Raw genomic sequence first — 69,716 nt, forward strand, 5'->3', positions numbered from 1 at the left:
GGGAAGCTGGAGGGGAGAGGGGTAGACCGGGTGATTTGGTTCTGTCTTGATGGGGAGGGGGAGAACTGGGGTGCATCTGGATACCCCAGTTTCACAGGACTCTCCCCCCACCTACTCTGGAACCCATTTGCTTCCTCAAGAACCAGGGAGAGAAGGTGCTTAATGATCACTTTATTGGCGGGGAGGGGGAGAAGACAGGCAGGCAGACACACACACACTCACACACACACACACACACTGAGCCTGGTCATGCCCTCACTCCCCCCCAAATCCATTGGTTTCTCCAAAACCCCAGCCCCCAGCCCGTGGGAGGACAAGAGGAGGCTTCTGGGGGCCAGTTTGTGGGCAAGGTAGCTGACGGACCCACCATTCCCCCCGAAGCTAGGGTGGGGTGCGAGAGGGTGTATGAGGCTGAGGTAGTTGCAGAGTCTGGGTGGGTGGAAGGGAGAAGAGGGGACTACCCCCTGCCCCACATTTTTTATTTTTCTATGGCATTTATTAAGCGCTTACTATGTGCCAGGCACTGTAGTTAAGTGCTGGGGCCTATACAAATTAATCCAGAATGGACACAGTCTCTGTCCCACATGGGGCTCCCACTCTTTATCCCCATTTTCCTGATGAGGGAACTGAGGCCCAGAGGAGTGACTTGGCTTGCCCAAGGCCACCCAGCAGCAGGGAGGTGGCGGAGCTGGGATTAGCACCCAAATCCTCCTGAGTCCTGGGCCGGGGAGAGGTCTTTCCGTTACTTGGTGCGCTGGTAGAACTGGAAGACGGCTCTCTCTTGTTCGGGGGTCTCAATGGAGCCGGGACGCAGCCTGCGGATCTCCTCCACTGCTTGGCCGCCGGACAGACCCTGCACCTTGACCAGGTAGCAGGCCAGCAGCGTCCCCGTCCGGCCAAAGCCCAGGGCACAGTGCACTCCCACGGCCTGCGAGGGTGGGGGATGGAGGAGGGGAAGGGACACGGCTCAGCGGGGACACCCCCCATCCTCCTCCTCACCTGAAGCCCCCTTCCCGTTCCACCCCAACCACTGCTGTCCTAGAACCTCACTCCACCACTCCTCACCTACCTCTCCCGGGCCTCTCTTGGACACCACTTCCAGGACACTGTCCGGGCCACCACTTTACCCCCGTGACTTCTTGGGCCCATTGCCACTGTCCCCTCCTCCAGCTCCACTCTCACCACTCTGTCCAGGCCACTGCACTGTCCCAGTGACCTCTTGGACCCACTGACACTGTCTCCTCCTCCAGTTCCACTCCCACCATGCTGTCCTGGCCACTGCACTGCCCCAGTGACCTCTTGGGCCCACTGCCACTGTCCTCTCCTCCAGCTCCATCCCACTATGCTGTACTGGCCACCCAGTGACCTCTTGGGCCCTACCGCCACTGTCCTCTCCTCCTCCTCCTCCCTCCCCCAGGGCCGTCGGCCCCCAGCTCCCCTGCCCACCCCTCACCTCTCCCCGGCTGACGGCCTCGTCCACGATCTGGACAAAGCGGTCGATCTGATCGGGCGAGGGCGGGCAGAAGTCCGGGATGCGGAGGCGGTGCAGGATGAGGCCGGGGCAGGTGTCCCTGTGCTGGGGGGCCCGCTCCGTCAGTGACACCAGGTGCCGCACGCCCTGCGCCCACAGGAACTGGTAGTGGGCAGGCAGCCGCGGCACGGCCAAGCCAGCCAGACGGCCCGGAAGCACCCAAGAAAAGTTGGGAGGCGCTGAGCCCATTGCTAGGGGAGAAAAGGAGAGAGGTCACTCTGGCCCTGCGCCGCTACACCCTTTTCCCACCCCCAGGCTTGACCTTTCTTTTTTTAAAAAACAGTATTTGTTAAGTGCTTACTATAATAATAATAGCATTTATTTAGCGCTTTCTATGTGCCAAACACCGTTCTAAGAGCAGGCATAAATACAAGGTAATCAAGTTGGACACAATCCCTGTTCCACTTGGGGCTCACAGTCATAATCCCCATTTTACAGATGAGGGAACTGAGGCAAAGAGAAGTGACCTGACTTGCCCAAGGTCACCAAGCAGACAAGTAGTTCAGCTGGAAATAGAATCCATGATTTTTTGATTCCCAGGTCCATGCTCTCTATCCACTACGCCACACTGCTTCTTTATTCATTCAATCATATTTATTGAGTGCTTACTGTGTGAAGAAGCATTGTACTAAGCTCTTGGGAGAGTACAATATAACATCAGACACATTCCCTGCCCACAAGGAGCTCACAGTCTAGAGACATGCTTGATACTATGTACTGAACACAATACTATGCACTGGGATAGAAACAATCAATGTCCCATTGTAGGGTATAAACTTGCTGTGGGCAGGGACTGTGTTTATAATAATAAAAATAATAATAATGGTATTTGTTAAGCGCTTACTATGTGCCAAGCACTGGGGTAGATACAAGTAATCAGGTTGTCCCACAAGGGGCTCACAGTCTTAATCCCCATTTTACAGATGAAGTAACTGAGGCACAGAGAAGTTAAGTGACTTGCCCAAAATCACACAGCTGACAAGTGGCGGAGTCAGGACTAGAACCCATGAGCTCTGACTCCCAAGTCCGTGCTCTTTCCACTAAGCCACGCTGCTCGTGTTCTCCCAAGCGCTTAGCACAGTGTTTCCACAAAGTAAACGCTCAATGAATATGACTGAATGAATGGGGCTCACAGTGTTAACCCTGCTTTCGCAGATGACGGAACTGAGGCCAGGAGAAGTGAAGTGACTTGTCCAAGCCCACAGAGTGGACAAGTGGAAGGGTGCAATTAGAACCCAGGTCCTCTGACTCCCAAGCCTGTGCCCTTTCCATTACGCCTGTGTACTAGGCATTGTACAAAGCGCTGGGATACAAGACAATCAGGTTGGACACAGCCCATGTCCCCCATGGGACCCCCATCCTCTCCCCCTCCTCCCCCCCCGCCTTACCTCCTTCCCTTCCCCACAGCACCTGTATATACGTATATATGTTTGTACGTATTTATTACTCTATTTATTTATTTAATTTACTTGTACATATTTATTCTATTTATTTTATTTTGTTAATGTTTTGTTTTGTTCTCTGTCTTCCCCTTCTAGACTGTGAGCCCACTGTTGGGTAGGGACCGTCTCTATATGGTGCCAACTTGCACTTCCCAAGCGCTTAGTACAGTGCTCTGCATACAGTAAGCACCCAATAAATACGATTGAATGAATGAATGAATTTTACAGACGAGGTCACTGAGGCCCAGTGAAGTGACTTGCCCAAGGTCACACAGCCGTTAAGTGTCTCAGATCCCGGGTCTAACCACTAGACACCCTCTCCATCCCCCCATCTTACCTCCTTCCCTTCCCCACAGCACCTGTATATATGTATATCTGTACATATTTATTACTCTATTTATTTATCTTACTTGTACATATCTATTCTATTTATTTTATTTTGTTAGTATGTTTGGTTTTGTTCTCCATCTCCCCCTTCTAGACTGTGAGCCCGCTGTTGGGTAGGGACTGCCTCTATGTGTTGCCGACTTGTACTTCCCAAGCGCTTAGTACAGTGCTTTTCACACAGTAAGCGCTCAATAAATACGATTGATTGATTGATAGACCACAACGCTCTGCATGCAGTAAACGATTTTCGCAGCCCTTACACCCATTGGCCGTCTCTATATGTTGCCAACTTGTACTTCCCAAGCGCTTAGTCCAGTGCTCTGCACAAAGTAAGCGCTCAATAAATACGACTGAATGAATGAATGAATTTTACAGACGAGGTCACTGAGGCCCAGTGAAGTGACTTGCCCAAGGTCACACAGCCGTTAAGTGTCTTTAGATCCCGGGTCTAACCACTGGACGCCCTCTCCATCCCCCCCATCTTACCTCCTTCCCTTCCCCACAGCACCTGTATATATGTATATCTGTTTGTACATATTTATTACTCTATTTATTTATTTATCTTACTTGTACATATCTATTCTATTTATTTTATTTTGTTAGTATGTTTGGTTTTGTTCTCTGTCTCCCCCTTCTAGACTGTGAGCCCACTGTTGGGTAGGGACTGTCTCTAGATGTTGCCAACTTGTACTTCCCAAGCGCTTAGTCCAGTGCTCTGCACACAGTAAGCGCTCAATAAATACGACTGAATGAATGAATGAATGAATGAATTAACCCTGCAGCCCCCGCCCCCGGATCCCTGGACCCCCGGCCCACCTACGGTCGCTGTCCCGCGGTCCTTAGTCCCCCGGCTCCCGCCCCAGGCCCCGCCCCCAGGCGCCGGAGCCGTCCCACGATTGGCTGGCGCGCCGGACCGGAAGCCTAGAACGCCTTCCTATTGGCTCACAGGGCCGACTACAGCCTGTGTGCGTCCTGAGGGGGCGGGACCCGCCCCAGAAGCGCCTCCAGTGATTGGCGGAGCCCTCCGCCTCGGGGGGCGGGACTGGCCCCGGAGGAGCCTCCAATGATTGGCTCCCCAACACGGCTCGGACGTATTTGGGCACGTGGAAGGGGCGGAGCTCGCGCGCAGACGCCTCCTGCGATTGGTGAAATCCGTCAGGTTGGGGGCGGGACTCGCCTTTGCGGCGCTGTGATTGGTGGAGCCTGCTGGGCCTCGGGTTCGGGCCCGGCCTCTGAGTGGGTGACGCTGGAATCCACGCCCTGGCGCGTCCCCAAATTACCCTCCTCGCCGCCCAGGGAATGATAAGCAGCGTGGCTCAGTGGGAAGAGCACGGACTTTGGAGTCAAGGGTTACGGGTTCAAATCCCGACTCCGCCAACTGTCAGCTGTGTGACTTTGGGAAAGTCACTTAACTTCTCTGGACCTCAGTTCCCTCATCTGTAAAATGGGGATGAAGACTGTGAGCCCCCCCGTGGGACAACCTGATCACCTTGTAACCTCCCCAGTGCTTAGCACATAGTAAGCACTTAATAAATGCCATTATCATTATAATAATCTTTTATTTGTTAATCAGCGGTATTTCCTGAGCCCTTACTATATGTTTATATTTATATATAATTTACATTTATTTTATTTGTACATATTTATTCTATATATTTTATTTTGTTAATTGTTTTGTTCTCTGTCTAGCCCTTACTATATGTTTATTTATATTTATATATATTCCAGGAGGCCTTCCCAGATTGAGCCCCTTCCTTCCTCTCCCTCTCGTCCCCCTCTCCATCCCCCCATCTTACCTCCTTCCCTTCCCCACAGCACCTGTATATATGTATATATGTTTGTACATCTTTATTACTCTATGTATTTATTTATTTTGCTTGTGCATATCTATTCTATTTATTTTATTTAGTTAGTATGTTTGGTTTTGTTCTCTGTCTCCCCCTTTTAGACTGTGAGCCCACTGTTGGGTAGGGACTGTCTCTATATATTGCCAACTTGTATTTCCCAAGCGCTTAGTACAGTGCTCTGCACACAGTAAGCGCTCAATAAATATGATTGATTGATTGATATACTTTATATTTATCTTATTTGTACATATTTATTCTATTTATTTTATTTTGTTAATATGTTCTGTTTTGTTCTCTGTGTAGCCCTTACTATATGTTTATTTATATTTATATTTATATATATAATTTATATTTATTTTATTTGAACATATTTATTCTATTTATTTTATTTTGTTAATATGCTTTGTTTTGTTCTCTGTCTAGCCCTTACTATATGTTTATTTATATTTATATATACTTTATATTTATTTTATTTGGACATATTTATTCTATTTATTTTATTTTGTTAATGTGTTTTGTTCTCTGTCTCCCCCTTCTAGACTGTGAGCCCACTGCTGGGTAGGGACCGTATCTATATGTTGCCAACTTGTACTTCCCAAGTGCTTAGTACAGTGCTCTGCATACAGTAAGCTCTCAATAAATACGATTGAATGAATGAATGAATGTTGAAACTGTATTAAACGCTTGGGAGAGTACAATCGGAAGGACCTGAGTCTGATGTCGTGGGTTCTAATCCCTCCTCTGCCGCTTGTTTAATAATGGCATTTATTAAGCGCTTACTACGTGCAAAGCACTGTTCTAAGCGCTGAGGAGGTTACAGGGTGATCAGGTTGTCCCACGTGGGGCTCACAGTCTTAATCCCCATTTTACAGATGAGGTAACTGAGGCACAGAGAAGTTAAGTGACTTCCCCAAAGTCACACGGCTGACAATTGGCAGAGCTGGAATTCGAACCCATGACCTCTGACTCCAAAGCCCAGGCTCCTTCCACTGAGCCACGCTGCTTGTTTGCAGTGTGACCACGGGCAAGTCACTTCACTTCTCTGTGCCTCAGTCACTTCATCTGTAAAATGGGGATTGAGACTGTGGGCTCCTTGAATGAATCTGTCTCAAGGCTTAGTACAGTGCCTGGCATGTAGTAAGCATTTATCAAATACAATAATAAAAATAAAAACAGTGCCTGGCATATAGTAATAATAATGATAATATTTGTTAAAAGCTTACTATGTGCCAAGCACTGTTCTAAGTGCTGGAGGAGATAAAAGATAAGGTTGTCCCATGTGGGGCTTACGGTCTTAATACCCATTTTACAGATGTGGTAACTGAAGCACAGAGAAGATATTTGACTTGCCCAAAGTCACACAGGTGACAAGGGGCAGAGCCGGAATTAGAACCCATGACATCTGACTCCCAAGCCTGTGCTCTTTCCACTAAGCCACGCTGCTTCTCTAAGTAAGCACTTAACAAATACCATAATCTCCTCACCGTACCCGCTGATCTCCTCACCGTACCCGCTGATCTCCTCACCGTACCTCGCTCTCGCCTGTCCCGCCATCGACCCCCGGCCCACGTCATCCCCCGGGCCTGGAATGCCCTCCTCCCTCTGCCCATCCACCAAGCTAGCTCTCTTCCTCCCTTCAAGGCCCTGCTGAGAGCTCACCTCCTCCAGGAGGCCTTCCCAGACTGAGCCCCTTCCTTCCTCTCCCCCTCGTCCCCCTCTCCATCCCCCCCATCTTACCTCCTTCCCTTCCCCACAGCACCTGTATATATGTTTGTACATATTTTTTACTCTATTTGTACATATCTATTCTATTTATTTTATTTTGTTAGTATGTTTGGTTTTGTTCTCTGTCTCCCCCTTTTAGACTGTGAGCCCACTGTTGGGTAGGGACTGTCTCTATATGCTGCCAATTTGTACTTCCCAAGCGCTTAGTACAGTGCTCTGCACATAGTAAGCGCTCAATAAATACGATTGATTGATTGATAAACAAAAATACAGCTAGGACACCATTACCTGGCAAATCTTCCCAGGGGAGGGGGCTTCTAGAATTCCTGGCTTCCAGGTCCGTAGACAAAAAACAACCGAAAGCATGAATGAGAAACAAGCTGCTGAGACCATGGGGGGGATTTTCAACAGTCTTGTCTCAATTCACTAAAAATCTAAATTTGTTATTATTAATAATAACATTATTATTGTTATAATTCAGAATCAGTGGACACATTCCCTGCCCATAACGACTTACAACATCCCCTCTGGACTGTAAGCCCTTTGTGGACAAGAGACGTGCCTACCAACTTCATCATATTGTATTCTACCAAGTGCTCAGTAATGTGCTCTGCACATACTAAGCCCTATTTATATTTATTTTATTTGTACATATTTATTCTATTTATTTTATTTTGTTAATGTGTTTTGTTTTGTTCTCTGTCTCCCCCTTCTAGACTGTGAGCCCACTGTTGGGTAGGGACCGTCTCTATATGTTGCCAACTTGTCTTATGTAATCGTAAGTACGATTGATTGATTGTGCCAAACACTTTACAAGAGAGTCAGGTTGGACTCAGGCCCTATTCCATGAGTCTAACAGTCTACACAGGAGGGAAAACAGTAGTGATTACATTAAGTTCTTACTAAGTGCAGAGCACTGTAATGAGAGAAGAGAAGCTTGCCTCGTGAGGGGTTGGGAGCAGGTTGGGATTTTGGTTGGGTCGGGGTTGGGGTTAGAGCTCGGGTAGGGTTAGGGTAAGGCTAGTGTTTGTTCATTCATTCATTCAATAGTATTCATTTATTTTTTTGATGGCATTTATTAAGCTCTTCTCCTGCTCCCATGCTTCCCCCACACCTGACTTAAGGGAAGAATAATAATAATAGCATTTATTAAGTGCTTGCTATGTGCAAAGCACTGTTCTAAGCGCTGGGGAGGTTACAAGGTGATCAGGTTGTCCCACGGGGGGGCTCACAGTCTTAATCCCCATTTTACAGATGAGGTGACTGAGGCATAGAGAAGTTAAGTGACTTGCCCAAAGTCACACAGCTGACAATTGGTGGAGCTGGGATTTGAACCCATGACCTCTGACTCCAAAGCCCGGGCTCTTTCCATTGAGCCACACTGCTTCTCTACAGTGCTTACTGAGTGCTTACTGTGTGCATAGCACTGTACTAGGCACTTGGGAGAGCACAATAAGACAACAAATCAATCAATCAATCGTATTTATTGAGCGCTTACTATGTGCAGAGCACTGTACTAAGCGCTTGGGAAGTACAAATTGGCATCACATAGAGACAGTCCCTACCCAACAGTGGGCTCACAGTCTAAAAGGGGGAGACAGAGAACAGAACCAAACATACCAACAAAATAAAATAAGTAGGATAGAAATGTACAAGTAAAATAAATAAATAAATAAATAAATAGAGTAATAAATATGTACAACCATATATACATATATACAGGTGCTGTGGGGAAGGGAAGGAGGTAAGACGGGGGGATGGAGAGGGGGACGAGGGGGAGAGGAAAGAAGGGGCACATTCCCTGCCCATAATGAGCTCACAGTCTAGGGGGAGAGACAGACATTAATATACATAAATAAATAAATGAGTTACAGACATATACAGATATATAGATGTACAAATAGACCCATGGACACACAGACGATACAGAGGCAGAGACACCCTGTTGTGCAGGTACACAAGACTGTACCTTCTAGACTCTCCCCTTTCTAGACTGTGAGCCTGCTGTTGGGTAGGGTCTGTCTCTATGTGTTGCCGACTTGTGCTTCCCAAGCGCTTAGTACAGTGCTCTGCACACAGTAAGCACTCAATAAATATGATTGATTGATTGATTGACTGGGCAGAGCTACTCAGGCACTGACTTCCCGGAGTTCGGGGATGGGGAGAGGAGGGGAGAGAGAGAGGGGCTCACACCCACGTAACATCAGGGAAACCCTGGACCCCTTTACCCGAGAGGACAGTGATCCTAGGGATGGGCAGGATCTCTGCCCAAGGACAGAAACGGTAAACACAGTTCACGGTCCCTATCATTCATTCATTCAATGCATTCAATCGTATTTATTGAATGCTTACTGTGTGCAGACACTGTACTAAGTACTTGGGAGAGTAAGTAAAACAACAAAGAGACACATTTCCTGCCCACGAGGCCAGAAGCGGACTCCCAGGTGAAGCAGTAGTGCCTGGGAGCGGGGTAGGTCTCCTCGGCTGTGTAGTAGGCGAAGAGTCTAGAGGGGGAGACAGACATTAATATGGGGGCCACAGTCCTAACCCCCATTTTCCAGATGAAGGAACTGAGGCCCAGAGAAGTGAAATAATAACAATAATAATACTTGTTAAGCACTTATTACGTGCCAAGTCCTGTTCTAAGAACTGGGGTAGATATAAATTAATCAGGTTGGACACAGTCCCTGTCCCAAATGGGGCTCACAGTCTTAATCCCCATTTTCCAGATGAGATAACCAAGGCCCAGAGAAGTGATGTGACTTTCCCAGGGTCACACAGTAGAAAAATGGCAGAGCCGGAATTAGAACCCAGGTCTTCCTGTCTCCCAGGTCTGGGATCTAGCCACTGGGCCACGCTGCACATGCCAATATCCAGTTGAGTCTCAAAATTCAGTCTCCAGTCAGTAAGTCTCCCTCCTCCAGAGCCCAGAAGGTCATGATTCTCTAATGAGTAACCCCCATCGATTTTCCTCACACAGGGTCGTCCTCCCAACTGCCCAGCGGGAAAGCCAGGATTGGACGGTCCCGCCGGAGAGAGGGAGGGGTCGTGGTGTGGCCGGCCAAGGGGTCGTTGGGATCGCTCCATCCCTGAGTCATTGCCACCGTGGATGGGACGGGATCATGGAGACCATTCTGCCTCTCCTGCTTCTCCTTGTGGCCTCAGGCACAGCGGTCCAGGGAGGTAAGAGAGTTGTCCCCGGTGGTCTTCATCAGGGAAAGAATCAATCCATCAGAGGTATTGTTTGGGCGCCTGCTAAGTGCCGAGCGCTGTACTAAGCAGCTGGGAGTTAAGCTCTTACTATGTGCTGAGCCCTTTACTAAGCAGCTGGTAGTGTTAAGTGTTCACTATGTGCCAAACACTATACTAAGCGCTTGGTAGTTGTTAAGTGCTTACTATGTGCCAAACACTATACTAAGCCCTTGGTAGTTGTTAAGTGCTTACTATGTGCCGAACACTATACTAAGCCCTTGGTAGTTGTTAAGTGCTTACTAAGGGATGAACACTGTACTAAGTGTTTGGTAATTGAAGGGACCTTGAATTGGTCCCTTCAAGGCCCTACTGAGAGCTCACCTCCTCCAGGATGCCTTCCCAGACTGAGCCCCCTCCTTCCTCTCCCCCTCCTCCCCCTCTCCATCCCCCCTGCCTTACCTCCTTCCCTTCCCCACAGCACCTGTATATATGTATATATGTTTGTACGTATTTATTACTCTATTTATTTGTTTATTTTACTTGTACATATCTATTCTATTTATTTTATTTTGTTAATATGTTTTGTTTTGTTCTCTGTCTCCCCTTTCTAGACTGTGAGCCCACTGTTGGGTAGGGACCGTCTCTATATGTTGCCAAGTTGTACTTCCCAAGCGCTTAGTACAGTGCTCTGCACACAGTAAGCTCTCAATAAATACGATTGATTGATTGATTAAGTGCTCACTGTGCAGAGCACTGGTAGTTGTTAAGTGTTATTCTATTTATTTTATTTATGATGTGTATATACCTAGAATTCTATTTATACTGATGCTATTGATGCCCGTCTACTTGTTTTGTTTTGTTTTATTGTCTGCCTTCCCCATTCTAGACTGTGAGCCTGTTGTTGGGTAGGGATTGTCTCTATTTGTTGCCAAATTGTACTTTCCAAGGGCTTAGTACAGTGCTCTGCACACAGTAAGCGCTCAATAAATATGATTGAATGAATGAATGAATTGAATGAATGAATGAAGTGTTTACTATGTATTAAGATTGTGAGGCCCAGTAATAATAATTATGGTATTTGTTAAGCACTTACTATGTGCCAGGCATTGCAGTAAGCACTGGGGTGGATACAAGCAAATCGGGTTGGACACAGTCTCTGTCCCACATGAGGCTCACAGTCTCATTCCCTGTTTTACAGATGAGGTGATTGAGGCCCAGAGAAGTGAAGTGACTTGCCCAAGGTCACCCAGCAGACAAGTGACAGGGCCGGCATTAGAACCCGGGTCTTTCTGACTCCTAGGCCTGTGCTCTATCCACTATGCCGTGCTGCTCCTTGTCTCTATCCCAGTGCTTAGCACAGCACCTGGCACATAATAAGGGCTTAACAAATACCGTAAAAAACTCAAAATAAAACCAAGAAAAACCCCATGTCTTCTTCTCCCCTGGCTCCCTCCTTCTCAGGCATAAACCTGAGCGGGAAGGTGTTCGTATTCCCGAGAACGTCGTCCGATTCCTACGTGACCCTGTCGCCTCAGCTGGACAAGGCCCTGAGGAACCTCACCGTGTGTCTCCGAGCTTACTCGGATCTTGACCGTTCCTACAGCCTCTTCTCCTTCGCCACCCACGTCAACAGCAACGACATCCTCCTCTTCAAGGAGGAGGGAGCCGCGATGTTCAGCGTGTCCATCGGCGGAGAGGCCGTCTACTACACAGCCAAGGAGACCTACCCCGCTCCCAGGCACTACTGCTTCACCTGGGAGTCCGCCTCCGGCCTCGTCCAGCTCTTCCTAGATGGGAATCCCCTGGTGAGGAAAGGTTTACAGAAGGGATACGTGGTGACCAGGGGTGTCCGCATCATCCTGGGGCAGGAACAGGACTCTTGGGGAGGGGGATTCGAAGAGAAGCAGTCCTTCGTCGGAGAGATAGGGGATGTTTTCATGTGGGATTCGGTGTTGACCCTGGACCAGATCAGGGCTGTGGACAGCGGGGGAATCACTAACCCGAATTTCCTGGACTGGCACGCAATGACCTATGAGGAGAAAGGCTACGTGGTCATTGCACCTCATATGTGGTATTGAGGAGGGGGTCAGCGGACCCTCGCGGCTGCAGCTTGTAGAGGAGTTCCTTGGTGGGAGGCACCATGTCCTTCGGTCAGTTGATTGTATTTATTGAGCGCTTACTGTGTACAGAGCACTGTACTAAGCGATTGGGAGAGTACTATGTGATAATAAGTGGACACGTTCCCTACCCAAAATGAGCTAACAGTCTAGAGGATCGTGTCCGAGCCATCTGCCGTCGCGCCTGCCCCGGTGCTCAGTACAGCGCGTGGCACATAGTGAGCGCTCAGCAAATACTGCAAATGCTGCGGCAATCATTTGGTTGAACTTTCCCAAGAGCTCAGTATAGTGTGCTGCACCCAAGGGGCATTTGATAAATAACACCGCCCTACAAACCCAGGGGTTGGATCTACTAACTCTACTGTTCTCTCCCAAGTGCTTAGTGTACTGCTGTGCAAACAGTTGATGATCAATAAATACCATCGATTGATTGATTCCCATAGCTCGTTATGGGCAGGGCAACGTTTCTGCTAATTCTGTTGTTTTATACTCTCCCTGATGCTTAGCACACTGCTCTGCACACAGTAAATGCTCAATGAATAAGCGCTTAATACAGCGTGCTGCATGCAGTAAGCGCTCAATAAATATGATAAATTGATGATTGATCCCTACTACTAGATTGTTAACACTCTGTGTCTACTATTTCTATTTTGTACTCTCTCAAGTGCTCAGTACATGGCTCCGCTCAGTAAATATGATTGATTGAATTTATATCTGGACCATTATTTCTTCTGAGCCCACTCTGTCTCCTTCATTAGGATGTAAGCTCCTTGAGGACAGGAAGTTGGTGTCTAGTTTCCGCTGTAATTTCTCAGGCACCTAATACAGTGTCCTCTTAATAAATGCCACTCATTCTCCTCCCCCCAACCCTTATAGAGGACTAGGCCCTACGCTGGACACTGGGGTTAACACAGTAAAGGGATGACAGGTAAAGAGAAGCAGTGTGGCCCAGTGGACAGAGCACAGACCTCGGTGTCAGAAGGACCTGGGTTCTAATCCTGGCTCTGCCTCTTGTCTGGTGACATTGGGGAAGTCACTTCACTTCTCTGTGCCTCAGTTTCCTCATCTTTAAAATAGGAATACAATACCTGTTGTATATGTGGTTCAGAAAAACAAAGAAGAAGTGTGGCCTAGAGGAAAGAGCTTTGATTTGAGAGGCAGAAGACCTGTGTTCTAATCCCGGCTCTGCCACTGGACTGATGTGTGACCTTGGGCAAACCACTTCACTTCTCTATGTCTCAGTTTCCTCACCTGTAAAATGGGGATTAAATCCTACTCCCTCCTCCTTAGATTGAGTGTCCCATGGGGATAAGGGACTGTGTCCAACCTGATTATCTCGTATCCACCCAAGTGTTGAGACCGAAGACTGTATACTCGACCCTAAGTTCAATGTGGATAGGGAACGTGTCTACCAACTCTGTTATATTGTACTCTGAATTGTACAGTCCTCTGCACATAGAAAGTGCTCAGTAAATACCACTGATTGGTTGATTAGAACAGTGCTTGGCACATTGTAAGTGCTCAATAAATAGCATTACAAGAACATAAGGAAGGAATAACAAAGCAGTGAGCCTGTGATGGCCCTCCTCCATTAGAGTGGGAGTTCTGTGTGGACAGAGAACATGTTTTGTGTGTCTGTAGTACTTTCCCAAGCATTTAAATTGCATCCAGATCAATAAATAATGATGGTATTTGTTAAATGCTTATTATGCATCAAGTGCTGTTCTAAGCTCTGGGGTAGATACGCGCTAATAAGGTTGGACACAGTCCGTGTCCCACATGGGGCTCACAGTCTTAATCTCCATTTTACAGATGAGGTAACTGAGGCACAGAAAAGTGAAATGACTTGCCTAAGGTCACACAGCAGAAAAGTGGCAGAGCCAGACCTTCTAATTCCCAGGCCTGTAGTCTACCCACTAGACCATGCTGCTTCTCATGGCTCAACAGCTCCTCTCCCTCAGTGTTTTTTTAATTTTCCGTCGAGAGCCAATGGGCTTTGAGCTATCAGCCATAGTGCTATTAGCTATTAATTGAGAGATGATTAAATGGAAGTAGTTAATTAATTAGCTAATGAGTTCCCAGCACTCCAAGTCAAATAAACCCATCAGCCGTCTCTAGCACTTAGGACCTCATTTATAGCACTCCTCGGCAATTTGGAGCATACTTTTGTTCAGTGAAACATTCAATTATTTATCTTGACTGTTGAAATGGATGACCCGCTCCTTTTTTTAAGGGATTATTAAGAGATTAGTATGTGCCAGGCTCTGTACTAAGCGCTGGGGTAAATACAAGTTAATCAAGCTGGACACTATCCGTGTCCCACGTGGGGCTCACAGTCTTAATTCCCATTTTCCAGATGAGGGAACTGAGGCCCAGAGAAGTTAAGTGACTTGCCCAAGGTCACACAACAAATGAGTGACAGAGCCCAGTTCTTCTGACTGCCGGCCTGTGCTCTATCCGCTTGGCCACGATGCTTCTCTGCTTTTTCAAATCACTGGATAAAAAAAAAAAAATCAAAATCAGTGTTAGGCACCAGCAGGGATGTGATTTTTAAAAAGCCAGGGTTCTGCCATAAAAGATAAACAGTGATCCCCATCCTGGAATATCACCTGGAATTCTAGTTATTCCATCTTTGGAAAGATGCACCTAATCTGTGCTCATGCATTACCTTTTCATTCATTCAATTGTATTTATTGAGCGCTTGCTGTATGCAGAGCACTGTACTAAGCGCTTCCTCTACCTACCCTACCTACTCTCCCAAGAGCCTACTACAGTGCTCTCTCTCAGCTGGTGCTCAATAACTGATGGACTGACTGATCTACTGCCTTTAAGTCAATCCATCAATCAATGGTATTTATTGAGCACTTCCTGAGAAGAAGCTTGGCTTAGGGTTTTTCTCAGCTTGGGAGTCAGGAGAACCTGGCTCTGGTTTTTCCACTTGTCTGTTGGGTGACCTTGGGCAAGTCACTTCACTTCTTTGGGCCTCAGTTGCCTCATCTGTAAAATGGTGGTTAATCTTGAGAGCCATGGACTGTGTTCCATCTGATTATCTTGTATTATCTTGTATTCATTCATTCAATCGTATTTATTGAGTGCTTACTGTGTGCAGAGCACTATGCTAAGCACTTGGAAAGTACAATTCAGCAACAGAGACAATCCCTACCCAACAACGGGCTCACAGTCTAGAAGAGAGGAGACAGACAACAAAACAAAACAGGTACACAGGCATCAATAGCTTCAATATAAATAAATAGAATTATAGATATAGCCACATCATGAATAAAATAAATAGTATAAGAAATATGTACATACATATACAAGTGCAGTGGGGTGGGGAGGGGGATAGAGCAGAGGGAGGGAGTCGGGGCAACGGGAATCTGCCCCAGCGCTTAGTATAGTGCCTAGCACATAATAAGTGCTAAATAAATATCATTAAAAAAAATAGACAAAAAACTTAGATCCTCTCACTCCAGGTCTGGGTTCTTTCCACTAGACCACACTGCTTGGATGGGATTTGCATGGGATTCTAGGCGCCTAGTTCTCTGGGTCTGATGCAAATTCAGATTTTTTCCTTGACTCTTTGAAGAGCCTAGATGGGTGGGGTGTGTTGTGGGTGGGAACTTTGCAAAGAGAGAGCAATTCATCATTCAATCACCTCGCCCCCTCCTACCTCACCTCGCTACCCTCCTACTACAATCCAGCCCGCACACTTCTCTCCTCTAATGCCATACTACTCACTGCACCTCAATCTCGTCTATCTCGCCATCGACCTCTTGTCCACGTCTTGCCTCTGTCCAGGAACTCCCTCCCTCTTCATATCCAACAGACAATTACTTTCCCCACCTTCAAACCCTTACTGAAGGTATGTTGCCTCCAAGAGGCCTTCCCTAAGCTCCCCAGTTTGGTCCAATAACAGGATGGACTTCCCTTGGAATCGCACAGTCCAGTCTGCACCAGGGCAGGTTAATCAGAGACCACATCTCTACCCCTGAGGCAGCCCAAGACCCCACCTGAGGATGAGAAAGTACAGTGCTCTGCACACAGTAAGCGCTCAATAAATACGATTGATTGATTGATTGATTGATTTCCTCACTCCAGTCCATACTTCACTCTGCTGCCAGGATCATTTTTCTACTAAAACGTTCAGGACATGTCACCTCTCTCCTCAAAAAATTCCAGTTGTTGCCCATCCACCTCCTCCTCAAACAAAAACTCCTCACCATTGGCTTTAAAGCCCTCCATCACCTTGCCCCCTCCTACCACACCATGCTTCTCTCCTTCTACAACCCAACCCGCACACTCCGCTCCTCTAATGCTAACCTTCTCACTGTGCCTCCATCTCACCTATCTCACCGCCGACCCCTAGTCCACATCCTGCCTCTGGCCTGGAATGCTCTCCCTCCTCAAATTTGACAGACGATTATTTTCTCCTCCTTCAAAGCCTTATTGAAGGCACATCTCCTCCAAGAGGCCTTCCCAGACTAAGTTCCACCTTTCATCATCTCCCACTCCCTAGTGCCTAACCCTGACTTGATCCCTTTGTTTTTCTCCCCTCCCACCCTCCCAGCTCTTATGTACACATCTGTACTTTTATTTATTTGTATTGATGTCTGTTCTCCCCACCTCTAGACTGTAAGCTTGTTGTGGGTAGGGAATGTCACTGTTCATTGTTGTGCTGTAATTTCCCAAGCGCTAAATACAGCGCTCTGCACACAGTAAGTGCTCAGTAAATATGATTGAATGAATGGAATGAATGAACAATGGTAGTGATGACTGTATTCAATTTACAAATGGAGGGCTATGAGAAGAACCCGTGTTGGTTTCAAATCTTCAGTCTGCAGCATTCATGTCTGTCCCAAGTAGAATTCATATCAAGAAGTAGCATGGCCAAATGGACAGAGCCCAGGCTTGGGAGTCAGAAGAACCTGCGTTCTATCCCTGGCTCCCCCACTGGTCTGCTGTGTGGCCTTGGGCAAGTCATTTCACCACTCTAGACCTCAGTTATCTCATCTGTAAATGGGCATTAGGACTGTGAGCCCCATGTGGGACCTGGACTGTGCCTAATCTGATTAGCTCCTGTCTACCCCAGTGCTTAGCTCAGTGCCTGGCACAGAATAAGCAGCATAGAGAAGCAGCAAGGCATAGAAGATAGAGCATGGGCTTGGGAGTCAGAAAGTTATAGGCTCTAATCACGGCTCTGCCACTTGCCTGCTATGTGACCTTGGACAAGTCACTTCACTACTCTGTGCCTCATCCACCTCATCTGTAAAATGGGGATCGAAACTGTGAGCCCCACATGAGACAAGGACTGCATCCAGCCCGATTTCCTTCTGTCCACCCTGGCACTTAGAACAGTGCCTGGCACACAGTAAGAGCTTAAGAAATAACACAATTATCATTATTATTGTTATTATCATTAGTAAAAGCTTAAGAAATAACATAGGAAAGTTTCCTGATTAATATACTATGAATCCCTCAGGTGGCAGAGAGGGACAGCAGCAGATGGCAAACGGCAGAGGGATGCCGGGGGGGTGGGAGGGGGTAAAGGAATTAAGGGGAGGGGGATGGCTGCCATTGGTCTTTATCCACCTGCTGGTTCTGTTAATGTTTTCCCACAGTGGGGAGGGGTCACCCCCGCCCGGCTGGTATAAACGCCGTACCCCGCAGGCAGGGAGGAGATCGAAGCGGAGGGGAAATCCCAACTCTGAGCTCTGTGCCTGTTATCTCCGGCCCAGGAAAAGATGTGAAGATGCAGCTGGCTTGGCTTCTGATCCTTGGGGCCCTCTCTGGGACAACTGCCCAGAGATGTAGGAGGATGGAATGGGATGGAGGGAGGGATGGAGGGAAAGAGAGAGGGGTGGGGGGCCTAGAGAAAAGCCAGAGGTCTCTGGGGGGATCAGAGGAAGGGGAGTGGGCTCGGCTGAGTGTCTGGGAGTGGATGAGGGGCAGAATGGGAGTGGGAGATCCTGAATCTGGCACCCATTTCTCCTTTTGGGAGGCTCCTGCTGCCTCCTCACTCTGCTCCCCAGTTCCGACTGCCACCCACTTATTTGCTTTTATGGTATTTGTTAAACACTTACTATGTGCCAGGCACTGCACTAAGCGCTGGGGTAGTTACAAGCTAATGGGGTTGGACCCAATCCATGTCCCACATGGGGCTCACAGTCCCAATCCCCATTTTCCAGATGAGGGGCTGAGTCAAAGAGGAGTTAAGTGGCTTGCTCAAGGTCACACAGCAGACAAGTGACAGAGCTGGGATTAGAACTCAGGTCCTTCTGACTTCCAGGCCGGTGCTCTATCCATTACGAAACGCTTGTGAGAAGTGAGAAGCGGTGTGGTCTAGTGGATAGAGCACAGGCCTGGGAATCAGAAGGACCTGGGTTCTTGTCCTAGTTCCACCACTTCTCTGCTATGTGATCTTCGGCAAGTCATTTCACTTTTCTGTGCCTCAGTTACCTCATCTGTAAAATGGGGACTATGACTGTAAACCCCATGTGGGACATGGACTGGATCCAAACTTATTAGCTTGTAAGTACTCCAGCTCTTAAAACAGTGCTTGACACATAGTAAGCACTTAGCAAGTACCATCATTATCGTTATTAAAGAAGCAGCGTGGCTCAGTGGAAAGAGCATGGGCTTTGGAGTCAGAGGTCATGGTTTCAAATCCCGGCTCTGCCAATTATCAGCTGTGTGACTTTGGGCAAGTCACTTAACTTCTCTGTGCCTCAATTACCTCATCTGTAAAATGGGGATTAAGACTGTGAGCCCCCCGTGGGACAACCTGATCACCTTGTAACCTCCCCAGCGCTTAGAACAGTGCTTTGCACATAGTAAGTGCTTAATAAATGCCATTATTATTATTATTATTATTATTTTATTGGGGGATTAAGACTATGAGTACCATGTGGGACAGGGACTGTGTTCAACATGATTAGCTTATATCTACCCCAGTGCTTAGAACGGTGTCTGATACATAATAAGCACTTAACAAGTACCATAATTATTATTATTATTTACCCTGAGCAAGTCGCTTCTCTGTGCCTCAGTTCCCTCATCTGCAAAATGGGAATTAGGACTGTGAGCCCCACTTGGAACGGGGACTGTGTCCAACCCACTTAACTTGTATCTACCACAGTGCAGTTAACACGTACTATGATTATTATTTGAAGCCAGACGTTAGTCTGCGGCCTGTGATAGCCTCCCTCCACCCTGCCGTTTCTCCCCCAGCTATGGTCGGGGAGGTGTTCTTGTTCTCTCAAGCCTCTACTGATTCATACGTGACCCTGACTCCAATCCTGGAGAAGCCCCTGAAGAACTTTATCGTATGCCTGAAGGCCTTCACCGGCCTGTCCCGCAGTTACAGCCTCTTCTCCTATGCCACCGAGAACCAGGCCAATGAGATCCTCCTCTTCAAGGAAGTCAAAGAGTACACTGTGGCCGTGAGGGGCTCAGAGGTGGTCTAAGATGTCCCCGTTGCCCCCGGGGTCCTGCCCACCCCTCGCCACATCTGTTTCAGCTGGGAGTCAGCCACGGGGTTGATGGGGTTCTGGGTGGATGGGAAGCCCCTGGTGAGGAAGGGGCTGTGGAAGGGCTACACAGTGGGGGCTCAGGCCAAGATCATCCTGGGGCAGGAGCAGGACTTGTTTGGAGGTGGCTTCGACCTGGGGCAGTCCTTCATTGGGGAGATCGGCAACATGTGCATGTGGGACTGGGTGCTTCCCGAAGCCAAGATGCACACGAGATCCAGCTGTGGAAACGTGCTGAACTGGAGATCTCTGAGATACCAGGAGAAAGGCTATGTGGTGACCAAGCCTGAGCAGTGGGCCCGAGACCCCTGACCTGCCTCTGTCACTCATCACTCCCGGGTCTTCTCAATCAGCTGACCCCGTAATGTCCTCCTGTAGATTAAATGTTCATCTCTCCCCATGCATCTCCTCTGTGTTTGTGAAGGAGGGTGTTCTGGCCCCTGGGAAATTTGATGGTATTTTTTGCGTACCTACTAATAATAATAGTACTTGTTAAGCACTTACTATATGCCAAACCCTGTTCTAAGCATATAGATACAGATGCAGATATAGATACTCTATATATAGAGAGAGTAGATACAAGCTAATCGTGTTGGATACAGTCCCTGTCCCACATGGGGCTCACAGCGTGGCTCAGTGGAAAGAGCCCGGGCTTTGGAGTCAGAGGTTGTGGGTTCGAATCCCGCCTCCACCACAAGTCTGTTGTGTGACCTTGGGCAAGTCACTTAACTTCTCTGAGCCTCAGTTCCCTCATCTGTAAAAATGGGGATTAAGACTGTGAACCCCACGTGGGACAACTTGATCACATTGTATCCCCCCCAGCGCTTAGAACAGTGCTTTGCACAAAGTAAGCGCTTAACAAATGCCATTATTATTATTAAGGTAACTGAGGTACAGAGAAGTTAATGGACTTGCCTAAGGTCACACAACAGACTCTAAGATTAGAGTCCGGGATTAGAAGCCAGATCCTTCTGTCTCCCAGGCCGGTGCCCGCTCAGGGAGAAGGCGTCTGCTCTGGGAAGGGATGGATTTGGGGAAAGAGGAGAGGATCGCGCAGCCGGAGCTCGTCCGCAAGAGGATGCAGTGCTGCCTCCCGCTCGTTCTCTCCCCCCCGCGGGCGTTATCCTGATCGCTCTATGGGAGAGTGAGTGACGCCCGTCTCTCCCTCTATGGACCCAGGCTCCCGGCCCCCAACCTCTCTTCCAACCCCTCCCCTCCTCCCTTTCCCCTCCCCTCTCTGCCCTCACCCACGAGACAGGATGAAGCACGGCTGAACTGTTTCTTCTTCCTAATCTGCCTCTTCCTTCTCCTCGCCTAATAATGATGGTATTTGTTAAACGCTTCCTATGTGTCAAGTGTCAAGCACTGTCCTAAGCGCTGGAGTAGATACAAGCTGATCATTTTAGACACGGTCCCTGTCCCACATTGAGTTCACGGTCTTAATCCCCATTTTATAGAGGAGGAACTGAGGCACAGAAAAGTGAAGTGACTTCCCAAGTTCACACAGCAGACAAGGGGCGGAGTCGGGATTAGAATCCAGGTCCTTTGGACTCCCAAGCCGGTGCTCTATCCATTAGGGAATTCTGCTCTCCTTTCCCTCCTCCTCCTCTTCCTTCCCCTTCTCCTCCTCCTCCTCCTCCCCTTTTCCTTCTTCTCTCCCTTCTCCTCTTCCTCCTCCTCCTCCTAGTCCTCTTCTTCCTCCCCCCTCTTTCTCCTCCTTTTCTTCTTCCTCCTGCTCCTCCGCCTTCCTTCCTCCTCCTCTTCTTTCTCTTCCTATTTTTCCTATTGTTCCTCCTCAACATCATCCGTCCTTCTGTTTCTTTTCCTCCTTTTCCTTCTCCACCACTTCCCCCTTCTATTCCTCTTTCTTCTCCATCTCCTCCTTAATAATCATAATGATGACATATATTAAGTGCTTACTATGTGCAAAGCACAATTCTAAGCGCTGGGGAGGTGATCAGGATGTCCCACGGGAGGCTCACAGTCTTAATCCCCATTTTACAGATGAGGTAACTGAGGCACAGAGAAGTTAAGTGACCTGCCCAAAGTCACACAGCTGACAATTGGCAGAGCCTGGATTTGAACCCATGACCTCTGACTCCAAAGCCCGTGCTCTTTCCACTGAGCCACGCTGCTTCCTCCTTCTGTTTCTCCTTATCCCCACTCTGACCGTCGTCGTCATCATCATCATCATCATCATCAATCACCATCTTCGCCATCAGTAACCCTCCCTGAGAGACAGGATGGGGTGGGTGGTCTAGCAGGGCCGGGCTGGTGGCTAACTGTGGCCTCCTGCTTTGGAGCCGAGCTGCTTATCTGCCGAAGCCTGGCCTCTGCTCGGGAACTGATCCAGCCCCGTGCTAGAGCGCCCTCCCCATCCTCCTCTCCAACTCCCTCCTCTCTCCTCCCCTTCGTCTCCTCCCCTCCCTATCCTCCCTCTCCTCCCCTCCTTCTCCCTCCTCTCTCCTCCCCTTTTTCTCTCTCCTCCCTTCCTTCTCCCTTCTCTCTCCTTCCCTTCCTCTCTTCCCTCCTCTCCTTCCCTCCTCTCTCCTCCCCTCCCTCTCCCTTCCCTTTCCTCCCCTCCCCTCTCCTCCTCTCTCCTCCCATCCTTCTCCCTCCTCTGTCCTCCCTTCCTTCTCCCTCCTATCTCCTTCCCTCCTCTCTCCTCCCCTCCCTCTCCCTCTTTTCTCCTCTCTTCCTTCTCCCTCCTCTCTCCTCCCCTCCGCTCTCTTCTCCTTCCCTCTTTTCTCGTCCCCTCCCGCTACCTCCTCTCTACTCCCCTCCTCTATCCTCTCCTTCCCCCTTTCCCCCCTACTCGGCCCTGCAGCATCTGTTCTGCGCACGACCTTACCCGCTCGGGAAAGACACGAAATCGGGGAAAGGTAGGAAGAGGAAGCGGGGGATTCTCATCTTGGGGCCCCGGTGTACCCCTCCCCCGAGCCCCCGTGCCCGGGACTCCGAGGACCCACAAGCGGGCATACAAATGAAGATCTAGGCAATGGGGAAAGGTCGCCCCTCATCTGTGAAGGGGAGCTGGCCCCGGGCTAAACTGGGGACCCCTTTGCTCCTGTGCCCGGGGTCTTTCCTCCCTGTGGGATCACAGACCCCTTCCCCACCTCCATGGGAAGAAGGTGGGGACCATCTCCCCCCCCGACCCCCTCCTCTGGTCGGCCACCGCTCACACTGGGGTGAAGAGAAGCAGCAGAGAAGCAGTGTGGCCAAGTGGCTAGAGCCTGGGCCTAAGAATCAGAAAGACTTGGGTTCGAATCCTACCCCCGCCACTTGTCTGCTGCGTGGCCTTGGACAAGTCATTCACTTCTCCGGGTCCCAGTTACCTCATCTGGAAAATGAGACTATGAGCCCCAAGTGGGACCTGGACTACGTCCAACCTGACTAGCTTTCATCTACCCTAGTACTTAGTACAGTGCCTGGTATGTAGTAAGTGTTTCACAAGAGAAGCAGCCTAGCCTAGTAGATAGAGCTCGGGCCTAGGAATCCGAAGGACGTGGGTTCTAATCCCAGCTCTGCCACGACTGCTCTGTGACTTTGGGCAAGTTGCATCACTTCTCTTTGCCTCAGTTATCTCATCTGTAAAATGGACATTGAGGCTCTGGGCCCCATGTGGGACCTAGACTATGTCCAACCTGACTAGAGAAGCAGCGTGGCTCGGTGGAAAGAGCACGGGCTTGGGAGTCAGAGGTCATGGGTTCAAATCCTGGCTCCACCACTTAGCTGTGTGACTTTGGGCAGGTCACTTAACTTCTCTGTGCCTCAGTTACCTCATCTGCAAAATGGGGATTAAGACTGTGAGTCCCACGTGGGACAACCTGATCACCCTGTATCCTCCCCAGCGCTTAGAACAGTGCTTTGCACATCGTAAGCGCTTAACAAATACCAACATTATTATTATTAGTAGTAGTAAACGTTTAACAAATGCCATCATCATTATTATTATTAGCTTGTATCTAGTCCAGCACTTAGCGCTTAACAAAGATCATTAAAAGAAGGTTTGAAAGGAAGGGAGGAGGGGAGAGCATTACTGGACAGAGGGATCCCGGAGCAGGCCGAGGGACCCTTGGTTAGGGAGAGACCTGGTATCTCCCGTCCCCCTCCCCGCGAAGCCCTGGCCGCGCTGGCTTCGAGGCTCCTCCCCCTTCTAGACTGTGAAGCCGCTGTTGGGTAGGGACTGTCTCTATGTGTTGCCGACTTGTACTTCCCAAGCGCTTAGTACAGTGCTCTGCATACAGTAAGCGCTCAATAAATACGATTTATTGATTGATTGAGGGCCGGGAGAGATGCTGACCACCTCCTCCTCCTGCAGGGCCGTCAAATGGCCGCAAGGGGGCGGCAGAAATTAGGCTGGTCGGGGAGAGGGTGATGATGATGTGAGGGAGAGGGGGAGAGACAGACAGAGACAGAGAGAGGCAGAGAGATCGACCGAGAGGCAGAGACACACAGAGAGAAATAGGGAGAAGCAGCTCGGCCTAACAATAATAATAATAATGGTATTTGTTAAGCGCTTACTATATAGGAGAAGCAGTGTGGTTCAGTGGAAAGAGCACTGGCTTGGGAGTCAGAGGTCGTGGGTTCGAATCCTGCCTCCACCACTTATTGGCTGTGTGACTTTGGGCAAGTCACTTAACTTCTCTGTGCCTCAGTTACCTCCTCTGTAAAATGGGGATTAAGATTGTGAGCCCCCCGTGGGACAACCTGATCACCTTGTACCCCCCCCCAGTGCATAGAACAGTGTTTTGCACATAGTAAGCGCTTAATAAATGCCATTATTATTATTATTATTATATGTCAAGCACTGTTCTAAGCGTCAGGGTAGATACAAAGTAATCAGGATGGACACAGTCCCTGTCCCACATGGGACTCTCAGTCTCAATCCCATATCTATTCTATTTATTTTATTTTGTTAGTATGTTTGGTTTTGTTCTCTGTCTCCCCCTTTTTGACTGTGAGCCCACTGTTGGGTAGGGACTGTCTCTATATGTTGCCAATTTGTACTTCCCAAGCGCTTAGTACAGTGCTCTGCACATAGTAAGTGCTCAATAAATACAATTGATGATGATGATGATGAATCCCCATTTTACAGATGAGGTAACTAAGGCCCAGAGAAGTGAAGTGACTTGCCCAAGGTCACACAGCAGACAAGTTAGAACAGTGCTTGACGAATACCATTATTATTATTATTATTAAGTGGTGGAGCTGGGAGAGAACCCATGACCTCTGACTCCCATGTCTGTGTTATTGCTGCTTCTCATGGTGGAAAGACCACAGGTCTGGGAGTCAGAGGACCTGGGTTCTAATCCCAGTTCTGCCCACTGGTGGCTGTATGACCTTGGACAAGTCATTTCACCTCCCTGGGCCTGTAAAATGGGGTTTAAACCCTAATCCCTCCTATTTAGACAGTGGGTCTTCAGTGGGACAGGGACTGCATCCAATCCGATTAATTTGTATCTATCCCAGAGTTTAGAACAGTGCTTGACACATAGCAAATGCTTAACCAACTTAATAATGATAGCAATAATAATAACTGGGGCCCAAATAATCCCACCTTCAGCCTCCACTCTGCTGAGAGAGAGAGAAAGACCACCACTATCCTAACTGGAGTTAAGTACTTGTCTTCCCACATCTCAGGATATTAGAGCGATCCAATGAGGAGAGGTTAGAGCCAGAGTTCTCCACAGTCCTGGAGGAGGGGAAGCTGAAACCCCCATCTCCTCCAGTCTAACCTCAATCCCTTCCACTCACCCCAACTGCTACTGGGGTGGAGGTCGAGGGACTAGAACTGCCCTCCCCCCCTCATTTCAATCGGTCCTTCCTTTCCCTCATGTCTGCCAACTCTGTCATATTGTTCTTTCCTAAGTGCTTAGTATAGTGCTCTGCGTATAGCGTTCAGTGGGCAGGGACTGTCTCTCTTTATTGCTGTATAGTACTTTCTAAGAGCTTAGTACAGTGCTCTGCCCACAGTAAGCGCTCAATAAATACAATTGAATGAAATAGAATGATTGATTGATGAATCAATTCTCTGCTTTCCTCCTCTCAGCCCACTCTCCGGTCCCTTCTCGTCCCCAGATGGGTTGGGAGGGGTCCGGCTGCAGGGCTACAGACGGGTTGATTCCCCCCCCCCCCGCCCCCCGGTTTCCCCTCCCCCGCCTCCCCCTTCGTGGAGGAAACGGAAAATAGCTCAATTAAAGCTTTATTTCCCTCGGATCGTGCTGGCGAAGGGAGGACTCGGGGCTTGCTAATTAAACCGAGCGGCAGCGTCCGGGGGCGGGAAGGGGGAAGCGGTCATTAATTAAAATCACAATTCCCGTCGGGCGCTAATGGTGGAATGACGGCGCTCGGCCACATTCGGCGAAATCATCGAGTGCCAGGGGCCAGAAAGGGAAAGTCCGGTCCTTAATACCATGGTTCTGGACGATAAATCGCAATGGGAAGCAGCGTGGCCTAGTGGAGCGATCCCGGGTTGGGAGTCAGAAGGTCATGGTTTCTAATCCGGTCTCCGCCACTTGTCTGCTGTGTGACCTTGGACAAGTCACTTAATTTCAGTTATTTCATCTGTAAAATGGGAGTTGAGACTGAGCTCCACGTGGGACAGGGACTGTGTCCAACCTGATTTGCTTGTATCCACCCCAGGGCTTAGTACAGTATCTGGCACATCGTAAGCGCTTGACAAATGCCTACAATTATTGTATTTACCCTAGTGCTTAGAACCGTGCTTGACACAAAGTGCTTCACAAACATTATTCTTCTTCTTATTATTCCCTATCCCCTCCCACCCCCCGCAGTGATGTCCCACAGGGAATGGCTAATCCCCACAAGGCTTTCATCCCCACAGCACTTAAATCCATATCTGTCGATTACTTATACATGTACATATATATATATATATATTACTGTCTCTCTCCCGCTATAGATTGTAAGTTCCCTGTGGGCAGGAACGTGTCTGCCGACTCTGCTTTGTTGTATTCTCGTAAGCACTTGGTACAGTGCTCTGCGCACCTGAGTAGTAACTGCTCAATAAAAATGATTGTTTGATCGATTAATTGGTTGGTCCTGGAAGTTCTGCCCAGGGACGTGGCCTAGAAGGCAGGAAGGGTGGTATATCCTGCTTGAAGATACTGTTTTTCCTTCTGCGTCCTTCCATGCTCTTTCCAGATTGGTCCATGCTCTTTGGAGGGTGACAAGGGGGAGATTTCCATTTGGTATCTCCCATCCCACTTTGACAGACTCCCCCAGTCCTCTTGCCACCCCGCTTACCAGCCCCAGGCACTCAATTTCTCAATAATAATAATGCTATTTGTTATTTACTATGTACCAAGCATTGTTCAAAATTCTGGGGCAGATACAAGATAATCAGGTCAGACAGAGTCCCTGTCCCACATGCCATTTGCAGTCTAAGTGACTGAAGCACAGGTATAGAATCCCTGTTTTACAGATGAGGAAACTGAGGCACAGAGAAGCTAAGTGACTTGCCCAAGGTCACCCAAGCAGGAAAGTGGCAGAGCCAGGATCAGAAGTCTCTTCAGACGCTGCCACTGATGCACTGTACGGCCTTGTACGGGTCACTTAACCTCTCTGGGCCTCACCATTTCCCGTCACTCTGTCCTGTCCCAACTACCCCTCTCCCTGGGTCTGCTGGGGACAGAGGGGGTGGGGATCAGGGATTTGGGGAGTGGAGTAGGTGTGTGGGGGTGAGGTGGGTTGGGGGGGGGTGTCTGTAAAAAAGGACCCTGGAGGAGGGAGTAGGCCCGGGTGGGCCAGTTAGACATGAGATTGGATTGGGTCCTGCTGTTTCCTGACCCTCCCCCATCACCCCATGAAGCTCCTTGGACAACCGCCACCCCAAATGTGCCTGAGTCGCCATCTTCCCGGCACTGCCCAGCTCACAGGACAGCCAATCAGCAATGAAACTGGCTGTTGCTTAGCAACAGAAAGGGTGGGGAGTTGGAGAAAAGGAGCCCCCGAGAATGGACCTGGGGAACAGCTTCCTCTCCCTGCTCCCCATCTCCCCCGCCCCCAATCACTCCCCCCTCCCCTCCCCTTCTGACCCTCTCCCTTCTTCTGCCCGGGAAAGGGGAAGACCAGGGGCATCCAGGGGAAGGAAGTGAGGGAGGGGGAGAGGGCATGACCCGGTGGGAAGAAAGCAGTACACAGTTGAAAGAGCAGTCAGTTGCAGGATAAAGACCCCAGGCCCCCCCTCCACGACCCCCTTAGCACAACCTAGGGTCGGGAGGTGGGGTCCACAAAGGGTGTCTGGGGGTGGGTTACTGAGAGTCGAACCACAGTTTACCCCAGGGGGCTCTGGGGGCTAGGCACGGGGAGCAGCTGGCCAGGTGTGTGTGTGTGTGTGTGTGTGTGTGTGTGTGTGTGTGTGTGTGTGTGTGTGTGTGTGTGTGTGTGTGTGTGTAAATTGGGGAGGGGGCTTGCGACTGTGGGGCTTGAAGGTAAGCAGAAGAAAGCAAGATTGGAAGGGGATTGCTTCAGGGAGAGAAGAGCAAGAGAGAAGGAGGAGCACATAGCAGGGCTGGGGAGGGCACTGAAAAGAGAAGGGGTCAGGACTGGACAGTGGATCTGGGTTGAGGGGCGGCAGTGGAAATTCCAGGCAGTGGATCGGAACAAAGTGCCCTCTCCTCCCCTCACCTCCTTTGGACAGGGCCTCCTTCCCCTTCCTCCTCCCCAATCTTCCCAAACAGGGCGTCGGCCAGGGCCCAGTAAGGAAGCGAGGAGGGTAAACTGCCAACAGGTCCAAGTGAGTCATTGACCTCTGATCCCATGGCGTCCTGAGAGCGGGAAGAGATTTAGAGTGGGGCCCCCAGGTCTCGGGGAAGTGGGGGGCGTTGAGGAAAGAGGTGGGGCAGTCAACGAGACACAGTTGTAAATACACAGACACACTGGGACACCCAGAGAGGCTCCCTCAGACACACACCCGTGACCAACACATACAAACGCATAAAATGCACACATTTACACACATATCCATCACACTCATATGTACATATAAGTTCCCACATCAACAACCACAAGCATACACATCCACAACGAATAACCCCCTTCACAGGCATCTGGCCCCTCCCATCGTGAAGAGGGAGCAGCGGGGCCTGGTGGATAGAGCCTGGGCCTGGGAGTCTGAAGGACCTGGGTTCTAACATCACCTATGCCACTTGTCTGCTGTGTGACCTTGGGCACGTCATTTCACTTCTCTGTGACTCACTGACCTCACCTGTAAAATGGGATTAAGACTGCAAGCCCCATGTGGGACAGGGACTGTGTCCGACCGATTTGCCTGGATCCACCCCAGCCAAGTGCCTGGCACACAATAAAGTGCTTAACCAATAAATATCACAATTATTATTATCATCAGGCGACCTGAGTGTCTCTTCCCTTGGGAAACTGAAGCAGGGACGAACAGACAGGTGGTACCTGGAGGTTAAACGCCACCCGCCCTCCACCCTTTCCCCTCCCACAGACGCCTCGCCCTCACCCCGGATTCGACGACTCTTTTCCCTACCTCCACCTCTCCTGGGGTGGTGTCTGTGGGGTTGTGGGGAGTTGGGGGGGGGTGCATTTCCCAAGCGCTTAGTCCAATGCTCTGCCCACAGTAAGCGCTCAATACGTACGACGGGGTAAATGAATGAAAGGAGGGGGAGTCTGGGAAGTTGGGTGGGTGTGTGGGGAGGGGGAGGCTGACCTAACTGGGGGGTGGGGGAGCTCCCGGGTGGGAGGGGGCTCGGGGCAAGAAGGGACCGACCGGCCGGTGGGCACAGCATCGGGGCTTTATTTGGGTTGGCGGGCCCAGTCTCCGAACACGCTCCCGCCCCACCCGACCCCTTCCCCCGGCTGGACCCCGGTGGGGGCGCCGTCGGGGGTCTGTCTCTGTCCCCGCCGCAGAAGCAGCAGCAGCAGCAGCAGCAGCAGCAGTGGAGCGGCCAGGCAGTGCAGCGCAGTGAGCCCCAGGGCGAGGTCCACCGCGACGTCGAGGGCCTGCTGGGCGCGGCAGGAGGGCAGCACGGCCCCCAGGCGAACCAGGCCGTCGACGGGCACGGCGACCCCGTGGGGCGCCCAGAGAGCGAACCAGGCCCAGAGCGGGTCGGCTCGGGGCAGGTGGCCCTGGCCCCGGGCCCTCCGCACGGCCCAGCCCGCGCCCAGCCCCAGGGGCAGCAGCAGGAAGGCGGCGGCGCAGACGGCCGCCAGGGCCCAGCCCCAGCCCGGCTGCTGGCTCGACGGCTGAGCCGCGCACAGGCCCGGGCTCGACCGGGCGGAGCCGGCGGCCGGCAAGGCCAGGAGGACCGACACCGTCCAGGCCGCGGCGGACAAGGCCACCAGCTGGGTCCGGCCGGGCTCCGGCCGCAGCCAGGACCCGCCGGCCACCAGCAGGGCCTGGGCGAAGGCGCCGGCGTACCAGGCCCCGACGGCCGGCCGGCAGAGAGGGAGCGGCCAGCCCAGGCCGGGCGCCAGGGCGGGCAGCACGGCGGCGCACAGGGCGCACGCCCCGGCCTGCTGCACCAGCAGCGCCCGGGCTCGGGGGAGGTGCCAGCGGCGGGCCGGCCCGCCCAGCAGGCCGTACAGCACGACGGCGGCCGCCAGCAGGCCCAGGGCGCTCACCAGGCCGAAGAAGGGCAGCGAGGAGGGGCCCAGCAGGTGGCAAGACCGGCAAGGGGCCACCAGGTTGAGGTCCAGGTCGTCGTAGAAGTCCTCGTCGCCTTCCGTGTAGCTGTAGTTGAGCGTATTCAGATCGGCCGCATCCACCTGGAGGGAGCCTGTCTGCGAGGAGTTGGAGGGGAGGCCTGCTTCCTGGGGGGGAGGGGGGGGGGAGGGTCCGTGATGGGCGTTTCGGGTGGGGGAGGGTGCCGATAAAGGAGGGGAGCCCCCGGGTTGGGGGATTCCGGGTAGGGAACGCCTAAGTGTTGGGAGGAGGGGGCGGATAAGCGGGGGACACCCCTGAGCTAGGTGATTCAGGGTGGGGCAGACTTTGAGGTGTGGGGGGGGCAGACGGGGACACCCCCGGGTAAGGAGTTTCAGGGTAGGGGACATCTCGGCGGGGGGGAAGCGGAGTGGGGTGCGGATATAAGGGGGACACCCTGGGCTGGGGGATTCAGGGTGGGGATGGGAGGAACCCCTAGGTTTGGAGATTCAGGGTGGGGGAGACTTTGAGGTGGGAGGAAGTTGGAGACGAGGACACCTCCCGGGTAAGGGGTTTCAGGGTGGGAGGTGGGGATAGGGGGAGCTCCCGGGGTGAGGAGATTCAGGTTGGTGGTCACTTTGGGGTGGGAAGAGGGTGGAGACGGGGACACCCCCGTTTTGGGGGATTCACGGTGGGGGACGCTTTGGGGTGGGAGGAGGGTGGGCACCCTCGGGTTGGGGAATTTAGGGTGGTGGTTACCCAGGGGTGGGAGGAGGGTGAGGATGGGGGACACCCCCAGGTGAGGGGATTCAGGGTGAAGGATACCCCGGGGAGGGAGGAGGAATGTGGTAGGGGGGCACCCCCGTTTTGGGGAATTCAGGGTGGGGGATACCCCAGGGTGGGAGGAAGGTGGGAACCCCCCGATGGTGGGGAGACGAGCTCACCCACTTCTCCAGCTGGAATAGTCGGAAGGCAAGCCTGGGAGGGGAGAGCCAAACTTTGTTGGGGTGGGTAAGGGGCCGGGGGGTGGCGGGCGGGATTTGGGGAGGCAGGGAACTTAGAGATGGGAGAGGAGAGGTTGGCGGGGTGGGCGCCCCCAAACTCACCGGGTACAAGCAGTTCCCCATGGCGCCTGGCAGGGCGGCGGGAGGTGGGCGGTGGGCGGGTGGCGGCCCCGGGGGGGCAGCTGCGCTTCGCAGATAAGGCGCTGGGATTCTGCCGCGAAGCCCGCAAGGCCGGGGCAAGTCACCGGGCCGGGCTCCGGGGGAGGGGCCGGGGGAACCGGGGGAACCACCTACTGTCAGGAAACCTCCGCCCTCTCCCCCCAATGAGGGCCGAGCCCCATCCCCGCCGAGAGAACGACCTGGATCTTCCTGAGAGACCTAGGCCCCGGGCCAACCATCAGAGAAGAGGGGCGGTGGAGAAGGAGGGGGGAAGGGGGGCCGAGTTGGGGAGAAGGGGGACTTTCCAGTCTTCAGAAAGCTGTGTGTGTGTGTGTGTGTGTGTGTGTGTGTGTGTGTGTGTTTCTCTACAATGGGTTGTGTGGATCTCTGTATAGGTGGCTGTGTGTGTATGTGTGTGGTTCCCTTACGGGGCTGGATATCAGCTGGAGTACTTGGGTGCTTCTTTGTGTGTGTGTGTGTGTGTGTGTGTGTGTGTGTGTGTGTGTGTTTCTCCACATGGGGTTGTGTGGATCTCTCTGTAGGTGGCTGTGTGCATATGGGTGTGATTTCCTTATGGGGCTGGGTAACAGCTGGAGTACTTGGGTGCCTGCCTGTGTTTGTGTGTGTGCGTATGTGTGTGTGTGTTTTCCTGCTGGGTTTCAGCCTGAGGGTACTTGTGGGCTTCTTTGGGTATGTGTTTTAGTGGGTATTTCTTTCTGTGATCTGTGTGACTATCTCTCTGTAAGTGACAGTCTATGGGTGTGTTTCCTGTGTGGGGCTGGGTATCAGCACCCGGTGCTTGGGTATGTGTGTGTCTTGTGGATATTTCTTTCTGTGGTCTGTGTGACTATTTCTCTGTAGGTGGAAGTGTGTTTTTAGGTGTGTTTCCCGTGTAGGGTGCTGGGTATCATCAGCATGGGGGGCTTGTATGTGTTGAGTGTGTGTGTGTTTATGTCTTGTGGGTATTTCTTCTGTGGCATGACTATCTCTCTGTAGGTGACAGTGTGTCTATGGTTGTGTTTCCCCTGTGGGGCTGTGTATCAGCCTGAGGTACCTGTGGGCTTATCTGTGTATGTGTGTGTCTTGTGGGAATCTCTTTGCGTGGTATGGGTGTTTATCTTTCTGTAGGTGACTGTGTGTTTGTGTTTGTTTCCCACGTAGGGCTGTGTATCAGCACTGGCTACTTGTGTCCTTCTGTGTGGTTCTTGTGGGTATCCTTTTGTGTGGTATATGTGTGTATCTTTCTGTAAGTGACAGTGGGTGTTTTCATTTTCAATATGCGTCTGGATGTGTGTGTCTTTTGGGTATCTCTCTGTGCGGTGTCTACATGGGTGACCTGTATGTACCTCACTGCTCAGATCAAGTGTGGGGTGTGTCGGGTGTGTGTGTGTGTATGTATTTGGTGTCTGACAAATCTCTCAGAGTGAATCAGTGTGCATAAGAGCATGTCTTCCTTGTGTGTGTGCGGGGGGGGGGGGCATCTCCATGTCTCATGTGTATCTCTGTGTCTCTGTGTGTTGCAATAATAATAATAATAATGGTATTCGTTAAGTGCTTACTATGTGCCAAGCACTGTTCTAAGAGCTGGGGTAGATACAAGGTAATCAGGTCATCCCACGTGGGGCTCACGGTTTTAACCCCCATTTTATAGATGAGGTAAATGAGGTATGGAGAAGTTAAGTGGTTTGCCCAAGATCACACAGCAGACAAGTGGTGAAGCAGGGATTAGAGCCCACATCCTCTGACTCCCAAGGCTATCATGTGGTCCTGTGTGTATCGTGTGATGTGTTGTGCCGGTATTTTTTGTGTGAATCTCTCCGGTGCGTGACTGTGTGTTCTGTATCTACGTGGGGTGTGTCTGCATGTCCTGTGTGGTGTATGATGTGTCTGCATGTCTTGTGGGTATCACTGTGGGCATGAGTGAAGCCCTTTGTGAATATCTGGGGTACCGCTATGTACATGAGTGTGATCCCTTGTGTGTGTGTCTTTGTGATTCAGTGGGTGGGCGAATGTGGTCTTCGTTGTGCTGTCTGTCCTTATAATGTGTCAGCATGTGTGACTGTGTGGATTCCTAGGTTGCCTGGTGATATTGGTGCATACGTGGGTGCCTGTGAATGTGTGCGGGTGTGTTTGTGTGTGTGTATGTGTGGTGGGAGGGTCTCTGTGGGGATCTAGGTCACTCTGTGTTGGGGAAATGGGGAGGGGGAAGGGACCCTTGAAGACCCCTCTAGGGAGCTCTGACCAACCTGAACCATCCTCCCCTCCCTCCATCTTTCGTCCCCCCCCCCCCCCGCCCCCTGCCCAGGCGTCTCCCCATCTTTTTGGGAATGGTAGGGCTTGTCCTACTTTAGGAGAGGATTCTGGGCGGAGGAAGGGATTTTCCACTCTCTTTTCCTCCGAGGAGCCTCCCCTTCTTCCCCCACGCCCTCAATTCCTGACAGTGGCGGGAAGGACCTTGGGGATAATGGAGAGGGTGGGCTCCGTCCCCCTCCCACGCGGTGGAGGTTCCTGCCCCTCTCCGGAGTGTGTGTATGTGTGTGTGTGTGTGTGGTGGAAAACCTGTCTCGTCTTCCCGGAGCGCTTAGGGGAGGGCGGTTCGCGCGGAGCAGAGAAGAGGCGACGGGGAGAAGGGGGAGTGACACGGATAATCCAGATATATTGAGGGATGGTCCCTCCGAGATTAGCACAGGAGAGTTAGAAAGGTTATAAAGATACACGGTGTCCCCGCCCCGCCCCCTTTTTCCCCTCCCCTTCCCCACCATCTCCGGACAGACACACACAGCACGACGCCCCCCCCCCCCACCGCCCCTCCCCACCGTACAAATATGGCTTCTGTATAATATGGACAGAGTCGTTCGATCGGAAGGAGGAAGAGTTGTATGTCCCGAAATCGGAGGTCGGGGGGGGGGGGGGCGGTGGTCCTCCCATCGACCCCTGGAGGGGTCCTGCTTCTGGGGGAGGCTGGAACGCGTCTGGGAGAGTCACTGTGAGCTTTACCTGAACTGAAGGGGGCAATCGGGGGGGTGGGTGTAAATTAGGGGAGGGCTCCGTTTGCATGGAGGAGTTCCCTCTGCTCCCCCCACTCCCAGGGCCTCAGCGGGCATCTCGGGGGAGGGGGGAGGGCATTTGAGAGATGCCAAGGAGTTGATTCTCGGCCGGGCAGCGGGACGGACCTTGTCTCCATGGCAACCGGCTCAGGGAGGACGATGGAGAGGAGGGGCAGAGAAGGAGGGATCGGGGGGCGGGGGGCGGGGGGGGGAAATCACACCTCCCTCTCTCCCTCCTTCTCCTTCGTCCATCGGACAGACCCTAGGGATGGGAGGTGGTGGGGTGGGAGGTCCTCGGGGATAAAGACCCCCTGGGTCCATTGGGGAAAAGCGACCTGGAGGGGTGGGGTGCATAGTGAGGGAAGGAGCTGACGGGGGGGGGGGGGGGCGAGGGGGGATTGAGGTTGAGGGGCGATCCTTTAGCTTCGGTCCTGCCCCCCTCCCCAGCAAGAGCAGACCAGGAATACCCTAGAAGCCAATCACGTGCTCCTAAACCGAGCGGGAAACTGGTGGGAGGGAGAAGGGGGAGTGCATCTGAGACGCCCCCGTTCCCTCCCTAACCCCCCCCCCAGGGACCCCTTCCCCTCCTCGACCCCTGCCCCCCACGCTCATCCCCACCGCGGTGGGCGAGAGAGCTCCCCTCTTCTCGTCCCGCCCGGACACTGATGTGTTTCTGGTTTGTTCAGAAAAGAAAGAAAGAAATCCAAACGCAGAGAGAAGCCACAGATAGGGCCGAGAGCGACGCCCCCCGCCCGATCTCCCACCCCCCACATTTCCAAACCGAGTACAAAACCGCGCCCAAGCAGACACCTGTACAGCGGGGAGGTGGGGGGAGGGATGGGGAGCAAGCGGGAGGGGGAGGGGGCGTCCCCTGGTTGGGTGGGGGATGGAGGGGGCTCTGTACAAGTCCGGGTTGGTGCCGCGGCCCCGGCTAGCCTTGGGTGGACGCTCCCCCGGCCCATGCCCCTCCCCACCCCGTGGGAGGGTGGAGGGGGCTGGAGGACGTGGGCGCTTCTAGATGAAATACTCCTTTTTGTCGTCCCCTCCCGGCTGGCCTCCCTCTGCGTTGATGATGGCCGTGTCCGCGTCGGGGGCGTCGTCAGAGCCTTTTGCCTCATGCGTCAGGTAGGTGCCTGAGTGGGGGGACAGTTGGGGAGGTTGGTGGGGGGGCTTCTCCCAGAGCCCTCCCTGGGTCTCCTCCTCCATCCTTCCGTGCCCCTTTATCCACCTGCCCTGGAACACCTGGGAAGTCATGTAACCTCCCGGGGCCTCAGTTTTCTCATCTGTAAAACGGGGAGACGATCCCTGCCCCTCACGAGCCTCGTGTGGGACAGGGCCTGTCACCGATCTGATTATGAGGGATCCACCCCAGCGCTGAATTATCGGGGTAGACACCAGAAGTTGGGGATGCGGAGAAACAAGAGGAGAAGACTGGACCTCCTCAAGTTGGGTATCGGGTGGATGGGACGGGGGAAGAATGCTTTAGGGTATTCGGATGTTCACCATTGAGGCTGGGTCTAGTTGGAGTGTTACTGGGCTCTAGTTGGACCTGTTATTGTAGGGTTACTGGGGCTCTGGCTGATTTTTATTTTAGGGTTGGCCTGTTGTTGAAGAGTTGGCAGGGCTTTGGCTGGTCTATTATTGTAGAGTTGGCAGGGCTCTGGCTCTACTGTTATTGTAGAGTTGTTGGGGCTCTCTGGCTGGTCTGTTATTGTAGGGTTGGCCTGCTATTGTAGAGTTGGCAGGGCTTTGGCCGGTCTGTTATTGTAGGATTGTTGGGGCTCTGGTTGGTCTATTACTGTAAGGTCGCTGGGGCTCTGACTGGTCTGTTATTGTAGTTACTGTGGCTCTGGCTGGTCTGTTACTCTAGGGTTGGCAGGGGTCTGGCTGGTCTGCTACTGTAGGGTTGCTGGGGTTCTGTCTGGTCTGTTATTGTAGCGTTGGCAGGTCTGTGACTGCAGGATTGGGAAGAATCTCTCCCCGCTAGACCCAGCCTTCCCACCCTTCCCACCTGTCCCATGGTCCAGCTTTCGCCCCACCCCCTGCCCTGCCCCTCCTGACCTTTGTGTCGGATCAGATAGTGGCCTAGGACGATGAGCAGGATGAGCAACAGGAAGACGATGAGGGCCACTACCCCTCCGATGATGGCGTGGTAGGTGCTGGTCTGCGCAGGCATGGGGCTGGGGTCTGGAGGGTGGGAGACACAGCATAACAGCCCTGGCTGGAGTCTCTCTCAGCCTACTTTTGAGGAGGGGGCTCGACAAGCCGGGAAAGGCCAAGAACATCAGGGGAACAAGGCCCAGGTCCCACCCTGTTTTCTCCCCACCTCCTTGGTCCTTGATCCGATATTGAGAAATAATGACCATCAGCGGATGGATTGATTGGCTGATTGAACCCATCCCCCCATCCTCTTCTTTCTCCTGTTGCTGAGATTATGGGTCTATTTCCTCTGCTTCTCTCTTTATCTTTTGATGTGCAGACTCTGGGATAAGATGTCACCAATTCCCACATGTCTCACCCCCAAAAGCTCGTTCCTATGGCCTGCATTCCCAGATGTTGGCATGGCCAGCCCTGTGCGGGGTGGACCGACCCCAAAGGTGTGGTCACCGGGTGTGTAGGAGAGGGTCAGGTTTAGCAGAGATGGCCCGACTCCTGGTCAGATCCATACGTGACACCCAGCCCCTGCTTCTGACATTTGGCTGAAACGGTCACCTAATTCCTTATCTATAAGGGCATCCCTCCACGGCAGCCTGCCAAGGCAGCGTGGTCACTCTCTGGTGGTCAGTAAGGAGGGTGGGCCAGGCAGACCTAGGCCCCAGGACCCCACGAGTTGTCTGTGCAACTTGTTGGGAGGGGAGTAGGCCCCGGTCTCCCCTGCCCCTGTACTTCTCCATTTCACTGCCCCACTTCCAAGGCTTGGGGGGCTCTGAATCAAGGTGACAGGAGGAATGTTCGTCGGGAAGATCCCATCCAGTTGTCCCACGCAGCCTCCCACGGTGGAAAAAATCCACCCCTCCAACCAAAAAGGTCGGGATCAGGATAGACCTCAGAGGTCACCGAGTCCAATCCCCTGCCTCTGAGCAGGAGGGCGGCCTGCCTCAGCTCCGTCGAGAGGGGCCATTCCTCCAGCCTTGCAGATTTCCAGGAAAGAAGCAGTGTCTCCCCGGGAAACCCATTCCTCCATCTCTCCTGCCTCTAGGAGACAGTTCCAGGAGACAGCTTCCTGGTTTCCAGGCTTCCAGGCTTCCTGGTCCTCAGCCAAGCATCTAAAGCAGATGAGATCAAACTGGAAATCGGTTCTTCTCCGTAAGAGTTAAGATCGGATCAGGCGGGGGTGGGGGAGGGGGGAGAGGAGGGAAGGAGAGACAGGCGTCATCCAAGTGGTCGGGGATGACCGAGATTCTTGGACGCTTTCCTCTCCCTTGGAGGTTTCTGTTTATCTTGTTGGCTGGGTATCTGTGGAGTCTGCAGCCCACCCGGCTGGGGGAAGCCAGGAGTGGGGGGAAGGGAACCCCCCTGCCCAGAACATCACAAGATAGGAATGTAGACAGTGAAAGGACCTGTGCTCAAATCCCCGACTCATGGCTGAGAAAATGAATTTATCCACTGTTCTCTCCTCTTATTCTTTCTGTAAATTACTTTGTGTCCATCTCCCCCGCCGGACTGTCAGCTCCTTGAGGGCAGGGATCGTGGCTTCTAACCCTATTGCATTCTCCCAGGCAATCAGTACAGTGCACGCACACAGGAACCACTTGGAAAATACCGTTCATTGATTGTTGGGTATTTTAGGTTATGGGGAAAGCAGGGGCTGTCGGGACCCAGCTCTGGCGTCCCCCTCAGTGGCACTCTGTGGAGCAGAACTGGAAAGACCCTTGGTCGGGTTCCCCCTGCTTGTCTGTGAATTCCAGGGGATGGATGCAGCAGTGATTGGGGTAGACTCAGAGTCTGGTGTTTGAGGTCTCCACTAACCTCTGACTCCACTGAAGTATTTTGACCCTGCCTATCTCTTCCCTGGATCATTCCATGTCTCCACCTGACACTTCATCCAAGGATTTGGCTTCTGCCATCATCGTGGTCTTTAAATCACACCTCCAGGAGCCAGAAATTTAAGAATAAGGGGAAAGAGATCCCTCCTCCCCTCCCAGAAGGACCCTTGGCTTCCTGTCTACATTTATCTCCTGTTTGGGTCATTCCGGGACGGTCTTGAGGGTGTTGGGGAGGTTTTGGCAAGATCTTAACCCCATCAAGGGTGACACTACCTCCCTTCAGACGACTGGGTAAGAATCCCAAAATGCTAGACCACTATGGGAGTGGCTTCTGGGGATTGGCATCACCTTGGATGACATCACTATGAGGGGGTGAGATCAGAGTCCACCCATAGGCACTGTTGGTTTCTACCTTGCTCCAAAAAAGGGCAAAGAGAACAGCATCCTCTTGACCCCGCAAAACATCAGGCAAATACCCCTTAGCAATTTCAGCAGCCCCCCACCCCTCCCCGACCCCCATCTCCAGCCCAGCAATAGACCCTCTAGATCTGGCAGCGTGGCCTGTTTGAAAAAGCACAGAGCTGGGAGTAAGAAGACCATGGTCTAAGTCCCAGCTCTGCTCCTGGCCTGCTTGGTGACCATAGACCAATAACTAAACCTCTCTGGGCCTCAGTTTCCTCAACTGTATAATGGGGATGAGATACCATGAGCCCTCAAGTCAGGGACTATTTCTGATCGGATGACCTCCATCTCTAACCCCAGTGCTCAGCACAAGGTAAAACGGAGTGGGAGGAGAGCAGGGCAGGATGGTGGTGGTGGTAGGGAAGGAGAGAAGCAGCATGGCTTAGTGGATGGAGCACGGGCCTGGGATTCAGAAGGACCTGAGTTCTAATTCTGGCTTCACCACATGTCTGCTGTGTGGCTTTGGGTAAGTCACTTGACTTCTCTGGGTCTCAGTTACCTCATCTGTAAAAGGGGAATTAAGAGTGTGAGCCTCACGTGGGACCGGGACTGTGTCCAACCTGATTAACTTGAATCTACCACAGCACTTAGAACAGCACTTGGAACATAGTAAGCGCTTACCAAGTACCATAATAATAATAACAATAATAATTATTATTATTAGTGTTGGGGGCTCACCGTTGACACTCAGGGTGTAGTAGGCGACATGGCTGCCTAGGTGGTTGGTGGCGGTGCAGCGGTAGGTGCCACTATCACTCTTGTTGAGCAGGGGAAAGATCAAGAAACTCTCCTGGGCCATCTGCAGTGGTGGTTCGCTCCCCTCCTTCTCCCACAGGTATTGCTGAGGGCTGCGGAGATGGAGAGGTTGGGGGGCTAAGGGGGCAGGAGGGGGAGGTGGAAGCAGAGAGGATGGAACCTGGGGCCAACAGAACTCTGAGAGAAGCCCATCCTGGTAGCTTGGGGTCTGATGCAAGCGGTAGAGTGTCTCCTGCTCCATTACGCCATCACCACCATCACCACCATTGCCACCGTCACCCCATCACCACCGTCATTACCATCCTCTCCACCACTGCCACCACCATCACCATCATCATCTCCATAGCCATCACCACCTTCACCATCATCTCCACCACCATCGTCGTTACCAACACTATCAAAATTTTCACGATCATCAACATCACCAACTCCACCGTCATCATCACCATTGACACTATCAAAATGATCATTGTCATAAACACCACTATCACCACCACCACCATTACCATCATCATCATCAATAACATCAAAATTATCATTGTCATCACCACACCACCATCACCACCACCATCTCCACTGCCATCACGACCTCATCATTATTATCTCCACCTCCATCATCCCCAACAATGCCATCAAAATCATCACTCTCATCCCCACTATCACCACCGACATTACCATCATCTCCACCACTGACACCACCATCACCATCATCATCTCCACAGTCACCACCATCATCATCTCCACCGCCATCATCAATACTATCAAAATTATCACCATCATCAACACCACCAACTCCATGGCCGTCACCATCATCATCACCATCTCCAGTGCTGTCACCATCATCACCACCACCATCTCCGCTGCCATCATCACCATCAACACTCCCCAAATTATCACTGTCATCAACACCACCGACTCCACTGACATCCATTATCATCACCACCATCTCCACCACCATCATCACCATCAACACTATCAAAATTATCATTGTCATCATCAACACCACTACCACCATGACCACCATCACCACCGTCCACACCATCAAAATTATCATTGTCATCACCTCCACCACCATTACCACCATCATCTCCGCCACCATCACCACCATCATCTCCACTGCCATCACCACGTCATCATTATTATCTCCACCTCCATCATCCCCATCAACGTCATCAAAATTATCACTTTCGTTACCACCATCACCATCTCTCCCACCATCACTACTGACACCATCAAAAACATGAGTGTCATCAACACCATCAACACCATCATCACCACCACTGTCATCACCCCATCACCACCATCACATCGCCACTTCCACGGCCACCATCACCACCATCAACATGAGAATCACCTCCATCATCATCATCATCAATCATATTTATTGAGCGCTTACTGTGTGCAGAGCACTGTACTAAGCGCTTGGGAAGTACAAATTGGCAACATATAGAAACAGTCCCTACCCAACAGTGGGCTCCATGACTATGTCCACCACCATCTCCACCACCACCATCTCCACCACCATAACCACCATGGTCAACGTCAACTTTGCCACCTTCCCTGCCACCACCACCATCATCAGCTTCACCACCACTGCCATCATTTCCACCACCACCACCATCACCATCACAATCAACACCACCGCCGCCATCTTTGTAGGATGGATGTACGGGATGAGGGATCAGCGGTGTGGGTTTGGGGAAGCCCGAGGGGACTGGAGAGATTGGGGGATGGAGAGGCTGGGCTTTTCAGCCTCCTCTGGATGGTGGGAGGGGAGGAAGAGGGAGCCGGAGGTCCTTACACGGGATTGCCATGTCCCTCGCACTGCAGCGTTAGCTGAAGACCCTCGCGGGGTTGGAGGGGTTCGGTCTTGATGGATGCCGTCGGTGTATCTGTGAAGGAGGAGTCCGGATCACCCAGGGCTCAGCACCCCACCCCTGGAGTAGCCCTGTCACCCAGATAGAGACCCAAACCATTTCCTGTCTCCCCTGGTAGATGCTGGCCGACACCCCCCACAGCCCTTGCCTACCCACTCACTTCAAGGTATGCCCCCTCTCCCCTGGGTCCACCTTCCCTTTTTCAGCCCTGACCCTTCTCTCCAGAGCCCTTCCCCTCTCTATCTTTCATTCATTCATTCCATCATATTTATTGAGTGCTTACTGTGTGCAAAGCACTGTATGTTTGGGAAAGTACAATATAACAATAAACAGACACATTCCCTGCCCACAACAAGCTTACAGACCAGAGAGTTTACAGTCTCCCTCACCTGGGTCCACCTCCTCTTTCAAGCCCGCCCCTTTTCTCCAGGACCCTCCACCTCTCTCTCTTAGGCCCCTCCCCTTCTCTTCCAGGCCTCTCTCTCTTGATCTGCCCCTTCTCTCCAGGACCCTCCCCCTTTCTCTCTTGGGTCCTTCCCCCTCTCTTCTGGGCCTGCCCACTCCCCCTTGGTCTGCCCCTTCTCTCCAGGAGTCTGCCCCTTCTCTCCAGGACGCTCCCCCTCTCTTCTGGGTCCATCCCCTCTCCATGGGTTCATCCCCCTCTCCCTTGGCCCCGGTCCCACCCTCCCCGCGACGTACACAAGACCTCGATGCGCTGAGAGGTGGAGCGGTCCGTGTTCTGTAGGGACTCGTGCTTCACAACGCATGTGACGGCGGCCCCGTCGTCCTCCCGGGACACCTGGAACTCCACCGAGCTGCTCACCGTGAACGTCTTGCCGTTGGCATCCTCCTGCACTCGGGTGGCCTCGCCTGGGGAGGTGTGGGGGTGGTGGCAATGTAATCAGGTTGGACACCGTCCCTGTCCCACATGGGGCTCACACTGCATGCTTGTTATAGGCAGGGAATTTGTCTGTTAATTCCGCTATCTTGTCCTCTCCCAAGTGCTTACAAAGTGCTTATGAGCTCTGCACATAGTAAGAGCTTAATTGATCACAAGGGCAAACAATTTTGCACATTCACTATGGACTGTGTGTCTTGTATTGGCTTTCTCAGCTGTACATACTCTCAAAGGTGGACTTCACCATCAATTAATCAATCAAGCAGCATGGCCTAGTGGATAGAGCATGGGAGTCAGAAGGACATGGGGTCGAATCCCAGCTCTGCCACTTGTCTGCTGTGAGACTTGGAGCAAATCACTTCATTTCTCTGTGCCTCAGTTACCTCGCCTGTAAAATAGGGATCAATATGTCAACCCCAAGTGGGACATGGACTGTGTCCAACCTGATTAACTTGATCTGTCCCAGAACTTATTACAGTGCCTGGCACATAGTAAGCTCTTAACAATCACCACCAAAACCCCCCAAAAATGGTATTTATTGAGTGCTGACCATGTGCAGAGCACTATACTAAACGCTTGGAAGAGACGACACAGCAGAGTTGATAAATGTATTCCCTGCCCTCTGGCCAAACACATACTCTCTCTCTCTCTCTCTCTCTCTCTCTCTCTCTCTCTCTCTCTCTCTCTCTCTCTCTCTCTCACACACACACACACACACACACACATGATCAGTCACCCTCCTCTATAATGCTTGTGTCAGTCACGACCCAGAAAATAAGAACACAAACTTGCTCATTCAGGGATCAGGCTAATGGTCTATAAGCTCATTGTGAGCAGGAAATGTGTCTGTTTATTATTATACTGTATGCTCCCATGTGACTAGTACAGTGCAATAAGCGCCCAATAAATATGAATGAATCCACCCCAGAATACTGTTTCCGATGATGATAACGGGGAGCTGGAACTGTGCCCCCCCACCCCGTCTCCCTTCAGCCCACTCCCCACCCTAGTATCATCCACTCCCCTTCCTGACCCCAGTGCTGGGCAGAGGGTTGGTCACTCACTCTTGAGCTCCTGGTCTCCCTTTCTCCAGCTCAGTTGGGCAGCAGGCTTACTGCCTGAAGATCGACAAGTGAGGCGGGCGGTGCCCTCTTCCCTGATTGGAGACTCGTAGCCGGTGATTAGAGGCTTCTGGGGGACTCCTGGTGCACAGAGGAATCAGGAAGGCTCAGTAGGATGAAGGGAAACCATAGTTACCTCCCTGTCACCCTCCCACTCCTCTCCAAGATGAGCAACTCACTGCCAAGCTAGCCAGAGCTCCTGGATCCATGGAGGATGGCTGACCAGCTGGGGGTGGGGGAGGAAGTTAGGAGGGGTAGGTATAGGGGCTGAGTTTGGAGATAGATTTGATTTAGGGTTCGGGTTCTGCTCAATAAATACGATTGAATGAATGAATGGTTAGGATTGCGTTCGTGTTTGGGCCGAAGTTGGAATTAGGGTGGTGGTTGTGATTGGTGTTAGAATTAGAATTGAGGTTTGAGTTGATGTTGCAGTTATCACTGGGTTCATGTTAGTTTTAAGGTTGGGGTTGTATTTAAGAGAAAGGATTGTTTGTTTTATGGTATTTGTTAAGCACTTACTATGTGCCAGGCACTATACTAAGGGCTAGGGTAGATACAACCTGGCAGGTTGGACACACAGCCCCTGTCCCACATGGGGCTCACAATCTTCATCTCCATTTTACAGATGAGGTAACTGAAGCACAGAGAAGTGAAGTGATTTCACCACTCTAGACCTCAGTTTCCTCCTCTATAAAAGGGGATTAAGACTGTAAACCCCATGTGAGACATGGACTGTGTCCAACCTGATTAGCTTGTAGCTACCCCAGTGCTTCGTATGGTGCCTGACACACAGTAAGCACTCAACAAATACCTTAAAAAGAGGACTGAGATCAGGGTTTGGGTTAAGGTAAGGTTTAAGGTTGGTGTTGAGGGTTGAGTTAGGATTAAGTTTAAAGATGGGGTTTGGGGTGTGATGGGGTTAAGATTGGGGTTGGATTAGGGTTAAAGTTGAGTTGAGGGTTGGGTGAGGATTAGAGTTAAGGTTGGTGTTTGAAGTGTGTTTGGGGTGAGAATCGGGGTTGAGGTTTTGTTTAAGGTTAGGACAGAGGTGGGCTCACCGAGCACAGTCACCAGCGACTTGGCCGTGCGAACGGGCATGGTGAAAATGGAGCAGGTGTACTCTCCCTCGTCTGCCAGGGACACTTTCTCGATGCTGATGCTCAGCTCTCGCGGACTGGAGTGGACCAGCTGAATCCTGTTGTCTCGCAAGGCTGCAGCGGGGGAGGATGGCGAAGAAGACAGAGACTCTCAGCAGCATCGCCTGGATCGGGCCCCCTGGTCCGTCCAGCCCAGGGTTCTGTCTCCATGGCAACCAGATACTGGGAGGAACTGCATGCCGGTCCCCCTCCCGGACAACCATCCTCGTGGTTAAGTGTCGGTCTGTCTGTCTCTCTCTCCATTCTGGGCTGTCTCACTCTCACATCTCTGGGTCTCCCTGTCTCTGCGGGGGGTGGGGGGGGGGCATGACTCTAGACTGGAAGCGCACCCGGAGGGCAGAGACTAGATCCTTTGTTTCTGATGCTTAGTGCCATTCAGTGCACCCTGGGAAGAGAAGCAGCATGGCCTAGTGGAGAGCAAGAGTCTGGGAGTCAGAAGGACTTGGGTTCTAATCCTGGCTTCACCACTTGTCTGCTGTGGGACCTTGAGCACGTCACTTAGCTTTTCTCTGCCTCAGTTCCCTAATCGGTAAAATGGGGATTAAGACTGTGAATCCCTCGTGGGATGTGGACCGTGTCCATGTCCTGATTAGCTTGTATCTACCCCAGCACTTGGTACAGTGCCTGTAAGTGCTTAACAAATGCCATTAAAAAACAAACAAAAATTTCTCTGTGTCTAAATTACCTCATCTGTAAAATGGAAATTAAGACCACGAGCCACACGTGGGACATGGACTGTGTCCAACCTGATTAGCTTGTATCTATCCCTACCGCTTAGTACAGTTACTGGCACACAGTAAGCACTTAACAAATGCCATTAAAAAACCCCCAGGGGGCTCTCAATAAATGCTGTCACAACTACAATGGGTTTACCCTCACAAGCGCTTGAAACGATAGGTGTTCAATAAATGCCACGGTTTGAGTGGTGAATTTTCCATCTGTCTAAAGAAGAATGATAGCAACGCCATCCTGGATCTATTCCATGGTCCATCAGGGAGATTTGCCACCAAAACTGGAGGCCTGGAAAATCCATGGGAATATCGCCTTTTACACATCCAACCTCATGAGTCAGATTTTACCCTCCCACATCCCTGACTTTCCCCATCAAATAACTCAAGATGGGCGTTAGGCAGAGGGTTTATCCTGACACCTTGAACTTGCAGATATTTTAGTTTTTTATGGTATTTGTTAAGCACTTACTAAGTGCCAGGAACTGTACTAAATGTTGGAAAAGACACTGCCCATTCCTGGTCTTCCTCGGGGTGGGGGACAGGCACGGGGCAGGGGGCATAATCACAGGGGAGATTCGAAATTTATCCAGCCTCCCAGACACAGAAAGCATGACCTAGTGGAAAAGCACATGGGACTGGATAGCAGGAGACCCAAACTCCATTGCGTAACCTTGGTCAAGTCACTTAACCTCCCGGTCCTCAGTTTCATCATCTATAAAATGGTGATATGAACCCCGTTCTCCCTCCCTCTTAAAATCGTGAGTCCCATGTAGGATGGGGACTGTTTCCCATCTGATTATCTTGGATCTAATGCAGGACTTAGCATATAGGCACTGCTTAATAAATACCACTGTTAATTATTACATAAGATCCAGTGGCTTAGAGGTAATGGAGTTCAGTGTCTCCATTGGGTTTCCAGCTGTGGGTTGGGGGTGGGGGGAAGGCTGTAGCTTCCCCCAACTCAGCGGCTTGGGGTGGATTCCGGGGTCTCTGAGAGTTTCAAGCTTTTATTTTGTATATAATGATGGTAATAGTAGTATTAAGCATTTACTATTTACCAGGAACTGTACTAAGCACTGGGGTAGATACAAGGTAATTGTGCTGGACACAGTCCCTGTCCCACATGGGGCTCACAATCTTAGTTCCCTTTTAACAGGTGAGGTCACTGAGACAATAGTGACAACAATTGTGATAAATGGTGGCATTTGTAACTGTTTACATGTGCCATGCACCGTGCTAAGGACTGAGGTAGATTCTGAGTAACGAGTACTTAGTCCACATGGATCTCACAGTCAAAGCGGGGGTGGGGGGAGTTTTTACAGACCAGGAAACTGAGGCCCAGGGAAGCAAAGTATCTTGCCTAAGGTCACATAGCAGGCAAGTGGCAGAGCCAGGATTAGAACCCAGGTCTCCTGACCTACCAATCCTGCGATTTAAACATTAGGCCACACCACACTTGCTCTTTTAAACCATCTTGAGTGGGTTGGTTGGTGGTTTCTTGCCTTCCTCATTAGACAGCAAGCGTCTCGAGGGCAGGGGTAATACTCCTTCTTCTTCCTCCTATCCCTCCGGCTGTCTGCTCTGCACAGAGGAGGCGTCCCCAAGTGCTCCTGTTGGTGAAATCAGCAGTGCCCCCTTCCCCTTGCACCCTCCCTTTCTGTATCTATACCCCAGGCATTTGGGGGACCATGGGTACCTCTTTTCTCTCCAAAATAGAGGGTCTGTTGAGCGGGGTTGGACCACTGCAGGGACGAGTTATCGGGGTCCTTGACACTGCATTTGAGGACGACGGTGCCTCCGGCCACCACCGTCTCATCCGAGGTCCAGGGCTGACTCTCTGTGGGGACAAGGTGGGGGTCAACAACTTCCCAATCTGGTTGGACCACCTCCCTTCCTTCCTCCTCTCACTCTCCGGTTCCTCACCAGGACCAAACGCCAGTGGTGATGCAACTGGGGGTCGGTGAGGCAGTGGGGGGAAGCCATTTTTGTTGTCCTGGATACACAGGTGGGCAGAGTGCATCCCCCCACACTCACATACACGAACACACAACACAATCGTATTACCACTACCACACACCACTACCACTAGACCACACTTACTTACACACAACGCAACACACTACCACCTCTACCACACACTACTACCACTAGCCTGCACTTACATCTTTTCAACCCCCCACATGTGCACACAACACAGCACACTTCCAACACTAGCACAGGCTGCTACCATTGGCTGCACTTTCAGCTCTTCCATCCCCCCACGCACATATAACACAACATACTACCCCCACTACCACACACCACTACCACTATCCCACACTTTCAGTTCTTCCACCCCCCATATGTACATACAACACAACAAAACACATTGTCATCACTACCGCTCACCACTAACCCACACTTTCAGCTTTTCCATCCCCACATGTACATGCCACACACTCCTACGACTACCAAAACACCATAATCACTAGCCTGCAACTTTCAGCTCTTCCACCTCCTGACACATACATACAACACAACACAACCACACTCCCACCACTCCCATACACCACTACCACTAGCCTGTATAAAATTTTAGCTCTCTCATTTTTCTCCCCTTCCATTCCCCCAGCACTGACCCTCAGATACCCTCCCCTCCCCATCTCCTTCCCAGCTCTGTACTGATCCCGTTCTGCCCCCAAGCATTGACTCTCTCACAACGGCCATCATTCTCAGAGTCACCCCAAAGCCCTTCCCCGGAAATCCCACCCCGAGCCCCTGACCCCCTTCCCCCGAGCCCCCACTCCTAGAGCACCTGATCCCTAAGCCCCAGTCTCCAGAGCCCCCCAATTCATTCATTCATTCATTCAAACATATTTATTAAGAGCTTACTGTGTGCAGGGCACTGTCCTAAGCGCTTGGGAAATAACACTGCAACAATAAACAGTGACAATCCCTGCCCATCACAAGCTCACAGTCTAGAGGGGGCCCCAAGACCCTGAAACCCCACTCCCAGAATTCAGTAAGGAGAATTTTTGTTGGCCTCTCCATCTCTCCCACTCTGTGAAGATTCCTTCCGCGGCATCTTCTACAGGTCTTGAAATGGATCCCAAACCAGGGACCACCTCAGCGTGACCTCTGGTCTTTCCCCTCCCCATCATTCCAACACCGGTCCCTCCCCCCCCACCCCCCCCGCCCCAGCCCCGCTCTCCACATTACTGATCCTTGACCCCCACAGCTGGGACCAACATGACCTCGTGTTGACCTCCATGGATCCACTAATGACATTATCCCCACCCCCCACCAATGACTCCCCGAGGCCCCATGACACTGATCTCCACAGCCTTTTCTCCCAGCAGTCATCTTTCTACCTCCCTATCTCCCACCCAGAACGTCTCTGGTTCCCAAATCGGGGTGTGGGGAACAGGGCTTCTCCAATGAGGGCTCAGATCCTTCTTCACTCAATCGTATTTACCGAGCACTTACTGTTTGCAGAGCACTGTCTTAAGTGCTTGGGAGAGTACAATACAACAATAAACAACTCCCAACTCCCTCATTTTTATCCCCCCCAACCTCCTCACTCCCCCCAAACATGTAGGGGACTGAAAGATTTTGATCTCTGCTTCCTATGTGATCTTGTATGCACCCCAGCGCTTAGAGCAGTGCCTGGCACATAGTAAGCACTTAACAAATGTTATTATTATTATTCTTGTTATTTGGTCTCCATTGGTATTGGCGAGGGTGAAGGGGAAGGCACTCAGAATGAAGCCCCCTGAAACCTCATGCATCCCTCCCCCGCAAAAAGAGACCCTCTCCATTCTTTGCCCTCTCCCACCCGGCCTCATTTTCAGCAGCTAGGTGGGGAAGGAATGGAGTTTCCTTGCTGGGGAAGAAAGGGGAAAATTTAGGTGGAAGCACATTAAGGGAGAGGGAGGGGAATAACAGAACAGGCTGGGATGGAGGAGAGGGGAAGGAATTGGGGAACTTGGGCAGTACGGTGGCAGTGTGGTCTAGTGGTTAGAGCACAGGCATGGCAGTCAGAATACCCTAGTACTAATCCCAGCTCCACCATGAGTCTGCTGGGTGACCTTGGGCAAGTCACTGCAATTCTCTGGGCCTCAGTTACCTCGGCTATATAATAGGGATTAATACTGTGAGCCGCATGTGGGGCATGGACTGTGTCCAATCTGATTAGCTTGTATTTATCCAAGAGCCTAGTACAGTTCCCGGTGCCTAGTAAGTGATTAACAAATACCATAAAAAGGGGGTGGGGGGAGAAGAGGGTCTTTATTAACTAATCATCATCATCATCAATCGTATTTATTGAGCGCTTACTATGTGCAGAGCACTGTACTAAATAGAGACAGTCCCTACCCAACAGTGGGCTCACAGTCTAAAAGGGGGAGACAGAGAACAAAAGCAAACATACTAACAAAATAAAATAAATAGGATAGATATGTACAAGTAAAATAAATAAATAAATAAATAGAGTAATAAATATGTACAAACATATATACATATATACAGGTGCTGTGGGGAAGGGAAGGAGAACTAATGGGAGAACTAAGGGAACTAATGGGAGAATCTCCCCTTCCCGCTCCTTTACCAGGCCCATCAGCTTGGTCTTGGCTTTGCTATGGTAGAATTTCTTTTCATAGGGTTGTCTTGGAGGGATTTCATATCAGCTACTATCTCAGGAATTACCTTTTTTCCTAAATAATTCTGCCTTGGCTCCCCGCCCCCTCCCCCTGGTTCAGGGCGCCCTCCAGCGGCGAGAGGGAGGTCAAAGCCTACGGCACACACAGCACCTGTATATATGTATATATGTTTGTACATATTTATTACTCTATTTATTTATTTTACTTGTACATATCTATTCTATTTATTTTATTTTGTTAGTATGTTTGGTTTTGTTCTCTGTCTCCCCCTTTCAGACTGTGAGCCCACTGTTGGGTAGGGACTGCCTCTATATGTTGCCAACTTCTACTTCCCAAGCGCTTAGTACAGTGCTCTGCACACAGTAAGCGCTCAATAAATATGATTGACTGATTGATTGATTGGGAAGAAGCCCGGAGGTAGGGAGACAGAGACCGCAGGGTGCTTCATTTACGTGCGTTTGTGGTGCCTTAGGGAGCGAAGGGTCGGGTGGAGTGGGGGTCATCTCTGGTTTGGGGCAAGGAATGGGCCCCTAGACCCGGGGAAAATTGAGGATCCCCCTTCCCGGCCCTCCGGGTTAGAATGGAATTCTTTTACAGTGAGGATGGGGGAGGGAGCCGGGGAATACTTCCCCCCAGCAGGACACAGTGCAGGCAGGAGATCGAAGGTGTTTGGATTGATCCAAGGGCCCAGAGCTTAGTGCATTGCCTGGCACATAGTAAGGCTTAATAAATACTATTTTAAAAAGCGCTTAACGAGTACCATAATAATAATAATAATAATAATTCTTAAAGAGAGGAAACCTCCTTATCAACAGACCAGCCATCCAGATTCTACCCGAGCCAGTCTGAAGTTTGCAGGGCCCACTCCATTCATTCATTTGTATTTATTGAGCGCTTTCTGTGTACAAAGCGATGTACTAAGCGCTTGGGAGAGTACAACAGTAAACAGATCCATTCCTTGCCCACATCGAGCTAACAGTCCAGAGATGACCCCCCCTCCACCCGACCCTTCGCTCCCTAAGGCACCACAAACGCACACACAGACACTCTGCTCTAGAAAAACACAACAAACACACACACACCCAAACACCTTTTTCTTCTTTCCCCAGTCACAGAACTCCCCACCACAACACATAGCTTGTCTCCTGACCCAAATGCCCAGTCCGACCCCTTCTCCCCTAACTCCCCAAGTTTGTCCAAGCTCGTGGGCTGATGGACATGTGTCAGACCCAATCCTCTACCCTCTGGTGGTCCGGGGATAAAGGGGAGAGCAATGGACGGTGAAGCTAAAGCTGTCACCAAGCCCTCTATAGTGGGGGAGGGGAGAGACAGAGAGAGGGAGAACTCAGGGGGAAGAGACAAAGGGAATATACAGGAAAGCCCTAAACGTTCGGATTGGGATCTGGGCTTCTCTTTGCCCCTGTTCTCCTCCCTCCCAGCAAAGAATTGTGAAGGGAAAGCAGAAGGTGAGTAGAAAGGGGAAAGGGAGATGGAGGAATCCTTCCTTGGACCCTGTCTCCCACTTCCATCTGCTTTCAACCTCCGAGGAGAAAGATTTCTCCCCCACTCCAGTTGGGGAAACTGAGTCCCAGAAACTGCTACACATCACCGTTCGATTGTCACAGAGTGAGCAGAGTGAGCTCCTGCTCTATCTCAGATACCTTCTTTTCGCATGCACATTCACGTTCCTTCTCTTCTCCGGAGCCCTTCTGAAAATCCACCTCCTCCAGAAAGCCTTCCCGGATTAATCCCACCCGACCCTGCCCCCGTATTTGCTCCAGTTCCCACCTGAAACTTCGGTTCTCTTTCAATGAAACTGGTGTATATTTGGGATTTTGATAGTCGATTTGTTTTTAAATTCACTGGGACCCTGAAGCTGACCCGTTTTGCTTAACTGAATGGCTAGTGTTCCCTCCCCCATCAAATTGGCAGCCCCTCGAGGACAGGGGCCATGTCTCCTTCTTCCTCTGTTTTGAGTTTGTGGGTGTGTGTGTCTTTATGTGTGTGTTTGTGTGTGCGTCCTGCCTCCCCATCAGATTGAGAGCCCCTGAGGACAGGGACCATGTCTCCTTCTTTCTCTGTTTTGCGTGTGTGTGTGTGTGTGTGTGTTTGTGTTTGCATCCTACCCCCCGCCCAATCCCAGCACCCAGCCCAGGATACTGGTCTCAGGGGCACTTGGGCCAGTCTGTTGCTGTGGCCACGGGCTGCAGTGATCCTGGGATTGTGGTGAGGAGGGGCGAGGGAGGGAGTCAGGGGCATCTCCTGGGTAACAGAGCTGGGGGAGGCTTTGAGAGGGAGCCAGGCGAGATGAGGGAGGGAGAAGGAGGGGGCGAGTTGGAGAAAGCGAGCGTCCTTGCGGGTATCTTAGGCCTGCCCACGTGTGCCCACAGTGCCATCTGTTTCTGCCTAGACTTGGCACCCCAGCGCCCCGGCCTAGATTTCTGCAGCCTGGTTCTTGGTCCATCTGTTGCGTGCCCTGAGAGAGATTGAGGGGGCTCTCAGAGAGTAGCACCAGAAGCCCCAATTCCCTAGAGTGGGGGAGAGAGGGGCCTGGAGGCTTCTCTCTCCTGATCTGGGCACTGCTGGATTTCCGTCCCACCCCCAGCGATTTATTATACCCAGAACGGATGCCCCTCACCCAGAGGGCTCCAAACACACCTCATTCATGTCCCCTCCCCGCCTCCCCCTTCGGGGGTTCAGAGAGGGGCCCGACCGGTGGAGGGCTCCGGGGAGGGCCGAGGAGATGGCTGGAGATGGGGTGAGGGGACTGAAGAGAGACCCCCGGCTGGAACTCGGGCGATCCGGGGAGGAGGGAGCACCTAGAAGAATCGGGGCGCGGGCTGGGGTTGGGGGCGCAGGACGAAGGGATTGATGGGTCCCACGGAGATTTCAGTGCACGGGAAAACGACAACCCCACGGAAAGAAGCAGCGTGGTTTAGTGGAAAGACCACAGGCTTGGGGGTCAGAGGTCGTGGGTTCAAATCCTGACTCCGCCGCTCGTCAGCTGTGTGACTTTGGGCAAGTCACTTCGCTTCTCTGTGCCTCAGTTACCTCCTCTGTAAAATGGGGTTAAGACTGTGAACACCCGGTGGGACAACCTGATTGCCTTGTGCTTAGAACAGTGGCGCTTGGCACGTAGGAAGCGCCTAACAAATACCATCATTAATATTATTCAGAGCGCAGGCTCCGGGGGCGCAGGGCACGGGTGGGCCGGTGAGCTCCACGGAGAGCTCGGTGCGAAGGCGCCGGGGGTCGCAGGGCGGGGGTGGGCTGATGAGCAGCATGGAGAGCGAGAGCCCACGGAGAGTTCAGGGCTCGGGAACGAGAAACACCACGGAGAGCTCAGAGCGCTGTGGCCCGAAAAGAGGGCAGGGCTTGGGGGCCCTGTGGGCACCACTGAGAGCTCCGGGGGCGGATTCAGGACGCGGTGTCCGGGGGCGGGGGGGGACCCCACGCAGAAGCACCTCGCAGCACCTCGGAGAGCTCCGGCAGCACCGCGGAGAGCTCAGTGCGCGGTTCTAGTGGGCACCACGGAGAGCTCAGTACGCAGCCCCCATGGGCACAACGCGCCCTCGCCACCATCGGATATCTTTCCCGAGCTCCCCCCTTTCCCCATCCTCCCTCCCTCCAAATCGGGCCACTAAAGCTATATCCCCAGGGTGAGGAGGGAGGGGAGAGATGTCTGATTTGGCCACCTGGCCCAGCTCTGTCTCCCAATCAATCAATCAATCAATCAATCGTATTTATTGAGCGCTTGCTGTGTGCAGAGCACTGTACTAAGCGCTTGGGAAGTACAAGTTGGCAACATATAGAGACTAGTCCCTACCCAACAGTGGGCTCACAGTCCAAAAGAGTCCCCCACCTCCAAGAATCCATGATGTCACTTCTCTAGACTGTGAGCTCGTTTTTTTAAATGGTATTTGTTTAGCGCTTACGGTAATAATAATAAGGATGGCATTTATTAAGCGCTTACTATGTGCAGAGCACTGTTCTAAGCCCTGGGGAGGTTACAAGGTGATCAGGTTGTCCCACGGGGAGCTCACAGTCTTCATCCCCATTTTACAGATGAGGTAACTCATCTGTAGACTGTGAGCCCACTGTTGGGTAGGGACCGTCTCTATATGTTGCCAACTTCCCAAGCGCTTAGTACAGTGCTCTGCACACAGTTAGCGCTCAATAAATACGATCGAATGAATGAACTGAGGCCCAGGGAAGTTAAGTGACTTGCCCAAAGTCACACAGCAGACAATTGGCGGAGTCGGAATTTGAACCCATGACCTCTGACTCCAAAGCCCGGGCTCTTTCCACTGAGCCACGCTGCTTTTCTGCTTACTATGTGCCAGGAGCAGTTCTAAGCGCTGGCGTAGATACAAAGTAATCAGGTTGGACACAGTCCATGTCCCACATTAGAGAAGCAGCACAGCCTGGTAGCAAGAGCACGGGCTTGGGAGCCAGAGGTCGTGGGTTCTAATCCCGCTCCACCACTTGTCAGGTGTGTGACCTTGGGCAAGCCACTTACCTTCTCTGTGCCTCAATTACCTCCTCTGTAAAAATGGAAATTAAGACTGTGAACCTCCCACAGTCTGATTACCTTGCATCTACCCCAGCGCTTAGTACAGTGCTTGGCACATAGTAAGCACTTAATAAATACCATTATTATAGGGCTCCTCATTTTGCAGATGAGGTAACTGGCCCATTCATTCATTGAATCGTGTTTATTGAGTGCTTACTGTGTGCAGAGCACTATACTAAGCGCTTGGGAAAGTATAATATAGCAATAAAGAGAGACACTCTCTGCCCACAACGAGTTCACAGTCTAGAGGGCCCAGAGAAGTGAAGTAAGTGATTTGCCTAAGGTTACATAGCAGACGAGCAGTAGAACTGTGATTAGAACCCAGGTCCTCTAGACTCTCAGGCCCGGGCTTTATCCATTAGGCCACGCAGCTTCCTTGCTCATTTTGGGCAGGGGACATTTCTATGAACTCTGTTGCATTGTACTCTCCCGAGAGCTTTGTACGTACTCTGCACGCAGTAAACACTCAGTAAATACCACTGATTGATTGGTTGCCACCTTAGGAATGGACTGGCCGAGGGCCCCGGGCTTTTTCCCCGTGGTATAGACTGAGACAGGGGATGGAATTGGGAGGGAGCTGGGGACCACCCCTTAGCCCCGGCCCCCCCGGTCCTCCTAGAAGGGTGGGTATGGTGTACTGTCCTTTCCCAAGCGTTTAGTACAGTGCTCTGCACACAGCAAGTGCTCAATAAATTCCATTGATTGATTGATTGATTGATTGCCCACGACTCCAGGGCCAGGACTTGCGGTCAGAAGAGACTGAGCAGGGATGCCTGAATCCCCAAAAGCCCCGGCCCCTGGCTTTGGGTAACTTGGTCCACCAAGTTACCAGGCAACGGTCTGTGACCCCCAAGGAAAACGGAAGGAAGCGTTTTCTGTACTTCCATTCTGGGGTTAAATTCCCATCCCAGCCGGATAGTGAAGGAAAGAAGGAGGCAGTGGAGCAGGGTTTGATCCTGATTACTTCTAGATTAGGAGATGGCCCAGGAGGGGCCTGAGGGTGGGTAGCTTTCTTCCCTAGGGAACCCCCTCATGTCTCATGGTCTGCCCTGCTCTGCGCAGGCTCCCCTAGCGTGTGCCCCTCCCCCCCACCGCCCCCAAGCAGGATGGAAGCGCTGCTGCTGGGATTTTGATGAGTTGAACGGTCATCCTGGTGAATTTCTCAGGGGAATCTGGTGAATTCTGTGGGCATTGTGGCGCATTCTGCGGAGGTTCCTTGGGGTTCTGATGTATTATGCCAGGATACCGATCAGGTCCGTGGGGATTCCAGGGAGTTGGGCCAGGATTCTGGTGAATTCTGCCGGGATTCCAGTGACTTCTATGGGGATACCGGGTGAATTGCGCCGGGATTCCAGTGGATTATGCCAGGATTTCGGTGAACTGTGCCAGGATTCCTATGAATTCCATGGAGAAAACCGGGTGAATTGTGCCAGGACTCTGATTAAATGGGCCAGGATTCTGGTGAATTATGCCAGGCTCCCAGTGAATTCCATGGGGCTCCTGGGTGATTTATGACAAGATTCCAGTGAATTGTACCAGGATTCTGGTGAATTAGGCCAGGATTCCAATGAATTACATGGGGATTCTGGGTCAGTCGAGACAGGGTTCCCGTGAATTGTGCCAGGATTTCGGTGAATGGCACCAGGATTATTGTGAATTTTGTCAGGATTCCAATATCCTCCACGGGGATTCCGATGAACTGTACCAGTTTTCCCGTGAATTTAGCTGGGATTGTAGTGAATTTTGATTCCTTGATTCCACGCCCGGTCCATTTCCAGTCTCGGGTTTTCCTTCACCTTGGCCTGCGGGCAGTAGGGTGTGAGATGGACAATGAAGGGGGTGGTTGTTGGGGATGGGGGGGTGGGGGAAAGTAGCAGGGACAGGCAGTGGACCCCTCCCAAGTTTGCCACCATCAGACAGACTCTCCGAGACAGGGCGAGCTGACAGCGTGTGGGCAGAAATGTTCCGGAGTCTGCATGGCCCGAGGCCTGGGCACCGTGAAACAATCCAGTCCTGAAGGGATGGCATTTGGCATCTGGCCAGGAGAGGCTGGCTCCCAGGAAGAATGAAGGCTCCCCACGCCCTTCCCCTGGGTTGCACAATCTCGCCTACCCCCAGCCGACAGACAGAGCCCCCCACTGTTCCAGGGCTTATGTCCAGAAGTCGGGGTGAGGGGGTGGTAGTGTCTGTGGGTAGCCACAGGCCGGCAGCATGGACGGCGCTGGACAGGGGGAGGCCACCGAGAAGAGAGGGGAATCTTCCAGACTGCGAGTAAGCAAGGTGGTTCTTTAGAAAGCCCCGGAGCAGAGGTGCTGCCCTTTGTTGTCCAGATCGGGCCCTGAAGCGGCGATGACCCAAGAGGAGAGAGAAGGTTTGCTTCCGTCTCAGGCCCCAGATGGCCTCCTTTCCCGGCTTTGGTAGGGAGGGCGAGGAATCCAGGCCTGGTACCCCTAGAGTCCTTCCGTGGGGAGCTCGGATCCTGAAGATGGTAACGTGTGTTTACGGAAACACCTGAGGGTGGGCCCACGCCCTCCCCCCTCCATCCTTTCGCTCCCGGTCACAGGATGATCTTGGATTTGGATGGGTTTAGTGCCCAATCATTGCCCAGCTCCCTGGCACCAGCTTCGGGTTCGTCTCTTTCCCGTTCCCTCTGCTGCTCCTCCAACCCAGTAATGACCCGGCAGCCCACCCCCCAGAGTCGGCCCTACCCCCCAGCCCCACATCACAGTGACCCAGGCACCCCTCCCCCCAAAACCCCGCCACTCCTCTCGATTTATGCCAGATCAGGACTCGATCCTGGTCTGACCCCAGTCCCCCAGGGGATCGAGAGGGTGGGAGAGGAGGCTGGGGTCTCCATGGTAACAGATGGGAGTTCCCAGGGCGGGGATTCCCTTTAGGGGAAGGGGTGGAAACAGTTCTGGAGGTGGTGGGAGAGAAGCGGGGCGTCCCCTAGGCGGCTCCTAGGACCCTCCTGGGTTGTGCGAGGGGTCTCTCTCTCTCCCTGGGGCCTGTGCCCGGCCCCGCTGCCGCCTCTCCTCCTGTCTCCTCCCCTGCGGCTCCCCTTCTGCTCTCCGTTGGCATCTGGCCTGGCACAGTCTCCGGCCACCCCCCCCCCCCCCCGCCATCCGCAGCCCCATAACGGGGGGGGGGGGCGGAAGATGGAAAGGGGGGATAGGGGAGAAGGGGACAGAGCATTCCTACGCTCCCGGCCTCCCTCCCCCCTCCCCAGGGACCTCCAAGCCCCTGTAATGCCCCCCTCCGCGGAATTGTGGACCGCAGCCCCCTTTCCCCTCCACTCCTTTCCCCATCCGTGTCCGGGGGGGCCAGGGCGCGCCCCGCCACGCTGACCTACATAGCACACTCCATCCCCCTCCGGACTGCCCCCTCCCTCCAGGTCCCGCCCTCCCCCCCCCCCCCCCCCCAGCCAGGACTGCAGCCTCTCTATAACGGTGGCTGCCCCCGCCCCCACCAACCCGCCCCCAAGCAGCCCGGAGACGAAGAGTCGACCCCATCCTGACCCAGGTGTCCCCCCCCCGCGCCCCCCGCCCCAATCTGGGCTTTGATGCAGCCTCGCCCTTCGGCCTCGTCGTGTTGCAACCCCGCATCCCCGGGGAGGCGGGGGGGAGGGGGGGGAGAGGGGGACAGGGGGGAGGGGTCCGCCCGTGTTGTTGTTTTGATCCGCGGAGGAGCGCCTCCCTCCCCGCAACATCCTCGCCCCCTGCCCCCTCCCGCCAGCCCCTCCCGCCGGGAACAGATGTATATGTGAGTGCATAAGCGAGTGGGGGGCGGGGGGGACGGATTATATTCTGCAGCGACACGCTTTCCCCAGTCCTGCCCCAGACAGCCCCCCGCCCCAACAAGCCCCCGGGACCAATACTCAGACGGAGACACCCCCCATCCTCTCCCCCCCATTCCTTCTCCCCCTCCCCCCCCCCACCCCGCCACAGACGTACCCACGGTCACCCCGACACACGCCCAGACACACACGCAGACCGAGACAGCAGCCCAGACGGGGATGCGCGCCCTCAGAGACGCACGTCCACGCCCCCGGGATGCCAGGACGGGCCCAAGGAATCAGCGGATGCCCTCCGGCCCCCTCCCCCGAGCCCCCCCGAGCCCCCTCCCCACTCACCGTCCTGGGAGAGGTTGGCCAGGGCGGGTCCCCAGCAGCAGGAGAGCAGGGTCAGCAGCAGGGGCAGGGGCTGGGCCGCGGGGGGCTTCATGGTGTTACCTTTCCCCCCCCGGTGGGGGGGGTCCCGCTGGAGAAGGGGGGGAGGGGGGCGGGGGGCGTTTGGGGGGGGGGCGATGGAAAGAGGCCGGAGCGGAGGGAGAGATCCCCTCCCCGGAGCCGCAGCGGAACCCGGGGCCCAGGCGGGGACGGGGGTGGGGAGGAAGGAGGGCGGGAGGGAGGAGGAGGAGGAGGAAGAAGAGGAGGAGGAAGAGGAGGGAGGGAGGGAGGGAGCCGGAGCCGCCACCGCCGCCGCCGCCCGTCACCGCCACCGCCGCCGCCGTCGCAGGGATTAAATAGGAGGAGCGAACCATTCTGCCGGCGACGGGGGGGGAGGGAGATGGGTGGGGGGCGGGGGGAGGAGGGCTGGGCCGGCTGGGGGGGGGAAGGAGGGGGGGTGGGCTGCCGCATTCCCCCCCGCCCCCTGCCCCCCCTCCCCCCCCGGCGGCCGTGGTGCGCTCCGCCCGCTCCCCCGGGAAGGAGATGCAGGGCGGGGGGCGGGTTTAGCAGCAGAGGCGCCCCCTCCCCATGCAAGGAGGGAGGGAGGGGCGGGGCGGGGCGGGGCGGGCGGGGCCCAGGGCCAGCTGGCGAAAGCGGGCACTGCAGGCTCGGGCAGGGCGTGCCCACTGCCCTCGAAGCCTCCGGCCCATCCCTCTGTCCGTCCCTCCGGCCGGCCGGCCCTCTACCGTCCAGCCCCCCTCCCCACCTTCCCGGCTCTGCCCCTGCCACCCATCTCCCTCCGGCGCCTCTCCCGGGTGGGGGGTCCCCGCCCGCCAACCGAGGGCCCAGCCCCTTCTCATCCATTGCCCAGAGGCGGAGACCCCTACTCACCCGGCACCCAGGACCAACCCCCTTCTCCGCCTCCAGAGACCTAGACCACCCCCCTACTTAAATCTCCAGACCCTTCCCCACCCAGCACCTCCCAGAGGCCCAGACCCTTCCCAACTAGGATCCCCGGACCACTCCCAACTCAGCCCCCCAGAACCCCAGACCCTTTCCCACTCGGATCTCCAGAGCTCTACCGACTTAGTCCCCCAGACCCCCTCCCCACTCAACTCCCTAGAACTCCAAGCCAATCCCCACTCAGCCTCCTAGAGACCAGACCCCTCCCCATTCAGATAGTCTCGGACCCCTCCCCACTCAGCCCCCCAGAGGCCCAGACTCCTCCTCACATAGATTACCAGATCCTCCTCCCACTCAACTCCCTAGAGCTTCAGGCCTCTCCCCACTCACCTTCCCAGACATCAGACCCCTCCCCATTCAGATCCTCAGAGCCTCAGAGCCCCTCCACACTCAGCTCCCCAGAGCCCCAGACCCCTCCCCACTCCGGTCCCTAGGGGCCCAGGCCACTCCCGACTCTGATCTCCAGACCTCTCCTCCCTCAGATCCTCAGGGGCCCAGACCCTTCTCCACTCAAATCCTCAAAGCCCCAGAACCCTCCCCACACAGCTCCCCAGGAACACAGAGATGCAGAGCCCCCTCTCATCCAGCTCCCGAGAAAACCAGACACGCCCCCCACCATTCAGTGCCCCAGAGACCCAGGCCCAGCTCCCTCCCCACCCAGCTCCCAGGTCCCTTCTCATCCAGCGCCCCAGTCCTCTCCCCACTTTAGAGACCCAGAACTTCAGCCCCTTGCCCATCCATAGCACCAACGGCCCAGCCCACTCCTCACCTGGGAGCTCCTCCCCATTCCAGCCCCTTCCCCGCCAAAATGACCTCTTCTCCCCCAGACCCTCGAGCTGATCCCCTCCCGGCTTTCTCCTCATTCATCCTCTCCACCCAACGCCCAAGACCCTCCTCCCTTCCCCGTCCCAACTCCCCAGACCCCACTCCCACCCTCCCCGGTTTCCCCGGCCCTCCATTCACAGTCTCCCGCAACCCCCTCCCAACACATCTCCCGTCTTCCCACCGCTCCTTCGGGGTCTGCTCTCTCCCCAATAGGGACCCCGGCTTTCTCGGTCCTGAGATGAGGTCAAAGGGCAAATCCGGGGCGGGGGGAAGGAGAGTTAGACGCCCTCTCCTCACACCCACGTCTTGCAGGTGTCTAGGGGGTCTGGGGGAAGAGGGCGGGAGCGGGAAGCCGAAGAGGGCTGGGCCTTGGCCAGGAGATTTGGCGTCTGGAGCGCTGACTCAGAGTCGGCCCAGCCTGGGGATCTCACCGAGGTCCTGGACACCTGGGTCCCTGGACGACGTGTGCGTGTGTGGTGGCGAGGGGCGGGGGTCGTCTCGGTTGTCTCTGAGGCTCCGCTCCCAGGCAGGGGTCACGGAGACCCGCAGAGACCAATCAATCAATCAATCAATCAATCGTATTTATTGAGCGCTTACTGTGTGCAGAGCACTGTACTAAGCGCTTGGGAAGTACAAGTTGGCAACATATAGAGACAGTCCCTACTCAACAGTGGGCTCACAGTCTAAAAGGGGGAGACAGAGAACAAAACCATACTAACAAAATAAAATAAATAGAATAGATATGTACAAGTAAAATAAATAAATAAATAAATAGAGTAATAAATATGTACAAACATATATACATATATGCAGGTGCTGTGGGGAAGGGAAGGAGGTAAGATGGGGGGATGGAGGGGGGACAAGGGGGAGAGGAAGGAAGGGGCTCAGTCTGGGAAGGCCTCCTGGAGGAGGTGAGCTCTCAGTAGGGCCTTGAAGGGAGGAAGAGAGACCAGTCCGCCCTCCTCCTTTTTGGTCCCTGCGCTGTGTCCGTCTCTGGATGGGGCCTTTAGGAATAGCCAGGAAATCGCCCAGCATCTCCTCCCCACCAGGGGAACGACCCTCACCCCCCACTCCCCCGTTTCCAGAGGGTTTCTGGATGAGGGAGGTGGGCTGGACGGGGAGGGGTCTGGGTCCCCGCTCCGACCCAATTCTGGCTGGTCCTCCGAGAGAATCTCTCTCCCCTGGGTGTCTCGCTGTCTCTGACGATGTCTCTACCCGGAGCCCTCCCTCTGCTTTTTTTTTTAACCTCTGGGGAGGAAAGATGGGGTGGGGAGAAGGGAGGGGCCTTCTGAATGACGGGGAGGGGTTGGGGGAGGGGAGAGGAGGAAGGCGGGGCCTGAAAGCGACGGCGGAGGGTTGGGGCCGCTGGGACAGAGGGAAACGGGCGAGAAGGAGGAGGAGGAGGGTGGGAGAAAGGGGGCGGTGGGGTCTGTGGGGAGGGGGCTTGACCCTTCCTGACCCCGCCTCCTCGAGGGCCCCCGCCTGCTCCCCATTAATCTCCTCCCCACCCCCGCCCCCGCTGGCCCCTTCCCCAATCCTCAGAGGGCCGGAGGGGGTGGTCGAGGGGGCTCTTCTGGAAAGAAGTGGGGGGCAGATCCCCGCTCATCCAGGACCCTCTGGCCCGTCCCCCATCTCCCCTTCCAAGATGGGCAGGCCCCGGGAGTCAGAAGGTGGGATGGGGGGCTGGGAGTGGAGGGGCGTGGGAGGGCGGGGGGGGGGGATGCAGTTCGGGGTTTCGGTGGCCCCGGGGAGGCGCCGGGGTAGCCGGGGGCGAGGAATGCGGCGCAGGGGAGGGAGCCAGCCCAGCCCGGCTGTGCCCAGCCCGTGCCAGGGGGCAGAGGCGGCGGCGGCGGCCGGAGAAGCCTGGGGCGGGCTGGGAGGATGGGAGGGATCACGGGCTGGGGGCCTGGGGAAGGGGAGAGGCGGAGGGGACCCAGGGAACCCGGATCCCCCTCATCCCTTGCCCTCTTGTCCTGACACCAGGGCAGGAAGCCCTGCGTGCCAATCTTTAACCCTAGCGGCGCTGGCCCTGGCTGCTGGGTGCTCCCCAGGGTGCCCCCCCCCCCCAAAGTCCGGCCCCTGGAGCATTGACCCTCATCCTGAGTCTGACCTGGACCCTCAGCTAAACGAAGACTCATTACTGCTACTACAATTACTACTATTACTGCCACGTCGCCTAGTGGATAAACTAGTCTTCTAGACTGTGAGCTCACTGTTGGGTAGGGACCGTCTCTATATGTTGCCAACTTGTACTTCCCAAGCGCTTAGTACAGTGCTCTGCACACAGTAAGCGCTCAATAAATACGATTGAATGAATGAATGAGTGAATGAATATATAGGGTCATCAGGCCCCACTTGGGACTCACAGGCTAAGTAGGAAGAACAGGTATTGAATCCCCATTTTGCAGATGGGAAACTGAGGCACAGAGAAGTTGAGTGATTTGCCCAAGGTCACAAAGCAGACTAGTGGCAGAGCCTGAATTGGAACTCAGGTCCTCCGACTCCGAGGCTCATGTTCTTTCCACTAGGTTCTGCTGCTTCTGCTGGTCTTCCCTTCAAAGCCCTACTGAGAGCTCACCTCCTCCAGGAGGCCTTCCCAGACTGAGCCCCCTCTTCCTCTCCCCCTCCCCCCTCCCCATCCCCCCCACCTTACCTCCTTCCCCTCCCCACAGCATCTGTATATATGTATATATGTTTGTGCGTATTTATTACTCTATTTTATTTGTACATATTTATTCTGTTTATTTTATTTTGTTAAAATGTTTTGTTTTGTTCTCTGTCTCCCCCTTCTAGACTGTGAGCCCACTGTTGGGTAGGGACCGTCTCTATATTTTGCCAACTTGTACTTCCCAAGCGCTTAGTACAGTGCTCTGCACACAGTAAGCGCTCAATAAATATGATTGAATGAATGAATAAACCATGGGCCTAGGAGTCAGAAGGACCTCAGTTCTAATCCAAGCTCTGTGACCTTGGGCAAGTCACTTCACTTTGGGCCTTAGTTACCTCATCTGTAAAATGGGGATTAAGACTGGGAGCCCTGTGTGGGACAGGGACTTGTGGCCAATGCAATTCCAATTACTGTGTATTCACAACTACAAGCACAGTGCTTGGCTCAGAGGAAGTGCTAACTCATCATTATGGGGGAGTTGGCCAAGGGGCATTCAATCGATCAGTCAATGGCATTTAGACACGTTCCCTGTCCACAAGGAGTTTATAGTCTAGAGCGGAAGACAAGCATGGAAATCAATTACTGATCTGTACATATATGCTATGGGGGCTGAGGTGGGGTGAATAAAGGGTAGAAATCCAAATGCAAGGGTGATGCAGAAGGGAGAGGGAATATAGAATATGAAGGCTTCTTGGAGGAGATGATCAGATCAGACCCAGGGATCCCCAAACCAGATATGGGGATTCCCAGACAAGACATAACGATCCCTAAACTGGATACTGCGACCCTGCCCCCATCCCCCCGCCCACACCAGCCCAGACATGGGGACCTCTCAAACTAGGTGCAGGGACCACTCCTTAAACCAGACACAGCAACCCCTCAGATCAGAAGGATCCCCAGATTAGACATAGGTGGCCCCAGGCTGGTCACAGGAACCACCATTCATTCATTCATTCATTCATTCAATCGTATTTATTGAGCACTTACTGTGTGCAGAGCACTGTACTAAGCGCTTGGGAAGTACAAGTTGGTAACATATAGAGACAGTCCCTACCCAACAGTGGGCTCACAGTCTAGAAGGGGGAGACAGACAACAAAACACAACATGTGGACAGGTGTCAAGTCATCAGACACAGAGATTCCCAGGCCAGACAAGAGGACACCCAGACCAGGCACAGGGACCCCCTGACAAGGCATAGGGACCTGGGGCTTGGCTCTGGCTGCAGGTCACTGCTCTGCCCACAGCATCCCCATCCCTCTGTTTTGTTCTGGAAAGGAAGAGGAACTGCAACTGCAGAAGGGGAGGCCAGGTGCGGGGCCAACCACCTTCCTCCCACTTCCCCCTGGAGAAGATTCAGAATCAGTTCCGAGCTCGGCTCCCCGGCCCCTCTTGCTTCTTTGCAGGCCTCTCCCCTTCCTCCTCCTCCTCTTGGTGCCCTCAGCAAGCCCAGGTAAGCGCTCAATAAATACCATTGATTGATTGATTATAGCTGGGACTTCCTCTAGACTGTGAGCTCACTGTGGACAGAGAATGTGTCTACCAACTCTGTTCTACTCTACTCTTCCAGTGCTTTGTACAGTGCTCTGTACACAGTAAACATTCAGTAAATACAATTGATGGATTGACTGATTGATTAATATCCCAACATGTATTTGGGTGCCAGGCACACCAAAGAACACCAGAAACCAAACACGCTTATTCCCCTCCCTCTGCTTCCTACACAGCCCCTGATCTTTAAGCCCTCAGGACTCACAAGTTGTCTCATTATAATGATGATAATAATAATAATAATGATGATGGTATTTGTTAAGTGCTTACTAGGTGTGAGGCACTGTACTAAGCACTCCCAAGTCCGTGCTGTATACACTATGCCATGCTGCTCCTCTACCACGGAGGGGATGGGGATGGGAGGTGGTGTCTAGTTCTATGCCTGGGTGGAGTGAGGCATGGTACCTGATTCTGTGCCATGCTCTATGCCCATGTATGACTCTGTCCAGATCTGTACCTGGGGGATAAGGTGTGGTGCCCTGCTGTGCCTGACTCTGTGTCTGGGGTCAAAGTGTGGTGCTCCAGCTCTGTGCCCATCTCCATGCCCAGGGGATGAGGTCTGGTGCCCAGCTTTGCCCAACTCTGTCCCCAGGGGATGAGGTGTAACGCCTGGCTCTGTGCCTGACTTTGTACCCTGGGGATGAGGTATGGTGCCCGGCTCTTTGCCCAGAAGATGAGGAGTGTGCCCAACTCTGCCCGAGGGATGAGGTGTGGTGCCCGGCTCTGTCCTCGGAGATGAGGCGTGGTGCCTGGCTCTGCGCCCAGGGAATGAGCGGTGCCGAGTCTGCCCAGCTCTGTGCTTGGGAGATGAAGTGTGATGCCCAGCTCTGTGCACAGGGAATGAGATGTGATGTGGCACAGTGGCTATAGCACGGACCTGGGCGTCAGAAGGTCATGAGTTCTAATCCTTACTCTGCCACTTGACTACTGTGTGACCATGAGCAAGCTACTTAACTTCTCTGGGCCTCAGTTACCTCCTCTGTAAAATGTGGATTAAGACTGTGAACCCCAAGTGGGATAACCTGATTACCTTGTATCTACCCCAGCGCCTAGAACAGTGCTTGGCACATAGTAAGCGCTTAACAAATACCACAATTATTATTATTATTACTGTGCTCTGCACACTGTAAGCGCTCAGTAAGTACGATTGAATGAATGAATGAACACCTATCCGCTGCTGCCCCCGTGTGGTTTCTTCTGTTAACTGCATCCCTCCTTCCAGGTTAACTTTCTTTTTTTTAATGGTGTTTGTTAAGCGCTTACTACGTGCCAGACACCGTACTAAACACTGGGGTAGATACAAGCTGATCAGTTTGGACCCAATCCCTGTCCCACATGGGGCTCACAGTCTTCATCTTCATTTTACAAATGAGGTAACTGAAACCCAGAGGAGTTAAGCGACTTGCCCAAGGTCACACAGCAGATAAGAGGTAGAGCAGGGATTAGAACCCAGGTCCTTCTGACTCCCAGACATGGGCTGTTTCCACTAGGCTGTGCTGTTTCTGATTAGGACAAGCTGCTTATTAACTTAGCACCAACAGTATGGCTTGAGAAGCAGCACTGCAGTACCAGCATGAGAAGCAACATGGCCTAATGGATAGCGCACAAGTCTGGGAGTAAGTTCCAGGGCTTAGAACAGTCCTCGACAAATAGTAAGTGCTGTTATTATTGAGTGCCCACTGTCCACTGGGGGGTAAAAGATGGGGTCCCTGCCTTCGGGGTGTTTACGATGGAATGGGAGAGGCAGGCAGATTCAAATTTCCAGATGGATGAAACTCAAATGGTCTATCTCCCTGTATTTTTGACAAGAGACAAAATTCTCCCTTGTCTTCCAAGTTCTCCTTCACAGGGGGCTCTCCTGCCATCTCCTATAGGGAGCAGGGCACCTCAGTATGACACTGGGCACACAACAGATGCCCAGAATAGAGCTCTGCACATGTCAGTACAGTGTTCTGGAAAATAGATGCCCTGTTCTCAGAAGACTCCCAATACAGTGCCCTGCACGTAGTGTTCAGCACAGTGCTCTCTAGATACAAGTGCGCAGGACCATACCCTACAACCAGAAGGTGCCCAGTTCCAAGTCGTGCATTCATTCATTCACTCAAACGTATTTGTTGAGCACTTATTGTATAAAGCACTGTATTAAGTGCTTGGAAGAATACACACAGAAGGCACCCAGTACAGTGGCCCACATACAGCACTCAACATAGCTCTCTGCATACAGTAGGTGCCTAGTAACTATTCCTCAGTTACCTCATCTGTAAAATGGGGATTAAGACTGTGAGCCCTGTATGGGACAGGAACTGTGTCCACTCTGATTATCTTTTATCTACCCCTGTGCTTAGTACAGTGCCTGGCACATAGTAAGCACTTAACAAATACCATAATTATTATTATTATTATTAACAATAATAATTATTGCCCTACATACAGAAGGTACCCAGCACAGCAGGCTGCATATAGGCCTTCCCAGACTGAGCCCCCTCCTTCCTCTCCCCCTCCTCCCCCTCCCCATCCCCCCGCCTTACCTCCTTCCCCTCCACACAGCACATGTATATATGTATATATGTTTGTACATATTTATTACTCTGTTTTACTTGTACATATTTTTTCTATTTATTTTATTTTGTTAATATGTTTTGTTTTGTTGTCTGTCTCCCCCTTCTAGACTGTGAGCCCACTGTTGGGTAGGGACCATCTCTATATGTTGTCAACTTGTACTTCTCGAGCGCTTAGTACAGTGCTCTGTACACAGTAAGCGCTCAATAAACACGATTGAATGAATGAATACAACAAGCCCTCAGAACAGCGCTCAGTACAGTAAGCACTCTGCAATTCTGAATGCTGTCTCATCTCACCTCTCTGGTCCAGTTTCTAACTCCCACGCCCCGGGGCGGATTCCAAGCAATTTCTCACCTCTAAATGGTAATAATAATAATAATAATGGCATTTATTAAGCGCTTACTGTGTGCAAAGCACTGTTCTAAGCGCTGGTAATAATAATAATAGTAATAAGAGCAATAATAATATCTGTTAAATGTTTACTATGTGCCAGGCCCTGTACTAAACACCGGGATAGATGCAAGTTAATCAGGTTGGACACAGTCTCACATGGGTCTCACAGTCTTTATTCTCATTTTACAATGAGGAATCTGAGGCCCAGAGCAGTGAAGTGATTTACCCAAGGTCACACAGCAGGCAAGTGGCGGAGTCGAGATTAGAACCCAGGTCGTTTGACTCCTAGGCCCCGGGCTCGGCTGCTTCTCATCGCCCCTCTCGTCCTCCCCGGATGCCCTCCCTTTCCAGCTCCCTGCTGCCCCGCCTCACCTCCCCCCTCCTTCCTTTTCCCCCTTCTTCCTCTTCTTCCCGCTCTTTTCTCCGCCTGCCGCTCTCCCACCGCTGGTTCGCCCTCCGATCTCCTGACCTGGCAACGGCCAGAAGGCAGGCTGACCCCTGGCACGGACAAGACGGATGCAGTGCTGGGCCCTGGGTGACCCCGCGCCCCGGCCGGTAGGGAGGACGGACAAAGAGCCCGGGACAGTGTGACCGGAAGGAGGAAAAAGAGTTTTCAGAGTAGGCTCTTTCCTTCCCCGGTCGCCTCCCTTCCCCTCTCTCCCCTATCCTCTCTTCCACTCCTCTCATCTCCCCTGCCCCCCCTTCAATTCCCCCCTTCTCCCCGTCCCCCTGTTCCACCCCCCGATTCCCTTATCCCCTTTCCTCCTCGCCCAACTTCCTCACATCGCTCCTTCCTTCCCTCCCGTCTCCTCTCTCCCCTCTCCTTCCACTCTTCTTTCCCCTCCTAGTCCCTCCTCCCCACCATTCCCCCCCTTCTGGACCCTCTCCCTTTCGTCCCCCTTTCCCTCTCTGGACCCCCTCCCTCCCAGCCCCTTTCCCTCCTCTGGAACCCCTCCCTTCTAGCCCCTCCTCCCACCCTCTTTCCACCCTCTGGGCCCTCTCCCTCAACCCCTTTCTCCCCTCTGGACCCCCTCCCTCCTAGCCCCTCCTCTCGGCCCCTTTCCCCCATCTGGACCCCCTTCCTCTCAGCACCTTCCCCCTCTCTGGACCGTCTCCCTCCTAGCCTCTCTTCCCACCGTTTTTCCCCTACTCTGGACCCGCTCCCTCTCAGCCCCTTTCCCCCTTCTGGACCCCTTCCGTTCCCTCCCAGCCCTTTTCCTACCTGTAGACCTCTCCCCCAGCCCCTTTCCCCCCTCTGGACCCCCTTCCTCCTAGTCCCTCCTCCCACCCCCTTTTTCCCCTTCCTGACCCTCTCCCTCCCTCGCAGTCCCTTTCCCTCCTGTAGATTCCCCTCCCTCCTTCCCTCCCACCCTTGACCCTCCTCCCTCCTAGTCCCCCCTTCCCATACCTCCTCCCACCCCATCCCCCCACCTCTGGAAGCCCTCCCTCCTAGCCCCTCCTCGCATCCCCCCCGCCCCCATATCCCCGTCCACTCTCCGCCCCCCCAGTCCTTCCCCTTCTCCACCCCTCCGTCTCTATCCCCCCTCCCTGAGCGCCCCTCCTCTCGCAGCCCCTTGACCTCTGACCCGCGAGGCACGGGCCCTTTAAGACCCGAGGGGCCCTGGCGTCCCGGCAGGAGTTTGAGGGAGTGGTGGTCGCCGGCCCCTTCCCCCTTCCCCCCGTTACCACGGGGCACCGAAGCCCGGCCCGAGGGAACAGGGACAGAAGGGGAGCACAGAGACAGACTCAGGGACGGAGGAGAGACGGAAGAGAGAGACCC

General features: G+C 52.9%; 5 protein-coding genes across 5 annotated transcripts; 2 read left to right on the forward strand and 3 right to left on the reverse strand.

The window, feature by feature from the left end:
- Positions 1-627: 627 nt before the first annotated feature.
- Positions 628-4,196, reverse strand: DUSP23 (dual specificity phosphatase 23). The gene is made up of 3 exons (XM_038768918.1): positions 4,177-4,196; positions 1,454-1,722; positions 628-928 (listed from the first exon to the last, which is right to left on the reverse strand). The coding sequence occupies exons 2-3, from the start codon at positions 1,718-1,720 to the stop codon at positions 743-745; spliced, it is 453 nt and encodes a 150-aa protein (XP_038624846.1). The 5' UTR covers positions 1,721-1,722; positions 4,177-4,196; the 3' UTR covers positions 628-742.
- A 5,813-nt stretch (positions 4,197-10,009) lies between these two features.
- LOC119947265 (serum amyloid P-component-like) lies at positions 10,010-12,660 on the forward strand. The gene is made up of 2 exons (XM_038768883.1): positions 10,010-10,115; positions 11,586-12,660. The coding sequence occupies exons 1-2, from the start codon at positions 10,055-10,057 to the stop codon at positions 12,200-12,202; spliced, it is 678 nt and encodes a 225-aa protein (XP_038624811.1). The 5' UTR covers positions 10,010-10,054; the 3' UTR covers positions 12,203-12,660.
- LOC119946973 (mucosal pentraxin-like) lies at positions 12,265-20,079 on the forward strand. Its single transcript, XM_038768454.1, is given in 3 exon segments — positions 12,265-12,274; positions 17,977-18,048; positions 19,469-20,079. Coding segments are annotated over 3 exon segments (693 nt in total).
- Positions 20,080-27,989: 7,910 nt separating this feature from the next.
- ACKR1 (atypical chemokine receptor 1 (Duffy blood group)) lies at positions 27,990-31,527 on the reverse strand. The gene is made up of 5 exons (XM_038768455.1): positions 31,507-31,527; positions 31,345-31,356; positions 29,605-30,570; positions 28,420-28,559; positions 27,990-27,999 (listed from the first exon to the last, which is right to left on the reverse strand). The coding sequence occupies exons 1-5, from the start codon at positions 31,525-31,527 to the stop codon at positions 27,990-27,992; spliced, it is 1,149 nt and encodes a 382-aa protein (XP_038624383.1).
- Positions 31,528-35,210: 3,683 nt separating this feature from the next.
- CADM3 (cell adhesion molecule 3) lies at positions 35,211-59,053 on the reverse strand. Its single transcript, XM_038768788.1, has 9 exons — positions 58,941-59,053; positions 47,295-47,435; positions 44,769-44,921; positions 43,654-43,791; positions 42,391-42,561; positions 41,616-41,706; positions 39,737-39,906; positions 36,672-36,797; positions 35,211-35,743 (listed from the first exon to the last, which is right to left on the reverse strand). The coding sequence occupies exons 1-9, from the start codon at positions 59,029-59,031 to the stop codon at positions 35,625-35,627; spliced, it is 1,200 nt and encodes a 399-aa protein (XP_038624716.1). The 5' UTR covers positions 59,032-59,053; the 3' UTR covers positions 35,211-35,624.
- Positions 59,054-69,716: the final 10,663 nt, after the last annotated feature.

Source organism: Tachyglossus aculeatus, chromosome Y4 (genome assembly GCF_015852505.1).
Source record: "Tachyglossus aculeatus isolate mTacAcu1 chromosome Y4, mTacAcu1.pri, whole genome shotgun sequence".
NCBI lineage: Eukaryota > Metazoa > Chordata > Mammalia > Monotremata > Tachyglossidae > Tachyglossus > Tachyglossus aculeatus.

Bases quoted from the DNA above. Each gene is read 5' to 3' on its own strand.
- DUSP23 (XM_038768918.1), bottom strand. From the start codon at position 1,720: ATGGGCTCAGCGCCTCCCAACTTTTCTTGGGTGCTTCCGGGCCGTCTG. The intron at 929-1,453 runs GTGAGGGGTGGG...CCACCCTCGCAG, and splicing joins AGGCCGTCAGCCGGGGAGAG to GCCGTGGGAGTGCACTGTGC.
- CADM3 (XM_038768788.1), bottom strand. From the start codon at position 59,031: ATGAAGCCCCCCGCGGCCCAGCCCCTGCCCCTGCTGCTGACCCTGCTC. The intron at 47,436-58,940 runs GTGAGTGGGGAG...TTGTCCCCACAG, and splicing joins GGCCAACCTCTCCCAGGACG to AGAGTCAGCCCTGGACCTCG. The intron at 44,922-47,294 runs GTACCCATGGTC...CCCCCGCTGCAG, and splicing joins CTATTTTGGAGAGAAAAGAG to CCTTGCGAGACAACAGGATT.
- ACKR1 (XM_038768455.1), bottom strand. From the start codon at position 31,527: ATGGGGAACTGCTTGTACCCG. The intron at 28,560-29,604 runs GTCGGGTGGGGC...TCCCGCTCTCAG, and splicing joins GGGTCCAGCCGGGGGAAGGG to GACGCCATGGGATCAGAGGT.
- LOC119947265 (XM_038768883.1), top strand. From the start codon at position 10,055: ATGGAGACCATTCTGCCTCTCCTGCTTCTCCTTGTGGCCTCAGGCACA. The intron at 10,116-11,585 runs GTAAGAGAGTTG...CCTCCTTCTCAG, and splicing joins AGGCACAGCGGTCCAGGGAG to GCATAAACCTGAGCGGGAAG.